The 60,450-nt window shown below is 44.1% G+C and overlaps 2 protein-coding genes and 1 non-coding gene across 4 annotated transcripts; 1 reads left to right on the top strand and 2 right to left on the bottom strand.

The window, feature by feature from the left end:
• Window positions 1-14,227: 14,227 nt before the first annotated feature.
• On the bottom strand, window positions 14,228-36,614 carry RAB33A (RAB33A, member RAS oncogene family). Of its 2 annotated transcripts, none has more exons than XM_061137381.1 (2): window positions 23,541-24,086; window positions 14,228-14,783 (listed from the first exon to the last, which is right to left on the bottom strand). In XM_061137381.1, the coding sequence occupies exons 1-2, from the start codon at window positions 23,796-23,798 to the stop codon at window positions 14,328-14,330; spliced, it is 714 nt and encodes a 237-aa protein (XP_060993364.1). In that variant the 5' UTR covers window positions 23,799-24,086; the 3' UTR covers window positions 14,228-14,327. The 2 variants fall into 2 exon arrangements, 1 of the variants encoding a protein (XP_060993364.1); XR_009692052.1 differs by lacking the exon at window positions 23,541-24,086 and adding an exon at window positions 30,410-36,614 and having other exon boundaries at window positions 14,642-14,783.
• AIFM1 (apoptosis inducing factor mitochondria associated 1) lies at window positions 30,004-58,443 on the top strand. The gene is made up of 16 exons (XM_061137380.1): window positions 30,004-30,275; window positions 36,621-36,763; window positions 41,078-41,177; window positions 42,107-42,231; window positions 42,359-42,489; window positions 43,980-44,070; window positions 48,613-48,697; window positions 49,291-49,367; window positions 50,273-50,381; window positions 51,149-51,256; window positions 51,588-51,676; window positions 52,136-52,276; window positions 53,902-54,044; window positions 55,499-55,623; window positions 57,638-57,834; window positions 58,176-58,443. Exons 1-16 carry the CDS (start codon window positions 30,170-30,172, stop codon window positions 58,245-58,247), a joined length of 1,842 nt encoding a protein of 613 aa, XP_060993363.1. The 5' UTR covers window positions 30,004-30,169; the 3' UTR covers window positions 58,248-58,443.
• On the bottom strand, window positions 57,085-57,156 carry TRNAE-CUC (transfer RNA glutamic acid (anticodon CUC)). The gene has a single exon. It is a non-coding gene; the product is annotated as a tRNA-Glu (tRNA).
• Window positions 58,444-60,450: the final 2,007 nt, after the last annotated feature.

The following is a 60,450-nucleotide window of genomic DNA, read 5'->3' as shown; positions in this document are numbered from 1 at the left end:
GACTCCTAGCGACCCCATGGACTGCAGCCTACCAGGCTCTTCCATCCATGTGATTTTCCAGGCAAGAGTACTGGAGTGGGGTGTCATTGCCTTCTCTGGGATTAATAGTTGGGAGGTTGCAATTTTAAATTGGTGGCCCAGATAGGCTTCCGTGACAGGGTGACAACTGAGTTAAAGATGTGGAGGTGAGGAAGTGAGCCACTTGGGTATCTCTCAGAAGAGCATTCCAGAGAGAGGACAGCAAAGGGGAAATTGGAATCCTCACTCATTGCTGATGTAATGCAAAATGGTTTGGGCACTGTGGAAAACAGTTTGGTGGTTGCTCAAAAAGCTAAACAGAATTACCATACAACCTAGTAATTCCGCTCCTAGGTGTATACCCAAAAGACTCTCAAGCAGTGACTCAGTCGTACATGCATGTTCATAGCACTATTCACAATAGCCCAAAGAGGGAAACCAACCAAATGTCATCAGATGAAAGGATAAATTCTAATATATTCATGGTGGTGATTTAGTTGATAAGTTTTGTCCAACTCTTCAACCCCATGGACTGTAGCCTACCAGGCTCCTCTGTCCATGGGATTCTCCAGGCAAGAATACTGGAGTGGATTGCCATTTCCTTTTCCAGGGGGGCTTCCTGACCCAGGAATCGAACCCAGGTCTGCACTGCAGGCAGATTCTTTATCAACTGAGCTGTGAGGGAAACCCTTCTATATTCATATGATGGACTATTATCTAGCCATAAAAAGGAATGAAGTAATGACACATGCTACATCAAAACACATGATGCTAAGTGAAAAAAATCATAGAAGGTCACATTATGTAATTATATGAAATACATACAGTAGAGGCAAATCCAGAGAGACGGAAAGCAGATTGGTGTTTTCCAGGAACTAGGAGGAGGAGGGAAGCGGGAGGAACTGCTCAATGGTTACAGGGTTTTCTTTTCAGGGTGATGACAGTTTTCAGGCACTAGATAGAGATGAGGGTTGCACAACATTGTCAGTGTACTGAATGCCACTGAATTGTTGACTTTAGAATGGTTAATTCTACAGTACATGAATCTTCTAAAAAAAAAATTTAGCAAACTAGGAATATGAAGGAAACCTCCTTAACCTAACGTATACCTAGTAAAAAACATATAGCTAGCATAATGATGAGAGGAAGAAAAAGAAGGGCCCTGAAGCGGGATCATGCCTGGCTCAAGGAAGAGCAGCAAGACTGATGGGGCTGCAGTAGAGTTGAGGGGAGGGAGAACAGTAGGAGGAGATGGGGTCCGAGAGGTGATGTGGACCTTGCCCTATAGAGCCTTACAGGCAATTGTGAAGATTGGATTTTCATTCTGGGGTAGGAAGCCATCAGTGGATTTTGAACAAAGGAATGTTTTTGTTTTGTTTTTTTGTTTTTTATTAAAAAGTATGAAAAAGCTGGCTTAAAACTCAGCATTCAGAAAACTAAGATCATGGCATCCGGTCTCATCACTTCATGGCAAATAGATGGGGAAACAATAGAAACAGTGACAGACTTAATTTTCTGGGCTCCAAAATCAATGCAGATGGGGACTGCAGCCATGAAATTAAAAGACGCTTGCTTCTTGGAAAAAAAGCTATGACAAACTTAGCATATTAAAAAGCAGAAACATTACTTTGCCAACAAATGTCCATATAGTCAAAGCTATGGTTTTTCCAGTAGTCATGTATGGATGTGAGAGTTGGATCATAAAGCCGAAAGAATTAATGTGCAGAAAAGAGTGCCGAAGAATTGATGCTTTTGAACTGTGGTGTTGGAGAAGACTCTTGAGAGTCCCTTGGACAGCAAGGAGATCAGTCAGTCCTAAAGGAAATCAGTCCTGAAATTTGGGGTCCATGTATCATTTTGAGTTAGACTTTTCTCCAGATATATGCCCTGGAGTGGGATTACTAGATCATATGGTAACTTTATTTTTAGTTTTTTAAGGAATCTCCATACTGGTTGTTAGTTCACATTCCTACCAACAGCGTAGGAGGGCTTCCCCTTTCCCACGCCCTTTCCAGATGAATACAGGAGTGTTTTATACCTCAATGAAAAACAAAAATTCTTAAGTACAGTCCACAGGATCACTCTACTGCTGACTTGAGAATAGGACGCGGGGGACCAAGGGCAGAATCAGGGAGATCAGCTTGGAAGCTATTGTAATAATCCAGGTGGGAGATAACAGGGATTTGGGTTAGGATGGTAAGAGTGCAGGTTTATAAGTGGTTCAATTAGGGCTAGATCGTGAAAGTTGAGCCAACAGAATTCGTTGATAGTTTTTGGATGTGAAATGTGAGAGAAAAAGTGTTTGGGGAACAGCACAATCAGTAGCCTAAGCAACTGGGAAGAGGATGTTGATATTAACTGAAATGGAAAAGAGGAGCAGATTTGGGAGAGAAGGTAGGGACTTTGATGTGGGGCATGTTTGAATTTGAGATGCCCATTAAATATCCAATTGGGGATGTCATGGACATTCTCATGTGTGAGCTTGGAGTTTAGGGGACAGGTCCAGGCTATCAGTAACATTTAAATCTTTCAAGTCACAAGAGTGAGATCTCCAAGGGACACAGTAGAGGTAGAGAACGGACAAGGTCCACAGATAAAGCAGAGAGATGAGATGGAATCGGCGGAGGAGACTGAGGAGTGGCTAGTGATGTGAGGACACCAGGGAAATGGCTGTATCCCTGACCTCGGATGCACTATTTGTAAAATGTAGGTAGTAAATTGTTCTGAAGTTCTTGGATTTTATTATTCTATTTTGGTTATACCTATATGTAATTTGTTCTTAGAAGAAAGTGAATTCAGAAAGTGTGTTCTTGAAACCATTACTGTCTTCAGCTGATTTTTATCTGTTGAGTTTCTTGTTCTGTAAAGTTTACTTCCTATGTAAACAGCTTCAAGAGATTTTCCTTGATACTAAGATTATGAGCTTCAATCCTGAACTCCACAGTAAAGCCTCCCTGTACCTTAAAAGGGCAGTTTGGTGGGGTGGCTAAGAGCCCAGGGCCTGCAGCAGACTGCCTAGATTGGACCTCCTGCCCAGCCAACGACTAGATTTTTGACTTTGGGCTCTGTGCTTCAGTTTCCTCATTTGTAAAATGCAAGTAACACTACCTACTCCTAGAGTTAAGGGAATTAAATGAGTTAATATGTGTATATAGCACTTAGAGTAGTGATTGGCATCCAGGAATGTAAGTCATCATTGTTACTATTATTGTTAGTCTATTATGACCCTTCCTGATTTTATTTCTACCTTCTTTTATTCAGATTGAACGGCCCTAGTCTTTCCCCCTATTTTTCACTTCCACCTTCCAACACCACTTTTACAATCATTTTGGTCAATTTTCTTTTCCTAATCCAGTACCTAGTACCTTTTCCTAACCTAGTACCTTTTTTTCCCTAACCTACTACCCAATGATTCTTTCTCGAGAATCACTGTTGAAGCATACAGTACTGAAGGTACCATTAGCTTTTAGTGTCTCAAACTCACCAGACTTCTATTTTTAGGGAACATGTATGAACACTCCTAGGTCTGGGTCATAATTGTCTTTTATAAATAGTATTAGGGCATTTCCCCTAAATTAAACTGTCTTGTACTTGATCACACCATGGTTCTCCTCATACTCATACTCACACACCTCAATTCTCTGATTTTGAGATCATTCTACAACCTCACTTCTGTCTCTTTGGTATTCGACCACCTGGAAAATCTTGCTTGCATCAACCAACTTGGAGAGCCTACTGTTTTTAATCCTTCATACTGAAAAATATCTATTTTTCCATACCACTGGATTATCTGGTGGTGTGAAGGGAGTTCAGCCTTGCAATAAGATAGTCCTAGATTTAAATCCGGGGTTTGAACCTAGCCAGCTGCGTGGCCTCCAGTGAATTACCTAAACTTGTCATGCCTCAGCTTCCTCATCAGTGAAAGGTGTGTGTGTGTGTGTCTGTGTGTGCATGCATGCATATGCGAGGCATATATAGAAATAAATAATTTGGCACTGGCCTGGAAAACAGTAGGCCCTCAATAAATGCAGCTGCTTACCCTAGTACCGTGAATGTGAGTGCTGTTCCTGCTGCTGCCCCTGCCATGACTGCTCCCATTGCTGTTACTCGATTACTACTGCTAGAAGGAGACCGTGGGAATACACATCAGTGGAATCTTCTCATTGACAGCTTTAGAAGCAATCCATCAGCACTGTGGTGATCTGTAGCTTTGGCTTATAGTTCCCAGGTCAGGCGATACATTCCTCCAAACTGTGAGGTGGATAACATCTTATCACAGAGCTTCAGTTACACATGCTATAATTCTCTAATGTCAGAAATGAGGGTAGTTCTGGCTTTTCCTGTCACGACAATGATAAGACACTGACTCATTAAAAAATGAGTGCAGAATCCAATCTGCTTTGGAGGAAAACATTTCTTTTGTGCCAAAAGAATCCCATGTTTACAGGGAACTTTTAAATGATTATTACCAGGAATTCATTTCCAGGGATCTCGGCTGCTTATCTAATACTAGTAATTTTATGAAAAAGTGTCATTGTAAATACCAGCAGTAAAGTAGCCTTTCCTTTGGTAGTTTAGTCACTAAGTCATATCTGACTCTCGTGACCCCATGGACTGTAGCCTGCCAGGTTCTTCTGTCCATGGGATTCTCCAGGCAAGAATACTAGAGTGGGTTGCCATTTCCTTCTCCAGGGGATCTTCCTGACCCAGGAATCGAACCTGGGTCTCCTACACTGCAGGCAGATTCAGCCTTTCCTTTAGTAAAACTTTGAAATGATTAAAAAGTCCCTGCTTTTCTCAGAAGTTAGGGATATTTTCAGTAGATCTGGTTACAGCTCTGTTTGCCCCTTATCTCCTCCTTTCCTGCCCTCCATTTCCTCCAATGTATCTATCTGGACATGGAACGACAGACTGGTTCCAAATAGGAAAAGGAGTATGTCAAGGCTATATGTTGTCACCCTGCTTATTTAACTTACATGCAGAGTACATCATGAGAAACACTGGGTTGGATGAAGCACAAGCTGGAATCAAGATTGCTGGGAGAAATATCAATAACCTCTGATATGCAGATGACACCACCCCTATGGCAGAAAGTGAAGAGGAACTAAAGAGCCTCTTGATGAAAGTGAAAGAGGAGAGTGAAGAAGTTGGCTTAAAGCTCAACATTCAGAAAACTAAGATCATGGCATCCGGTCCCACCACTTCATGGCAAATAGTTGGGGAAAGAGTGGAAACAGTGGCAGACTTTATTTTTTTCGAGCTCCAAAATCACTGCAGATGGTGACCGCAGCCACGAAATTAAAAGACACTTACTCCTTGGAAGGAAAGTGATGACCAGCCTAGACAGCATATTAAAAAGCAGAGACCTTATCTTTCCAACAAAAGTTCGTCCAGTCAAGACTATGGTTTTTCCAGTAGTCATGTATGAATGTGAGAGTTGGACCATAAAGAAAGCTGAGCACCGAAGAATTGATGCTTTTGAACTGCGGTCTTGGAGAAGACTTTTGAGAGTCCCTTGGACTGCAAGGAGATCCAACCAGTCCATCCTAAAGGATATCAGTCCTGAGTGTTCATTGGAAGGACTGATGTTGAAGCTGAAACTCCAATACCTTGGACACCTGATGCAAAGAGCTGACTCATTTGAAAAGACCCTGATGCTGGGAAAGATTGAAGGCAGGAGGAGAAGGGGGCAACAGAGGATGAGATGGTTGGAGGGCATCACTGACTCAATGGACATGAGTTTGAATAAACTCCCGGAGTTGGTGATGAACAGGGAGGCCTGGCGTGCTGCAGTTCATGGGGTTGCAAAGAGTCGGACACGACTGAGTGAACTGAACTGAGCTGAACTAAACATAGAACAGAAAGAATGCTTAAAGTTGTACAAGTTTCTTTTTCTTGATAAAAATGTTGGGAATAGAAAGGAGCATTTCTACCTAGCAAATCTTCAGTATCTTAAGTGTCCTTGAGTAAATCAGTAAATATCTCAAGCTTAGAAAATTAGGCCACTTAATCAGTTGTCTATTTATTGATTCATCCTAAATGCCACAGTCTGAAGTGATTTTAAAAGTTGATTTAGTTATCTCAGTAACTTTCAAGTGACTTTGTGGTTAAATTACCTCAATTCCGAATAATTTAAAAGAAAAATATATTCAATGCTGCTTTGTTTTTTGTTATTTTTCTATGATGTTGTTGTTTTTTTTTTTTTGCTTTGTTTTTTAATCTTTTGGCCATGCCTATGGGATCTAATTCCCATACCAGAGCTCGAACCCATGTCCCCTGCAGTGGAAGCACAGAATCTTAACCACTGGACCACCAGGCAAGTCCTATCGATGCTTTATTTTAAAAACTGAAAAATCTGGAAGAACCTGAAGTCTTCCATTTTTTCTTCCTTAAAGCCCTTGATATTAGGGGAATTGAATAAAGTATAATATACAAATGTTTACCCATAAAGTACATTTCACATGTTATTTGAATCTTCAAAAAGCCTGTAAATATGATTTTCAACACCATTTTACAGAGGAACAAACTGAGGTCACTTGTCATTCTGAAAACAAAATGGAATCATCCGCCCTGTTCGGCTTTGGTTAAATCTGAATATCTTCTTTTTTTGTTGTCTCACTGTCATGCACAAAACCAATTTTTTTAATTTACTTTTTAATTGGCAGGAAATTGTTTTACAATGTCATGTTGCATTTTCTTTAGTGGAAGATCTGCACAATTCTGAAGCTTACTTCTGATCTGCAGTCAAGGAAGCAACCCTTATCCAAAAGCCTAAAACTTGACCATCTTCACAACTGGCTTAAAACGCACACGGCCATTGAAAAAAGCTAGTGCACAATCACACTGTTTTCAGGGTTGTTCATACAAATGGAGAACTGGAAAGGTTCTTAAAAGTCCTTTCTTCCCATCTCTCAAATGGTATTAGAAGCCCTTCTAAAACATCTATTTTTTAAAGTTCCAACTGTTAGAACCAGCCCATGTCTAGACTTTCCATCCTCCTGCCCTCCCTCTCCTCCTAGGAGGACCATTTGATCCTCAGGTATCTGCTCAGTCCCTACCCTTGAGTTTTGGACTTGGCCCTGCGCCAGGAGTGATATCACCAGGTCAAGCCCTGGCATATAGGATCAGCTCCCAACTAATCTACTACTTTGTCCTGGATGCAACAGGAGTAGAGCCCTTCGTCTCAGGCCCAGGAGCACAGCTTCCTTCCAGCCTTGAGAGAAACAGAGACAAGAGAAGTTAGCGATATGGTTCTGGCTCTGCAGTTAGACTTGGGTCACCCCTGCTCTGACACTGGGCAGTGATGTGAGCCTGGCAAGTGACTTTGGTCATTCCATGCCTCAGAGGTTACTGTGAGAATCAAGCATGATAGTCCATGTTAAGCACATAACTGAGTACTTTAGCAGTGCAGAGTAGACCATAAAGTTTAGCTGCCATTAATAATTGTCATTATTTGAGTTGGAGGTAGAGAGCTTGAAAACTGGGTGAGATCTGACATCATCCTTCCCATGGAATAATCTCCCTTGAAGGATAGGAAGGACCGACATACCTGGGTGATGTGTGCCTGCTAAGTTGCTTCGGTCATGCTCAACTCTGTGTGACCCCATGGACTGTAGCCTGGCAGGCTCCTCTGTCCACGGGATTCTCCAGGCAAGAATACTGGAGTGGGTTGCCATGCCCTCCTCCAGGGGATCTTCCCAACCTAGAGATCAAACCTGCATCTGTTATATCTCCTGCATTGGCAGGCAGGTTCTTTACTGCTAGTGTCACCTGGGAAGCCCCAGTACCTGGATAATTCCCCTTTATCTGCAGCGTCAGGGTTTCCACCTGGGATTGGTGGGTAAGGATCAGATAAGCCAAGTTTCTTATCCACAGTTTTATCTGATGCTTCCTCTGGTACTTTAAATGTAGCGGGTCACAATACTTATTTTATTGCTGGAGAAGAGATTAAGTACCAACCAGAGTCAGCTCAGGTCATGAGGTCCATTTGTGTCTATTTCAACTGTGTCATGGCTTAGGGGATTCTCTCTGTACCCTCAGGGCTCTCTCTTCAGGCTTCCAGAGTTACTTACCTACCTAGATTCAATATCTATCTCCCTGGACGGGTGAAATGCTTCTCAATGTCTCCCCTCCCTCCTTGCCGCCAGACTGAGAGTTCTCCAGGGGTCACAAATTTCCCTTAGGAGAGTTCAGCCCAGTGACTTAGTGAAGGTAGCTTACTTCTAAGAGTAACCCTTAATATGAGATCTACCCTCTTTACTGTGGTGCATTTGAAGTGTGGTGTTGGAGAAGACTCTTGAGAGTCCCTTGGACTGCAAGGAGATCAAATCAGTCAATCTTAAAGGGAATCGGTCTTGAATATTCATTGGAAGGACTGATGCTGAAGTTGAAGCTCCAATACTTTGGCCACCTGATGGGAAGAGCCAACTCACTGGAAAAGACCCTGATGCTGGGAAAGACTGAAGGTAGGAGGAGAAGGGGACAACAGAGGATGAGATGGTTGGATGGTATTACTGACTCAACAGACATAAGTTTGAGTAAGCTCCGGGAGTTGGTGATGGACACGGAAGCCTAGTGTGCTGAAGTCCATGGGGTCACAAAGAGTCGGATATGACTGAGTGACTGAACTGAACTGAACTGATTCTCTTTACAAATTTAAAGTACTGGAGGAAGTGTTCTTGACACAAAAACTGATGGTGGTGGTGGTGGTTTAATCACTAAGTTGTGTCTGACTCTTGGGACCCCATGGACTGTAACCTGCTAGGCTCCTCTGTCCATGGGATTCTCCAGGCAAGAATACTAGAATGAGTTGCCATTTCCTTCTCCAGGGGATCTTCCTGACCCAGGAATCAAACCCGGGTCTCCTGCATTGCAGGCAGATTCTTTACTGACTTAGCTACGAGGGAAGATTAGTTCAAAATAAAAAAAGTGATGGATATGTTTATTACCTTGATGTGATGATGGTTTCACTGTGTATGTGCATATGTCCAAACTCGTCAAATTATATAAAGTCAATATGTTCAGTTTTTATGTATCATTATTACACCTCAAACTTTTTTTGAGTTAGTAGCCTTTCTAGTTCCAGGTGTCCAAGTGCCCACACTGGGACCAGGATTCATTCCTTCTGTATGGGCTTCCACACCAGGACATGGTCAGCACCCATCAGACATTAAAGAATCTGCCTGCAATGTGGGGGACCTGGGTTTGATCTCTGGGTTGGAAAGATTCCCTGAAGGAGGGCATGCAACCCACTCCAGTATTCTTGCCTGGAGAATCCCATGGACAGGGGAGCCCGGCAGGGTACAATCCATGGGGTTGCAAAGAGCTGGACATGACTGAGCAACTAAGCAGAGCGCAGCAAACACTTTGCAGCCTTCTCTAATTTTACCAGCAGAGGGCACACAGCAGACATGTGATCTCTATTGAATTATCAGTCTTGATTCCAGAGTGGTCCTCATAGTGTTGAGCTGTTACTGCTCCAAATTAGTTCTTCACTTTCCCCTCATGGTTAAGAGGCTCTTGTCTTCTATTTCAGACGAACAGCCCAAGGACATTTACTATGTCTGGAACAGTTACATTTATCCTAGGAAAGGATCCATCTCACCAGGCTGGATTCTGTGGTGACCTAGATCACTGATTTTGAAGGCATGGCTCAGGAAAGGTAGTTGTAGACTTTAGGATTTATCAGGATGCCTGCAGGGGTGGAGGGGGAGAGAGACACAGAGATCTGGAGGCACATCAGAATCAACTGTGCATATTAAAAAAAAAAATTCCTGGGTGTGGCCCCCAGATCTAATACATCAGAATGTCTAGGCTGATGTCCCAGGAATCCATACTGTAACATGTTGCCAAGGGATTTCATGCAGTCAGCTCTGAACCAGCACTGGGGACCTACCAATCCAGGGCAATCTCTGGTGTTCCAATCTCAGTCCTGCTACTGTAGCAACAGCCCATAGGGCCATGAGCAGTCATGAAGTCAGAAGTAGGTGTAAAGCACTGGGGCCTGGACCAGCCCTTCCTGAGGGAGCAAGGCCCCTTCCACTGAGGGAATGTGGAGGGTGGTCTCTAAAGTTAAGGTAGCAACTCTGTCCCCTCTGAGGGATTTTTTAATATTTATTTATTTGACTGCGCCGAGTCAGTTACTGTACGTGGGGTCTTCAATCTTTGTTGCAGCACGCAGGATCTGTTAGTCGTGGAGTTCAAACCCTTAGTTGTGGCATGTGGGCTCAAATCCCCTGACCGGGGATTGAACCTGGGCCCCCTGCATTGGGAGCGTGGAGTCTTAGCCACTGGACCAACAGGAATGTCCCTATACTGCCAGATGTGATCAGAGAATAGCCACTGCATTTGCCACTCACAGTGACAGGAGAAGCTGCACCTTGCTTCCCAGGGAGCTCTCAGCTTGTCTCCAAGCCTTCCATCCCCACTCTGCACTCGGGCAGGGTGGGCTGCAGGCAGCTACATTTGGGGCCCGGGTCTCTTCCCCAGCACGGCTCCAGATGGCGGTGCTTAGAGCAGCTTCTATCTCTCTGACTGAAAGGTCTTCTTGACAGAGTTCTCAGTCACATTGAGTTCAGCCAGAGCTCGTTTTCAGGCTGAGTCAGGAGCTGAGCACATGCTCAGATATTGGTGGGGGGGGGGGTGGTCCTGGGGGTCCCAGTGACAAGATTCTACAGACCCAAAGGCTGAGCTGCAGAGTCTGGCCATCTGTGTGGTTCCCAGCTACCGTCCAAGCCAAAGGCATCTTAGGGACTCCTTTGGCCCAGAGCTGATGCTTCTGTCTGGCACTCAGGTTTCCTGGAGGATCTGGTCAGGGGTGTCTCATTCAGGGAGGGAAGTCCTTCTCTGGCCTCCTGGATACTGAATGGCCTCCTGTTCAAGCCTCCCTGGGTTGGGGTACTGACTGGAGGGAACCTGCCATCCCCACAAGGGGAGAAATCCTGGAGCTTGAAAGGGACTTGAAAGATGGTGTAATATCATAGAAAGAGGCTAGACATGAAGTAAGACATTACTACCTTGAACAGGTCAGCACCCATATTCTTATCTCTAAAATGGAAGGTATTACCCCTATCTCATAGGGTTGAAGGAACATTAAATGAGCTAGTGAAAGAATATAAAGTGTTTCAGCACAGCGCCTGACATCCAGTCAGTATTGGAATGTTGGCAGTGACTTCTCCAGGTCCTGTCTCTGTAGCACAGGTGAAGACTCAAGGGTACAGGCCTGGAAAATGAAGGGGAACTGTAGAGGGGAGATGCTGGCCGTCATGAATTGTTTCAGAGCCTCACTGGGGCTGAATGAGAAGCCTGCATCCCTTGAAGCCCCCTGCTCCTTATCACCCTCACAGCAACAAGGGTGTCACCATTCTCCGGATTCCTGTGTCCCCTTTCCTCCGGGTGCATCCTGGTAACAGCCCATTCACACGTCCTCTTGCTCAATCTATGGGAGACCTGGGGACCACCAGGCCGGCCTGCTGCTGCCAGCAGAAAGTTCTGGGGCTGGAAGACTGGGTGGAGCCTGGGGCTTCTCAGGATTCCTGGGGCCACTGTGGGGAGCCCCTGGACTTCTTGGCTGTCCCCGGGTCTCCAAGCCAGAGCAACGTCATCCTGTGTGAAGGGCCGGGATGGGGCAGGTGAGCTGCAGAGGATATAGGCAAGTAGGAGCGGACGGGGCCTGCTTTTGGCAGCAAAACTCCCAGAGCCTTGGAGCGACCAAAAGGTAAATGTCTGGGGGCAGTTTTCAGAGTCTGACTTTTAAGTTCAGGCCCAACCATTGTGAAAGTGGCAACCACACCCTCCTCCTTTCTGTTCCTCAAATGCACAAAGTAACTCAGAGAGTAAAGAATCTGCCTGCAATGCAGGAGACCCAGATTTGATCCCTGGGTTGGGAAGATCCCCCTGGAGAAGGGAATGGCTACCCACTTCACTATTCTTGCCTGGAGAATCCCATGGACCGAGTAGCCTGGCAGGCTACAGTCCGTGGAGTTGCAAAGTCAGAAACGACTGAGCGACTAACACTTTCACTTTCACTAACTCCTGCCTCAGGGCCTTGGCGTTAGCTGTTTCCTCTGCTTGAGGTTCCCTTCACTCATGGCTGGTTGCTTTCTTTCACTTAGGTTTCATCTCAGATGTATTCTCTTCAAAGATGCCTCTTGTAAGCACTCCAATATGTTGCCCTCCCCCAACTCCCACACTTTCTGTCCATTTACCCCATTTTATTGCCCTTAGAGTCCTTATCACTCTGTCAAACAATCTCATTTATATATCTCATTTCTTGTTTAGTGTCTGTCACCTTTATGAAGGTAGGATTTTATTTCGTTCTCCTATCTATCCCCAGGGCTGAGAACAGAAGGACTTAGTAGGTACTCAGTAAACAGTTGTTGAGGGCTGGAAAGGTGTTGGATCTAAGAGAGGCAATCCTGATGGTGAGAGAGGTTTTGGAATATTGTCATCTTGACCTTGTTAAAGCAGAAAGGAGCGTGATCAAGGTGGGCCAGGACTCAGACTAAAAGTCACCCATTAGGGTGAATGGATAAGTGTCCTCGCAGTCACTGAGAGGTGGCCTGACCCTGCAGCCAGGTCACAAGAGCCAAAGGACATCACAGCAGTCGTCCATATCTTGGAACTAGGAATTGGCTTCTGAAGTCTGAGACAAGGTCCTGGGGTGTTCCACTGGGGAGAAGCACAGTGACGAGGGTTCAGCAAGCAGCTCACCCATAGACCACAGGACCCCAGCTCCTCAGGTGAGATTCACGGGCAGAACGTTATGTGGCAACAACTGGACAGAAAACACGGCCTTAACCAAGATTACTAGGGAGACTCCAAAAACCAGAATCCAGGCAGAAACCAAGTCATGAGAACCAGAGTGGGAGCTGGGCTGAGCCTGAGGTCAAGTGGGAATTGGGCTAGCTGGGGAATTAGCCAGTGAAAGAGGCTATTTGGTTGGGAAACACGTCTGTGGCCCTTTGCTGTCGGGGCAGGGGGCAGAGCTGCATTTGCCTACCAAAGACAGTGCTCAGCAGCTGTCTTCAACCTTCTCCCCTCCTCTTGGGTTTCCAACAAGAGAGCTGCCTTCAACAGCACCCCTAAGCCAAAAAATCTCCCTGGGGCTGTTGTGGATATGCCTTCAGAGTGACTTTTAGTTATTTTAGCCATTGGACGAGGAGCTGTCATATCCACAGGACCTGACATACAAGAAACACCTATAGGACTTCTGCCGGAGAGAGACCAAAAGTTCCCATTGACTCAAAAAGCAATAAACTGCCCAGCCTGGGGCATGTGCCTCTCCAATCTTGGCTCCCCATGAGGGCTGCTCGGTTGTCAGTAGGCCAGACTCCTAGCTGCCCTCCTGCTCAAGCCACAGGCTCATTCCTGCCTCCCTACCTCTGCCCACTCCCCTCTTCTTTACCAAACCAAACATTACACTTTCTTCAACAACCAAAATAAGTTCAGTGATTTTTTTTTTTTGGTGACCCTTCCATGATGTTGAATACATAATGCTCTCAATTTCCATAGCACAGTCTTACACCTGGTAATACTCTGGACTAATTTTTGTTCCCAGGTAGTTTCAGCATGTACCTTGTTCTCCCAACTAGATCAGAGTGTCCTTGAATGTAGAGGGTGGATCATCCTGTTGTATTTCTTCCAGAGCACCCAGCAAAGAGCTGGGGGCATCATAGATCAATGCTAATGTGAACCCTGCCCTCTTCAAGAAAGGGCAAGGGTAAAGAAATACTTTTGGTACCCGGGGCTGCTCGGTGAAAGATGGGGAACAGGAGCTAAGGGCATGGGAAAGAACTGGGCCTGTTGCGTAACTTACACTTCGTATTTTTAAATTTGGGGAAATAAAAGAAGAGTAGCCTAATTTCAACATCCAGGGAACCTAGGAACTAATGATGAGTCAACGTCTCCTTTTAGAACTTCTCTATCCCTCCCCTTGCATTGGTTTTCAAGAACCACATACCTGGCCTGTATTCCACCCCCTCTGGGTGCTTCTGCCCACTGATGACACCATAGGAGAGAATGAATTAGTCCTGAAGAAGTGACTCAAAGGATGAGCATTTCAGTTGGCATAGAAGACTGATAGAAAGGGTGCTTATCTAGTAGGGTGAGCTGCCTCTTCTGCTCATCACAGTCAGAAATGTCTTCTTGGAAGAAAGCAAGACATGAAGGCATGTGATAATCTATACAAATTTTATTTTAATATCAATTTGTGTGGAAACAAGCAGGTGTCAGTGTTACGCAGGCACGGAAAAAAGGGAAAGAAAAAAACCCTCCAGTGATAATTGCTCTTGTATTTACACCATTTGGCTTCAACAGGGACAGGAAGTTTTACTGTTAGCTTCCTGTGGGAACTCCAGTTTCTGCACCTTTCCCTGCTGCCTCTCAGCATCACGATAGAGCAGGGATTTCTGAGCCTTCAATCGGCAAGCCAGGCACATGAAAATTGACTCCACATTCTGGCTCTCTTTGGGGTCCTTGGCCGACGTCTCAAATAAGAGCATGTTGTGGGCATCAGCAAATTTCAGGGCTAAGTTGGAGGGCACCTGGATCTGTTCCCTCAAGTCACACTTGTTGCCCACAAGCACTTTGGGGACTAGTGGGGGCACAGCATGCCCATTGCATTCTTGGATCCACATTTTGAGGTTGGTGAAGGATGTCATCTTCGTGACGTCGTAGACAAAGACCACAGCATGCACGTTGCGGTAATAGTGCTCCACCATGCTCTTGCGGAAGCGTTCCTGGCCCGCTGTGTCCCACACCTGAACCTGGAAGACACAAACGATCGATATTTGGAGTCAGAAAAGGAAACATAAAATCGAGATAGGAGAAAACATGGTTCTGTGGCATTATAAAAATGAGGTGACAAGCCCTGACACAGGAAGTGGTTCTTTGACAAACTGGCAGAATGGTCTTTTTCAAAGTAGAGAGAGAGGTTTCTTCCAGCGTTTATTAAGTCTCTCTTAAGATTTTGAGTTGAAAATCTTAAGGTTTTTAGTTGAAAACCTGGAGTGTAAATTGGTCAACTTTCCTGGAGGGCAATTTGGCAATATTATCAAAAGCTTAAAAATGTACAAAATTCTTAGAGCCTAGAATCCCATTCAGAAATCTATACAAAAGAAATAGCGAAATAGCAGATAATGTAAATAAGTAGTTGCGATATAATATACAGCATGATGCCCATAGTTACCACTGATGTATGATATATATGAAAGTTGTTAAGAGAATAAACCTGAAAATTCTCATCACAAGGAAAAACTCTCTTTTTTTGCTTTCTCTTTTTCTTGTATATGTATGAGATGATGGGTGTTCACTAAAGTTACTGTGGTAATCATTTCACAACATATGTAACTAAAACTATTATGCTGTATACCTTAAACTTACACAGTGATGTACATCAATTACATCTCAATAAAACTAGAGGGGGAAGCAAAAAGAGAGAGAGAGAGATGTGGTCAAAATTCTGTACAAAGATCTTAATCAATTTTTAAAAAACAGGAAACAACCTAAATGTTCACTAGGAGATAAACAGCTAAAATGCATGTGTGTATCTATATAGGTGGGCTCTTCACCAGCTGAGCCACAAGGGAAGCCCATCTACACAATGGGCTATTATGCAGCCATTAAAATACTCTTTTCAAAGAATAAGTCGTGTGGGAATTCCCTGGCAGTCCAGTGGTTAGGACTGTGCACTTTCACTGCCAAGCCCCCAGGTTTGATTCCTGGTCAGGGAACTAAGATCCCACAAGCTGCACAGCATGGCCAAAAAAGAAAGAATAAATGGTGTAAAAATGCTCACAAGATGCAAGCTTAAAAAGGAGGATACAAAATATTTTGTACACTATGGTCCCAATATTTTTTTAAAAAATTAAACATAGACATATGCATAGGAAAGATCAGAAGTATACAAAATTAGAATATTAATGGTTATTTATGAATAGTGGGATTTTAGGTGATATTTATTTCCTTTTTTGTATTTTCCAAATTTTCTACTGTAAGTATATACCACTTTGGGGTTTTAAATTTTTTTGTATGACTTTTTAAAGAAAATAAAGTCAGTGTTAAAATCTCACTTTGTGGCTCAATTTATTTTAAATTCACTTTTTTCTTAGGTAAAAGGTAAATTAGCTCATTGGAATTTTCTTCTGCATCTTAGCTTTTGGGATAAAGGCCAATTAGCAACATACATAAAGATACAGTTCCCAGGGGATGCTCCGGAGTCTACACACATTCAGCCCAATCTAGTTTCCTTTATATATCCAAAGTCTTGGACAAGGGAAATCATGCTGAGAACAACTGTCCCAAGGCCTTGTACAATTCTAAGTTATGAAAGAGAATGTGGTTATAGTCACTAATCGACTACTATGGTTCTTAAAATGAAGTATAGCCTTTATTTGGAATTAGCAGTCAGTAAGTATAATCTAGTAAATATAATTAAATCTTTTTGCTGGGTAAACATCTTACAGGGCACTAGAGTCATCATTCTGAGCATCTGTTTTCATCATCCAGGCTTTCCTTCATCTCCTTTATGGAGATGGGTGCCATGTTCCTTTGGCACGCTCTTCAAGTCATCACCTTCTTCCACTCAGATTTCCATGTATTTTGGTCAGATTCTCCTCTCCTCACTTCCGGACTACAGCAAAGGCTTTTGGATTCTAGATGCCTTCACCCCAGTGGCTCTTGCATGCTGCTTTCAAATCAGCCTTCCTAAATCCCTGCTTGTATCAGCGTGTCATCCTCCTCTTCAGCCAATTCCAACAGCCCTCTACTGCATATGGCATCAAAATAGAAACATTTCTGTCTGCCACAATTCGACCCCACCCAACCTAGTTTCCAGGTACTCAGCTCCACCTGGTTCATTCTGTCCTCTGTACCTCTGGTCCTACTAGTCCACCTTCCCCTATATCAGTGGTTACCCCCAAATTGCTCTATCCAAATCCCACCCATTCTTCCAGGCTCAGCTCATATTCCACCTTCTTCCTAAAACCTTCTCCAATTTTTCAGTTCTCTTTCCTTAGGAATGTTTATTATACTTCGAGTCTCTACCACACCATTTAGAATATATTTATTTGTTCTTTGGCCTTCCCAGGTGGCTCAGTGACAAAGAATCCACCTCAGTGGTAAAGAATGCAGGAGACTTGGTTGGGTTCAGTCCCTGGGTCGGGAAGATCCCCTGGAGAAGGAAGTGGCAACCCATTCCAGTAGTCTTGCCTGGAGGATTCCATGGACAGAGGAACCTAGCAGGGTACAATCTATGGGGTCACAAAGAGTCGGACATGACTGAAGTGACTGAGCACACACGCATACTTGTTCTCTAGTCGTTTCATCAGTGTTCTTGGCACCCCTCCAAATAGATTGTAAGCAGTCTTTTTCTGCATCAGGTCCCTCATCATCATGCTTGTCATTAATACTGTCGTCATGATCAAAAAGCAGTATTGGCCTGAGTCACCAAAACTACTATCCATCTGACATCCTATGTATCTGCCAAGGATTTCAGAGACAACATTCGACTTTGGTTACCCAGAAAAACGTAAGTCCTCAAAGGCTGATTTGCTTCAGCAAGCAGAGACAGAAGGGATTCTCATTTCTTCCACCTCTCTGGTGCTCTGAGCAGGGAGAAAGAGGAGAGCAGGCCAAGAGAGGAATGGAGGTCAGTGGAAAGAGGGCAAGAATCGCCAGAGAATATCCTTATCACTTGGCTCCAGGTTTCCCCACCCCTACCCTCCGGTAGTCGGTAGTCGTAACTCTTGCCTCTGAATAAGGCTGAATCCCTACCAGCCCTCAGGCGTGTGGCAGATGCTTTAACACCATGAGCTCAGGACTCTAAAAATACCTGCCACTAGCAGGAACACGGGTGGGAGTGTGTGAGGTGTTTGGGGCTGAGTAGGTTGGCTGTTTGGCTTTTCTAAGGTAGGGCTTCAGAATGATGCATGCCACCCAAGCCTGTGGAGACTTGAACCTTTGATTTGGGGGCTTGAAATTCCAACCCCTCTCTGTGGTGAGAGGGGAGCCAGGAAGCAGACTGCTCAGAGCAGAAAATCACAAGAACCAGTGCTGTGGCTTCAAGAGCCATCACAAAGGGGGAGCACGACAGTCAGGCTCTCTGGAACAGGAATGACCTCATTTTGTTTCGGGTTTGGTGTCCCAGTCCTTCTCGGCACCCTCATAAACCCCCGGCCTCTGTTGGACAGTGAAAGCAGCTCCTCCCTCTTCGGCAGCTGGCGTTCCCTCACCCAGTGCCCCCCTCCCGCCATGGGCATAGCATCCACACGTGGCCAGCACTGGTGCCTGCCCCTAAACCACACACATGCCCCCAGGCTCCTTTTTTTCTCTCCAAGGACCAGTGGGGTTTAGTGGAGTCAAACCAACAAGGGTGCAAATCCCAGCCCAATCATGTCCTACTAGTTAGGTGTCCTCAGGCAAGTTACTTTATCTTCACCGTCCTCCTCTGGAGACTAAGGAGAAACACAGCAGTCCTGTAGGGATGCTGTGAGGATTAGCATCCTCATAAGTACAGGACACAGTGCCCAATACAGTCCCCCTTCATCCCTGGCCCGAAACCGCCACCACCAAGTCTGGCCAGACAGCTCATTGAGTGGGTGCCCTTGGCAATGCAGCAGTGGATATGGAATTGGGAGACGCGGGTTCCAGCCCCTCCTCTCACTGACTAAGTCAATGACTAGGCAAAGGAAATAACATGCGAGAAAGATCTTTTGCACAATACAAAGTGTTCTGCAAATATTAGTTGTTGCCATTGTCTCAGGGGCCCCATAAGCCCTGTCCTAGTAGCGTTGCTCCTTTAATCCATTGGTTCTCATCTTGGAAAGCAAGATGAGACAGCTTGGCTTCTTCTTCTTTTTTTTTTTTTTAGCTTGGCTTCTTGATGATGAGCTAGAGCCAAGGCAAAGGCAATCAGTGGGGAGGGGGAAGAAAGAGGAAGGCCAGCAACATGCCCTGGTGGCTGGGGTCGGGCCCAAAGTGATGGGGACACTGGAGGAGCATCGAGGGGCACAGGGGAGCTGCCAAAGGTACCTCTAGCCTTGTAAACCATTTTCCTCGGGCTACGGCTGCCTGAGCAAATCCTTCACCCCCTGCATGTGCTCTTAGGTGACTCAGGTATTTCTTTTCCCTAGAGAAGATATCTGGTATCTTTCTACACATGAGGTATGAGGTATGAATATCCTTCTGTTGGAGGCCGGTGGGGGAGGGTAGAAATGGAGAAAGGGAGAAAGTATATCTGTAATCTTTGGAGGATGCCCGAGGGGGTCACGGGGAAAGTTTAAGACAAGTCTTTCTTCAGCGAGCTGGACCATCCCATCTGCGTCTAAGATACACCCAGCTTCACATGCCAGGCTGACACAGAGAATAGCAAAGGCGGACGGAGAGGCAAAGAAACTCACACACAGCAAGAGAGGCAGCAATGGAGACAGAGAAACGACCAAACTGATGGCTAATTAACCATTAAGCTAACTGGTAGAAGATAGAAGCTCAGAAGCCCTAAGGAAGACATGATGTCATTCTGACTGCAGGCAGCTTCTGAGGGAACACTTAGTTCACCCTCCATCCACTCGGTAATGTAACACACACGAGGGTGTTTTTCCAAGTGAGTTCGGGGGAAGAGAAATCCACAGTCTTGAGCGGCACCTGCCCTCAGCCACGGCTGACCACAGAATGCCTGGTCCAGAGGCTAGGGCAGAGGGTGTGCCTGGCGTGTAGGAGGAACCCAACTGCACAGGAGAAGATGCTTCCATAAAAATCTACAAAGAGGGGCTCAAAAATTAGAACTGAGCCTCCCTTCTACTACCTCCCCACCCCCAAACACCCAGTCCTATTTGGCATTTTCCAATGCTTTTAGACTGAGACAGGCGCCATATGTGTTAGCTAAACCTGTAAGACGACAGACACTTAATGTTCATTCAAGGAAGTTCCACCCTTCCCTTGGGGGCTGGGGGAGGCCTCCATCCTTCCTAGGCTGATGTCAAGAAGGCCTGTCAATTTTCCCCTATGATGTCTCACCGTATCCCTGTCTCAGGTAACTTTGTGGGTTGGATGGACCACGGGGCTGGCCCAGTGTGGGGATTTACGGACTTTTCCAAGCCAGGCAGCACAGTGTGTGGAAAGAGCACCAACAAGGGAATTAGGAGACCTGAGCTGTAGGCTGGGCCCTGGGTGATCTTGGGTAAGTCACTTTCCCTCTCTCAGCCTGAGTTTCCTCTCTGTAAAACAAGGAAGTTGGATTAGAGATGCTCTGAGGTCTCGTCCATCTCTGAACATTCTCTGATTTTTACACTCAAGGTAAGACAGTCAAGGGGCAGAAAGGAAAACCTAGGTACTCAGCACAATGCCTGCAGTGCAGCTGAAGGGGGCGTTCTTGAAGGCTCATGGGTCCAGGGGCTGAAACCCTGGGCCCCCGGGATCCCATGAGGCTGGCTGCCTGGCATGCCACCTCCCCCTGCGCACAATCCCTCCCAGCCAGATATTGCCCGACTGGAGGAGAGAGCAGTGACAAAATGCGTGGGCTCTGAATTGAGGTTGAAAGCTGGCCCTATCACAGGGAAGGCAGGACAGTGAGATGGCGCAGTGCTGGGGCTCCAGGGTCAAAGACGGAAGCTCAGATCCATGTGCCTTGGGGCAAGTTATTTCATCTCTCTAACTTTGGTCTCCTTATCCATAAAACAGGAACAGTAATAATAGTCCTAATTTCATAGGGCTGCTGAGAAGATCAAACAAGATAGTGCATGGAAAGTGTCTAGCCTGGGCTCTTTGTTTCTTGAATAAATAGAAGTTGCTGTTATTGTTATTATGATTATTGCTGACTCGCTGCAGGCTCTTCTTGATGTTCTTGTGAATCAGGAAATACTGGATTATAAATGTCGTGAGGGGGTGGCAGACGCATAGATTGCCGACACCAAATGGGGCTTTAAGGCCCTACAGATGGCACTGGCATTTTGTCTGGTGTTGTAGCTTGTTTGTTTGTTTTTTGCCCATGCCTTCTGCCATGCAGGATCTTAGTTCCCCCACAAGGGACTGAACCTGCCCCCCACCCATTGCGAGTGCAGAGTCTTAACCACTGGACCACCAGGGAAGTCCCAGCACTGCCATTTTAGAGCCTGACAGCCTTCTCCTGCTGAACCTGTGGTCTAGGGCTGCCTCAGTTTGGGGACTTTTCTCTCTCTCCCCAAAAGAGAAGCCTTTGACAGTCACCTCCTAGCATGGGTTTGGCACCTGTTCCTTGAGACACTTCAGGCCAGCCAGAGTCTGGGGCAAAACTGTCTCCCCTGGAGTGTCTCTGTTAGCTGCTGCGCTCTGCCATCTCCCCAAAGACACTCCGGTCTCACCTGCCAGCTTGGGCCCTGGGCTTGCAGCAGCCTTGCTGGAGGCAGGGTCCCCATCCCGCTGCTCCCACACCCTACCCTGAGCCCCTTCAGAATCTGTACTCAGAGGGCTTGTCCATGAGCAGTGTCACAAGGTTTCGTCCTCTTGAAAATATCATCTTCCCAAAAAAGCCTGTATTAAGCACTTATCTGCACGTGGTGCTGTGCTGGGCTCCATCTCTTGTGAGTCACACTGTCACAGGCTCTGCCCTCTGGGAAAAGGTCCGGAATCTTTGGCGGACACTGTAAAATCCAGTTTGACTAAGTACTGGATGTTAGAAGGGAAGGAATCTTTGCAAAATTTCCCCCAAGGCCATTGGGCAGTGACCCTCTTCCACTCGTTTTCACCTTCTACTTTCTGGCTTCCTCCTCTCCTCTCCCCGTCTTCTCCTTTCCTAGACTCCCAAACACTTCCTTTTTCCTTCATCTAAATTTCAAGTGGACTTCTTTACCCCTCTCTTAAATGTAAACGACTCTTTGGCTCAATGTGACATGATGTTAAATAAGCGATAGCATTAAATTCGAAAGGTTTTGAGGGTTTAAGAACACACCCATAAGTATATTTCTATTTTAGATGTTAAGAGGCATGTTTTAGAAATTCCAGAGTCTTACAACCTTACATTAAAGAAGTCCTAGCCAAACAGACATTGACATAAGAGCCCTAGGGAAGGATGGAGACAGATACCTACTTTGACTTTTAAAAGGAAATGTAGAAATCCCCCCACCCCCACCCCACCACCTGGCAAAATGAGAGGGGCAAAAAAGATCACTATTTCAAAACAGTACCCTATTTTCCTGATCCTGGGGTCAGTTGTTCTCAAGAGCACTCCCTTATCAGTACTGAGCTGCCTATCTTCCTGACATCAAGTGCCTTGGACCAGTCTCTGAAGCCATTTTAAAACCTGTTCATTTTAATAATGAAGGAGTCAGGAATCTTGTACGGTTTAGAGCATTTCATCACCCTCCCCAGTTACTCAGCCCTTCTCTCTACATCATTCAGAAGAGAGGTCCTGTGGTCATTTGGGCTGTTTGCCCAATGGAAAGGGAGGGTTAACTTCACCTGACAGTGTCTGACCATAGGCTTGAGAAAAGGCCAGCTGTGGCTCTAGAGGAGTTGGTCTTTAGTGCCCAGTGCCTTTCGAGGTGTCTTTTCTGCCCATAAACCTGCTCCCTCTGCTCCCCTGACACATGAAGCTGCCCTTGCCATGTCCTCCCTCCCTCCATCTTCTGCACATTGAAATATTCCTGTCCTCTTGAGTTTCTACCTTTTCCGATCTGAAAGTGAGCGCAAATGGTCAGACAAGAATATCTGTACTTATTGACAAACTAATGAGAGGGGGGCACCAAGACACTTTCCTGAGCCTAAGTCACATAAGTCACTCTGCATCTTTACAAAGGCCCACTGAAGACAATACCAACAGAATGGGTAACAGGCATTAGGTACCCCAGACAAATAAAGAAGCTATCATTTGAGGGGTGCTCTTCCAAAAGAACTAGTTTTATCTGTTATGAAGTGCGGGCAGGTAACCCTGTGTCAATTTCTTTCAAAGGGCTCATGGCTTTGTGCCAGAACCACTGCACACCACTCCTATTCCAAACCAGCCCTAATCTCAACTATAAATTTTAATTTAAAATACAGTACTTTTCATTCTTTATGGATTTCCGTCCCCCACCCCCACCCCACCGCGGCCTGCCCACTGCCAAGGCCTGAGGGCTTAGCCAAAGCAGATTTGTGCAACCTATTGGCACTCAGGAGGTAGAAGAGACCTCAAGATATGTGAAGTGCTTTGGGATCCATTCCACAGACCAGGACGGAGATCCCTCATACCTCCCTCTGCCCACAGGTGCCGCTGCTCCCGGCTCAGGGTCCAGGATGGGTTTGAACCGGCTTTTCCTGGCAGGAGCTGTCAGGCAAGGGCAAAGGGCATGAATGCAACCACTCCCTCCAGCCCTCAAAAAAAAAGGGGGGGGGTGGTGAGGTGGGAACTGGGCCACTGAGAGAGGCGAAAAGGGATGAGGACTTGCGGAGGGTCTTAGGCTCAGCAAGCGGCGACACAACCACACGCTGGACATTTACAACCACGAGAGCGATACCTCTGGCAAGACCCCCTCCCAGATCCCTCCCTTTCTGGACCTGACCGTCTGAATCACCTTGATCTTCTCGCCCTCGATTTCCACCGTCTTCTCCCTGAAGTCAACGCCGATGGTGGCTTCAGTCTTGTCCGGGAAGGTACCCCCGCAGAAGCGGAAGGTCAGGCAGGTCTTGCCCACGTTGGAGTCCCCGATCACGATGATTTTGAAGATGCGAATCTGCACGTACTGGTCCAGCGACGAGTCCAGCTCCAGGGAGGCCAGGCCAGCGGCCGAGGCGGGCTGCAGGTTCCCATGGCCCAGGATGGGCTGCGCCATCTCCCCCGGACCAGACCGGGGCCCCAACCCCCCTCGATGGCTCCACACAAAGAAAACGGCCACGTTAGTGCGCTCGAGGCGAGCGAGCTTTGTGCGTGTGTATGTGTGTGCGTGCGTGTCTGTGAGTGTGTGCCCGCGCGTGTGTGCGTGCGCCGACAACGTGTGTGCGCGCGCGCGCGCGTGAAGGGGGTGCCTCTCACCCCAGCCCCCCTCCTCCAGCGCACCCTCCTAGCAGCTCAGAGACAGCGACACAAAAGCCGGGGAGGGGAGGAGAGATGGAGGAGAGCCGGCAAGCCTTCTTGCGCCTGTGTCCTCCGGCTTGCGATCCTAAGGCGCTCCCCAGGCCGCCTCTGCCAACACTGCGCCTTTGCATAAACCCTCCCCTGCCGGGACCCCAGGGACACACCGGAGGGAGGAAGCCTAAGGAGGAGAGGGTGGGTGGGGAGATCCGCACACACCAGCTCGGGATGGTCTTCCTTTTTCCTTGCCCCCATTTATTTTATAGCTTTCGGGCTCCCCACTCCCACTTTCTCAGAGCGCTCGGGGTCAGCGGGCTGGGAGCACAGCTGGGGAGGACAAAGAGAGCTGCACCCTCGGGCGTCTCTAGAGCACTTTGGCCCCCGAGCGACACTACTCGGCGGGGGTGGGATGTGGGGCGAAGACACCTCTTTCACCTCTCCAGCAGCGGGCAGCTGCGCCCCGCCTCCGCGGCCCCCTCCCAAGTCTTAAGATAAAGGGATGCTCTGTCTTATTGAGAAAGCAGGTGCGCTCGCGCGCCCCGGGGAGCCGGGGAGGGCGCTGCCAAGACACGCCAGGGGTTGTGGGGGCCCGCGCAGCTGAGAGGGGGAAGGCAGGGGCACGGGTGTGCGTGTGTAGGGCGAGTTACTGTTTCTGTCACAGACTTGCCAGATGTAGGGGGGCGCGTGCCAGGCGCCAACCTCCCCTCATCACACCACGAGCACCCATCCTCTGAATGTTCAGGAGAGTGGCTCCCATTGGCTGCTGCGGTCGGTTGTGTTTGGCTGGCCAATGGGGAAGGCCCGCCGCGGCAGAGGGCCGGTATGTGGGGTAAGAGAAGGGGGAAGCTAGTGCTGGCAGCTTCAGCAAAAGGGGACTTTGTTTCCGGGGCTAACCGTGACAGGTCCAGGTGGAGGGATCCTGGGACATGGCGTAAACCTCACAGTGTCTTGCACTCCTGGGCTCTCCATAGAATCACAAACCCTTGCAGAATGGTGGAGTTTCAAAAGGAAGTGGAAACCCCTAGGAGCGTTCACCCCTCTGCAACTGAATGTAGAACAAAGTGGTTGGGTCTAATTTGCCAGAAGCCTAGATTATGCTTGGAAGATGATAAATGAACAGAACTTTCTTACGGAATTGGGGGCAGCTTCCCAAGGCTTAATAAGCATCACACATCTTGGTCAAGACCAAGTCCCTCTGCCAAAAGTGATTTGCAGGTTCAGAATTTGTTTGACATCAACTCTACTGAGGTACAACTTACATACAATAAAATGTGCCCGTTTACATTTCCTTTTAAGACTTTATCCCTCCTCCTGCATATGACATGCAGGTATTAATGACACATACCAAGAGCACCGACTTCCGAGTTATTTGCTAATGCCATCAAGGTCAGGGATTCCAGAAGCACACGTGAGTTGCCATCTTATTTGGGTGTGAGGTTGAGTGGCAGAAGAGACAAACAGGACTAAATCCATTCCCACCATAAGGAAAACAATTCAGAGCATCAGTGACAGATCTGTAAGCAAATTGCAATGTGACTGCTCAGCCATTTCCACGTTACTCAAAATGGCTGGGAAAATGGAGTCTTCTAGTTAGTAAACTTTTTAAGCTGAGTTAGCAGATATATTTATAGCTAACTCTTTTAGCACATATGTGGGTCACCCATTTCTAAAACCCTAGATTATACTATTCAATGTTAAAACCATTTCGAGAAGGATTTAACCTTCATTGACTAATCCAAGGTCATCATTATGAATACCTATTATCATTGTATAGTGTGAATAGCAATCCTCATTGTATTTTGTTTTTGATTGGTTGAAGTCTAAATAGCTTGCCAGATAATTCTCCTCTGTATTTGAAGCTAATGCTCCTGGTGATCATTATCTACAGAAGAGTAGCTATTTTAAAAAAGAGAGAGAGAGAGAGAGATAACTATTAACTAGGCTTCCCAGGTGGTACAGTGGTAAAAGAATCCACGTGCCAATGCAGGAGACCTGGCATCCATCCCCGGGCATCCATCCCCTGGAGAAAGAAATGGCAACCCATTCCAGTATTCTTGCCTGGAAAATGCCATGGACAGAAAAGCCTGGCAGGGTGCAGTCCATGGGGTCACAAAGAGTCAGACACAACTGAGCACGCATGCGCGCAAACACACACAAATATATCCAGGAGGTAAGAGTGAAAGTAAGTTCTGCTAATTATACCCATAATTAATGCTAACTTTCTGTGAGATATAAAAAATATTGGATCCACATAAGATTATTTAGACGCATGCCTCCAGCAAAAACTTGTCACTGAGTCTGAGAGCTCTCATTATATTTGTAAGGTAGAAACATTGATTTCTGGGAATGTGGTATATCAAAATGGGCACATGCCCTAATAAAAAGTCTGTGAAGTGAGATTTTGAGGAACTTTCACTCGTATTTTTGGAGTTACTCGATATGTGTACATTGTTTTTGCCCCCCCCCCAAAAATGATAAAATATCATTTTTTTATTAAGAGGCCAAGAAAAGTACCTCATTGCACTTATTGCAAAAGTATTAATTATCTAGGGTGAAACAGATCACCAGCCCAGGCTGGATGCATGAGACAAGTGCTCGGGCCTGGTGCACTGGGAAGACCCAGAGGAATCGGGTGGAGAGGGAGGTGGGAGGGGGGATCAGGATGGGGAATACATGTAAATCCATGGCTGATTCATGTCAATGTATGGCAAAAACCACTACAATATTGTAAAGTAGTTAGCCTCCAACTAATAAAAATAAATGAAAAAAAAGTATTAATAACTAAGCTGTGCAATGCCTTTTCAAAGATCATTTTATTTATTTTTGGCTGTGCTGGGTCTTCCTTGCTGCCTGGGCTTTTCTCTAGTTGTTGTGAGTGGGGGCTACTCCCTAGTTGTGGTGCGCGGGCTTCTTACGGCTGTGGTTTCTCTTGTTGCAGAGCACGGCCCTAGGGCATGTGGGCTTCAGCAGTTGCAGCACTGGGGCTCAGTAGTTCTGGCTCGTGGGCTCTAGAGCACAGGCTCAATAGTTGTGCACACAACTTAGCTGCTCCCGGCCTGTGGGCTCTTCCTGGATCAGGGATCAAACCCCTGTCTCCTGCATTGACAGGCAGATTCTTTACCACTGAGCCCCCAGGGAAGCCCTGCACAATGTCTTTTTGTGTTAATGTTGCATCACTAAATGATTGCCTTTCAAATACACTCAATTGTTTTCATAGGTACCTGATTGCCAAGATTTTGAGTGTTTTCCAAAGTTTCTTTCACCACCAGATAGGATTAACTTTGTATTTAATCAGTCCTTGTTCATTACTGACTTTTAGAAATAGTAATAAATGTCAATGTCTGCAAGGCCTTTTTTTTCATTTATTTTTATTAGTTGAAAGCTAATAACTTTACAATATTGTAGTGGTTTTTGCCATACATTGACATGAATCAGCCATGGATTTACATGTGTTCCCCATCCTGATCCCCCCTCCCACCTCCCTCCCCATCCCTTCCCTCTGGGTCATCCCAGTGCACCAGCCCCGAGCACTTGTCTCATGCATCCAACCTGGACTGGTGATCTGTTTCACACTTGATAATATACATGTTTCGATGCTGTTCTCTCAGATCATCCCACCCTCGCCTTCTCCCATAGAGTCCAAAAGTCTGTTCTATACATCTGTGTCTCTTTTTCTGTCTTGCATATAGGGTTATTGTTACCATCTTTCTAAATTCCATATATATGTGTTAGTATACTGTATTGGTGTTTATCTTTCTGGTTTACTTCACTCTGTATAATGGGCTCCAGTTTTATCCATCTCATTAGAACTGATTCAAATGTATTCTTTTTAATGGCTGAGTATTATTCCATTGTGTATATGTACCATAGCTTTCTTTCTTTTTTTTGTACCATAGCTTTCTTATCCATTCGTCTGCTGATAGGCATCTAGGTTGCTTCCATGTCCTGGCTATTATAAACAGTGCTGCAATGAACATTGGGGTACACGTGTGCAAGCCCTTTAAATATGAAATAAATAGAAATTTTTTACCTTATTGGGGAATTGATATTTTCAATATTTATCCCCCTCAAACAGCCCTACTTTAAAAGTCAGCTATTACCTGCACTTCTGGACATTAACCTATTCTTAATGAGGATGGGGACCCTGAATCATTTTCTCCCAATAAATATTGTTTCCTGGGTTAAACTTCCTAAAACGACGTTGTAATTTCATTCTCGATCCCTAATTCCACTAAAAATGATAATTTCATCACCTACAATATTAGGGCCAAACTTTTTTGCCTGTTTGAATCTGGCCCCACCACATTCACCTGTCCTTATTTACTTCCTAGTATGTACTTGCTGCCACTGTCCCATGAAAATGTGGTGAGTTTTGTTTGTTTTATTCTTCCAAGCATTTTAAATGGCATGGTGCTCCCTCTAAGATACTTTACAAATATTAGTTCATTTAATCTTCACAACAACCCTATGGGATTGGTAGATGAGGAAAGTGAGGCATAAGTGACTTGCCCCAAGTGGCAGAGCCAGGATTCAAACCTGGAGCAGACTGGATCCAAATTTAATGATGCTTCACCACTGAAAATATTACTTTTGGTCCAAAGTATTCACCATCTGAAACATCATTCCTTCTCCTCCACTGTCTATGTTAATTTTACTATTCATTCTTCAAGACAGAGCTCAAGTAACACTTTTTACATGAAGTCCTTCATTAGCTATTCCATCCTGTACTATTTTCTCTTGCTCTGGCACTACATCAGATGTTATTATTTAAATGACCAATATATCTCATCTCCCAACTAGACAGTGACCACTTCCTATACTTTTCATATCCTCCAGAGCTTCTTTCATGGCACAGTCCAAGTGGCAAATGCTCAATAAATACTTGTTAAATGAACATGTAACTCAAGGGGGTGGGGAGGGAGGCTCAAGAGGGCAGGGAGATATATATATATATATATATATATATATATATAGCTGATTTAAGTTGTGGTACAGCAGAAACTAACAACACTGTAAAGCAATTATATTCCAATGTTATATTCATATAATAAATTTACTTATTGTATTTATTATATTTCATTGTTATTTATAATACTTCATTATTAAATGCATTATATTTATTTATATGGTAAAGCAATTATATTTCCAATTATATGCCAATTAAAAATATGTAACTCAAAACTTTGAAAAAGGCGTATGTTTTGCATACTGCAAAAAATATATTTTTCCATTTGGTGGATTCAAATCACCTATTTACACTCAGTCCCTCATCCTACTCCTCCCATAATTCTTAAAATCCTGCTTAGGATTTCTCTCACAGAAAGTTTGTGAAACACGAACTCTTTGCCAGCATCCTGCCCTCAAGCATGGAAGCCATAATAAGCAGGAGACTATCCGCAGCACCGGGGACAGCGTCTAAGACACAGAACTGCACGACGACAGATTTGGGAAAGAGAGCCTAATGATTCCTCCTCCAGGAAACAACGGCTGGGTGGGAAAGCGCCAGCAACTTGTAAAAGCAGGAAGTCCACTCCGAATCTGCATAGCCAGGTGCCTCGGCTGGACCTCCGCAAAGACTGGAAGTGGACTACCGTCAGAGAATCCGGAAGGCTAAGGACCTAGTAATCAGTGGCTTAAACAGAACAACAAACTGTGCTGGGGCCACGCTTTGTGAGGTGCCGTTACAGGTTCCCGCTATCGACACAGCGGCAGCAGCGGCCACCGCCTTCCAGCAAAGCGGCTTCACCGGTCCCTCCTCAGACAGCTTTCTGAGCTCGCCTAGCGGAACGCAGTGCCCCCAGCCCTTGGAAACTTGCGAGCAAGTCCGCCTGGGGGCTTGCCAAGCAATCGGACAGCTAGGCGCCTGCGTCCAGCCTCCCCGTGCGGACCAATCGCAACGCTGCGCGGAGCGCCACGCCTGCGCAGTAGGCCTCCAGCCGCGCTTCCCCTTCCCCAGCTCCCGCAGGCCGGCTTAGCTGGCCAATGCACACCCGGAGCTGGGAGGAGGAGCCTGCGTAGAGTGCGTGTGAAGGGAGCTGGGGGAGCGGGTCAGGGCCCAGGGTGTCTGACCCGCCGGTACGTGCGTAAGAAGAAAGGAGAAGGAGGAGCAGGTCCAGGGGAGCGGTTGCCGAAATGTTCCGGTGTGGAGGCCTGGCAGCGGGTGCTTTGAAGCAGAAGCTGGCGCCCTTGGTGCGGACAGTGTGCGTCCGAGGCCCGAGGCCGAGGAACCGGCTCCCAGGTGACTGACCCATCCCAGGCAACCCCCACCTTGAAGACCAAGGGCCTGGGTTCCACAGGCTCCCTATGCCGCTCAGGGCCCCCCCACCCCACCCCCATCCCTGGGGAAAAAAAAAAAAAACTACACACACTCACGATCGATCGTGTGAATTCCGAATTGGCGGGATCCAAACCGTGAGTTTCGCAAGCCGAGCCGACCTGACCTTCAAAGGATCTGAGCCCGGTAGTCGGCTTGAGGCCTCTTCCTGTGAGGGTTGGCTGTCCAGGGATAACAGAAGAGCTGGCTGACGTTTATTGTTCAGTGCCACCTCCCGGCCACCCCCAGTTCGCCTTTTTAGAGCAGTGAGGTCAAGTAGACTTTGTCATTTATCGATTTGTGGGACTTGAAGCAGGACACAAGCCCTGCGCCTCAGTTCTTCTGTAAGTGAGCATATAACCTGCTTACCTTCCAAACCCCAGATGAGAGTCACAGGTTTGAGTCCCTTGGGAAACAGAAATAGTGCAATGCAAGTAAGAAGTCTGTCCGCTGTGCGCCAGCCACCGCAAAGAGTTGGCCCAGAATTCATTTGAGTTGAGTTGCCTGGTCAGTGTAATTCTTGATGGTCTCTAATGTTACAAAGAAACAGTTTGCAGAACACATTGTATTTGCCCCCGCCCCCGCCCATGAACTTGTTTCAGCAAATTTTAGAGCTGGAAGGGATTTCATGGTAAAATTCAAACCCACTCATTTTATAGATAATAAACCGAGGCACAGAGAGGTGAGATTACTTGCTCAAGGTCATATACCTAATTAATAGGTAGAGCAGAGGATAGTTTGCCAGTCTCTAGGTCCTTAATCCTCTTGCCCCAACTCCACACTGCTTCCTAAAGTTTGATCTCAAAAGGTTAAGGATAAATCTGGTTCCCCTTTAAGCCCATTGGGCATCGGATATCCTTGAATTTATCTAAACCTGTCTTGAACCTGCCAATTTTCAACCTGCACAACTTCAAGGGGGTAAAGAATTATCCACCAGTAGAAGGTGCTTGGTTTTGTTGGTTTATTTTTTTTTTTCCATCAATAATCCTTGAATGGTCACCCAAGGATATTCATATTAGCAGTGTCAATATAGAACTGCCTTGAGGCCTTTTCAACGTGGAACTGCTTGCTGGGTGCTTTTTAAAAAGTGGAAAATATTTCCCTTAGATTGTGAGAGTCTTTATAAATGTACATTTGAATAGTTTTTCCAGTTGCTATCCCTCAAGAAAATGTTTCCTGATGGGTGTACCTGAGGTATGTCCTAAGGCATGTTGCTCTTGAAACTTAAACACTTCTGCCTTAACAGAGGTTTGAAAAACTAGATTAGGTTTGAAAAACTAACATCCTGTCTATGATGTCATCTGTATGGGTTTTGTGCGTTGAATTGAGGATGCTGTATGTAAGTTGGACAGAAATTTAGGTAAGCTGATGATTTTCATCCACACTGGGCTTTCAAACTGTGTACTTATTTTGCCTAAAACTCACAACTTTTGCCAACATTCTGAAGTCTGAACAAACGTTCTCATCAATTAAGTGTGGATTTGCAAAGGTGAATTGATTTAAGAGACGTTTGAGATGGTTGGTGATATTAGAACTACTGAAAAATACTCACTAAAAGTGTTCTTTTCCATTGCATGACTTTGTTTTAAGTCTGCTCTAGAGTATATTCTGACTTCTTGACAGATCCATCCATTTCTTTGTATACAGTTATTTGCCCTTTGGCCAAGCACCAGAGGATAACCTTATTGTCTTTAGCAATGGGTGGGGGTGGGGTTACAATTTCAAAAAGAAATGATTCTGTCGTTTTAGGAATCAACCTTGTTTTGTGGCTTAATGACTAATTGCTCTTAATCTGAATTCTTTTGCCCATAGTATTGTTTACCATATATTTTCACATAGATCAGGGAGAGGCATGTTTGTAGATAGGCCATTTCCCCTTCCTGTTTTCCCCTCCCTCCTCACTAGTTCTTTGCCAGGATTATAGCAAACTTGAAACCTGCCTTGGAACATCTCATCCATATCTGTCACTATTGTCCAGTTCATTTGCATTATATGTTGCCCTTTGCCTTAAAACGATAATTGCCACTCTCTGGTTATTTACTATATTTGGATGCTCTGCCTCTTTCCAGAAATGATTGAAGGTAATTTATAGTAACCACTTTGTGTAAGCATTCAGAATTGAGGAGCATATGGGTTAGGTAGGTAATAGATGTTTTCTGTTATGTAGTTTTTTATTTGGTTATCAAACATTGTGCTATCGATGTGATCAAACTCATCACTGGCCCCCGACCTGAGGGTCAAATGTTTGAACATTTTGCTCTGTTCAGAACACTTTTCACCCTCTTAAAAAAGAAGCTGTATTCCTTGTGGGCAATGATCCAGACTTCCTGGACACTGCCAAATGACACTTTTTTGAAGCCTAGAAGACAAGCCTTTACCCCCTCTTTTTGCTGGGACAGAACTTTCCAGAAGAAAATTTTAGCAAGTCAACCTTTTCTTCTAGACATTTGCTAATAATTTAAGGGAGTTTCTGTATATTGTAACTTTCATGTTTCCAAACTTGCCTGGTTGAATAAGTTAAAGTGGAGGGCCAACCCCAACTGTACCAAATGAGAATCTTTGGGAGAGAGCCGTGGGAATTTATATTTAACAAGGCTGCTGATGTAATTCAAATGATCAGGCAAGTTTGGAAACTGCTACTCTGAGTGAATAATGACTCCCTTTTGTTCCACTGACCTAAGGATTAAAAAGCCAAACTGAGCAACCTTGAATCTCTTGTGATTTGTGTCAAGCCCATTTTTCTGATACTCAGAATAGTTACATCCATTCTCCCCTGCTAAACTGTACACTACTGGAGGACAGGAATTGTGTCACATTTAGTTTTGTGTCCTCAGCATTTTGTACAGTCTGGTACATGGTAAATTCTCAGTGACTGAACCCTAGTACTGTGAAGGACTTAACTTTGCAGAATAGAGTTAGATCTTTTTGTGTGTCATCAAAATCATTTTTCTTCTGGTGCCTTTCTTTGGAGTGTTTCACACAAGAGGCATTTAGCTGCAATGGACAGATTACCTAGGCTTGTCTGATCCGGTGTTTTAGACATGTCAGAAGAATAAGTTTGATGTTCAGAAAACAAGATTCAAGAGCATATTAGACCTCCTAACCACTTGAAATTTCTGGGTGCCTCAATTGTATGGATGTATTTGTGGATAAGGACTTCTGGGTGTATGGAAAAATATGAGATTATGAAACCTACAACAGTGAATTTGTGATTTAGGTACTATTCTAACGCTAGCCTGTGGTATTCAAAACTTCTTTGCAAAAATTTCTTCAAAATGTTCAGTCCTTATCAGTAGAACTGGGATGAATTTCTATTTCTTTATTATATTCATTAATTCATGAAATATTTATTGAGCAAACTCCTACAGGAATTGAATCCTTGCATGATATAATGAATATAGACAATAATATTGTATTATAATATCAGACTTGCTAAGAAACTAGATCTTAATTATTCCAACAACTACAAAGAAATGATAATTATATGACATGGTAGAGGTTCTAATTATCGCAAAAGTGGCAATCATATTATTATGTATAAATGATCAGTTTAAAAAAATCATAAGTGTGAGGAAGAAAGCTCTACTTTGGTACATGTGGTCTGACTGCAGAAAATCTAAAAAAGTAGATTGGTGCAATGAGAGGTCAAGGATTAAGGGGGCTTTCCCACATTAGTAAGACAAATGAAAAGGCATGTTTCAGTCTTTATGTAAGATTTCCTAAAACTCTGAGGCTGTGGTAGGAAAGGTGTGGGAATAATTTTTTTTTGGGGGGGGAATAACTTTATAGGTAAAAGAAAATTGGAGGGAAATATGAACATCCATACCATATTATCATCTTTTACAAAATTAAAGTCACTAGATATGTAAAAAGTTGGTTTGTTAATGACTGTATTGTGTTGTACTTCTTTTCAAGCAATAGTGTAAATGTAAACCCATTTCCTTTTTTAAAAGTCAATTTGCTTTTAAATGTCTTTTTTTTGCAAATTGAGGCAAAAACTGCTGAACTTAAATTATTATACTAAAACAAAGTTGTTATGGTTTTTAGATTTAGCATCTTCTAGAGGAATAAATGGAATTTTGAAAACATTTATTTTTGGTTAAAAAGAAAACTTGGGATGGAGGTAAGAGACAACTAAATTCATTGTACTATATCTAACCATGTGGAACTTTTTCTACCCAGTTTCATTTTCTAAGCTCTGAGATTTGTCAGTTTCTATTTCTGATGCCTCATCATTTTTATGGACTTCTGAAAATCAAAAGCTTGCCCAGATTGAGATAAGTTTCTCAACCCTTGCCCATGTTTTTATTTTCATGATTTGTTGTTGTTCGCATATATAAGCCATTTAATTTTATTCAGTGATGAAAGATTCTAAAACAGGTAAGAAATAAAAACAGTAGAGAAAAATACATTTCCAGTTCTAAGAATATAGATCCATAGTTTCTTATCTATAATTTAGAAATAAAAATAGGACTAAAAAAAATCAAGTTTTTGGAACTCATTTGTCAAGTTTTTGTAACCCGAACTGGAGAGAAGTTAACTTAGAATCTTTTGTTTATTCTCTTCATTGTGATCGGTCATAGAAACATTAATGCGTGTGACTGGGTTGCTGCCCCTTATTGTGCTGGGTGTTACTTACTATATGGTATATGCATTATATACTTACCACCTAATAATTCTAAGCTCTGGGATGCCCATGTTCCCAAGGATTTCAGGTAAGAGAATGCAGCTGTGTTTTGGACATGTTTGTACCCCTCTGAGCCCTGTAATTGTGAAAGCTGAGGAAAAGCTCTCTATTTTGAATTTCTACAAGTACATATGGACCAGCTACCGGCGCTCTTGTGTTTGTCTTTTAAAGCTTGGTCAGATCAGAACATACCTACTTGCCTCTAGACCAGTGATTCTCGAAGTGTAGACTGGCAGCATCAGTATCACCTTGGAACTCATTAGAAATGCTATTTCTTGAGCCCTATCCCAGATCCTCCAGCTCAGAGACTCTGGGGTGGGGGTGGTGTAGGTCTGGCCTTCCATGCTTTAATAAACCCTCTGGGGGACTCTGATGCCCACTCAAGTTTTAGAACCACTGCTCTAGATCAGGATTGGCAAACTACAGCCCACAGGCCAAACCCACATGCTTTCCTATGCCCCTTGAGCTAAAATTGGTTTTTACATTTTTAAGATGGCTCAAAAAAATTTTTAATAGACGATTTTTTGAAAATTATTTAAAATTCACATTTCACTGTCTGCTAACAAAGTTTTGTTGGGACACAATCACACCCATTCATTTTTATGTTGTGGTTGCTTTGGCACAACATCAGCAGGATTAAGTAGTTACAGCAGAGACTGTGTGGCCTGCAAAGCTGAAAAGATTTTCTATCTGGTTCTTTACAGAAAAAATTTGCAAAGCCCTGTTCTAGGTCAGTAGTCAACATGAAGGCTGTCACAAACAGGGAAGGTGCTGGGACCTTCTTCCTTCATTTGAAAATGCCAGCATCCTCCTGGAGAAAGAAGTCTATGAAACTCTGACATTTCCATGTGTGAGCGTTGTTATGATCCTCAGATTCTTAATAGCCATTCCGAGTTTCTACATCAACATAATCTTTGTATTATTTTGGAGGACTAAGAGCCAATTAGTCAGTGTATATTTTAAATTTTGTCATTCTAAAAAATATAATCCAAAATTCTTCAGTTCTTTGGGGGAGATAAATTCACCTAATTTTTTTTTCTGGTTTTCTTCTGAGATTTAGTATTTCTGTCTTCCAGGACATATTACCTTTCATGCAAGGCTAAACTCTATTCTGGTTAGAGTGTGTTGCTGGAGTCTATTTGTGCAAGATTTGAGCCAGCCATTTAAATTACTCCTTAAGTGATTGTTAGAGTGTCCCAGGTAGCCTGTAGTTAACTTGTTATATCTGTCTATTCAGTCATCTCTCCGTGTTTGCTTCATTTTTGGTGAAGATGTGAAGAGAGAAGTATTTGATGAACTGCCCATGTTTTTCATTACCTTTTCTGGAAGCTATAAATTCCTCCCTGGACAGCATTAAATTATACTTGTAAAACTCCAACAACTTTAGAGTGTACATTCTGATATCTGTTGTATTTGTGTGTACAGTTTTCAGTTTTTTTTTCCCCCTTGGTCATTTGACAGTGAATATGACACAGCCCAATGTGCATTTAAGTCTTGTGCAATGCATTGACATTTAGTCATAAACATGTATTAACTATTTTATTTTTGTATGTGTGTGTGTCTTAATAAATTGTGTTCCTTAGGCAACTTGTTCCAGCGATGGCATGTTCCTCTAGAACTCCAGATGACAAGACAAATGGCTAGCTCTGGTCCATCAGGGGGCAAAATCGATAATTCTGTATTAGTCCTTATTGTGGGCTTATCAACAATAGGAGCTGGTGCATATGTAAGTAGAAAAGCAGCTCGTGTAAAGAAGCTGCCAAACAGCTCCCATTAATAGACTCAGTACTACTCTGCTTTAAGACTTTTACAACTAATTCTCCTTTCTCTTTTTGGAAGAATTTCCAAAGAGCCTTCTTTAGAGTGCCTACTGTCTAATAGTCTGTGAGAATCAATTTGGGAATGACTGAAATTTAATCTCTTGTTGATGATCTTTGCTCTTTGCACTTGTCTTTTTACTCTTTACTTGAAAGCTTCTGCATTTCCTTAGATTTGACTAATCTATGGAATTGTACATTTTCTTTTGGATATAATGCACTAACCTATGAATAAGGTCAAAATTCCTTGCAGCTCCTTAGCACAATATTTGATTTTGACCCATTTGCCAAATATTGTATTTTTCCTTGGCTTGGGATGATAAACATTTGAAAACAATAACCTTCAGTTCAGCATTCCTGAAAGGAAAACTTATCCAGGAACCTCATCCAAAGACTAAATTATAGAAATAGGTCTAGTCTCTCCAGGTTTAGGATGGAGTTTGTGTGAGGCGAGAAATGTGCTTTAAACTGTTATGTAGTATTACCACAATAATATCCCCTTAAATGAACTGTGATCAGCTTAGCTGGTAACAGAGGAATTATTCTGTGGGCATTTTTTTTAACTTGGCAGAGTTTACTGTGACTAAGCAGATCAGTCTAAAGCTGGATCATGTAAGGTTGAGTGAACCAACTTAGATAACACCTAGTAACGCCCTTGATTGAAGGAAGCTGTTTATTTTACTTATTGGGAGCAAATGGTTGGACAACATTACAATTTTAGTTCTTTCTACATTGGTAAGAGGGTGAACTTAATCTTTGTTACTCAATCACTGTGTTAAAAAAAAGGGGGGGACATGAAAATTATTTGAAGTCACTTAGATGATCATTCTCTGACCTAACTCCAAATGCACAAGGAAAGTAGATAGCTCTTGCCAGCTGTGAGTTGAATCAGAGTGAAAACTAGATGAGCTCTGTCTGGTGACAGACTTTGAGGAAATATACATTCTCCTTCAATCCTGAAACAGCAGTTGTTTTTCTTTTTAGCACAGGGTAACCAAAAACACTTCCCTGCCTTTATATTGAATGTTTCTTCATTAATACTTAGTGCTTTTTCTATTTCCCTTTGTTTCTCTCTTGGCCTTATCTTTACCTACAGTTGTGCAGTGTCATCACCTAGGACCCCCTTCTAGATCACTAGCGTCTACAGGTGCTTCTGGGAAAGATGGCAGCAGCCTAGTATACTTCTTAATTGTAGGAGCAACAGTCACTGGGGCAGGAGTTTATTATGTAAGATACTTACACTCGAATGTATTTTGGGGGTAGGGTGGGTGAGACCATGGCACTAATGGAAACTTGATCCATTAGAACACGATGAAACATTCACGGCATGTGCTTTTAGGTATTTATTAAAGGGACATTGTCAGTCACTAGGGAGTCCTCCAATCTCATTCTTCAAACTGTTAAAGTCTTACCGGAAATATCTGAAGCCATACATTTAATGATTGCTATAAATCCTCATCATCAACCCTGTCTTTGAAACTTTTGCCAATTTCATAATTCTTTTTTTATGATGCTAAATTATATTGTGCTTTAGTGCTGCATACCTAACAAGATAGCCTCAAAGAGTAAACATTGAGTAAGCAAGTAAAGGTGACTTGAACACCATCCATTTTGAATTATTTGAGGTAAAATATAATTTCTGTGTTTTGTGGGAAACAGTAAATTAACCCTACTTTTATTGTGAAAGGGCATTTTATTGAATGCTTCTGAGGAGGTCCAAAAAGCCATAGAAATTGCAGTGTTCTCCACACTCACCCCCAGCCTCTATTTCAACTAAATTCATTTGGCAGTGTCCCTTTTGTAATCTGTAATTTGGTCAAACTAGTGGCTGAAGTGGTATAAGCTAATGCATTTGTGTCAACTGCTTTCTTAAATGCCTCTCTTTCATTATTTAGATACTACCCCCTAAACCTTAATTTTTCCATTTCATAGCTCTCTCAACTTTTCCCATCAGTTCCACCCCATTCATTCAGAAATAGATTTAAATTGTTCGTATCTGATATGTTTGTAATATTTGAAGCCCATTCAACCTCTGGTTCATGTTGCTGTACCAGAGTTGGATGGCCTGCACAGAGCTGGCCAGGCAAATCTCTTAATGCCAGGCCACAGGACAGGGCCACTCATACTGTTGCTTCCTCTTGTCTTAGAAATGTCTGTGAAGCACAAGTTCCTCTCAAGCCATTCAGTTAAATGCCTCATTGCCCTCTGTGTTTATCCAACACTGGTAATAATAAAAGCTGCTGTATTATGGTGGTTTTAGGTTAAATGATAAGCTTTTGTCTACCTACAACTTATCAAACTATTGTGTTTTGTTTTAGATTACATTTTAAATCATTTAAAACATGGTCTGAGGTGACTTAGATTTGTCAGTGAGCAGAGGAGCCTGGTGAGCTACATACAATCCATGGGGTTGCAAAAAGGCGGACACCGCTGAGTGTGCACGCGCACACACACACACACACACGCACACACGCACAGAGCGAAAGTGGCCTTTAATGAGATTTAGTATTTGAGCCATTGTTCAACTGATAGGACCACATTGCCTCACTCAGAAAATGAACTGTCACCTTTCATATTCCTTCAAGTGGAATAGATGGCATTACATTCATCTGTTTAGAACAGTTGTCTGCTAACGTATTTCAGAATTTTGTAGTTTTTTTTCACCTGACATGTATTCATGTCACCGACTGGAAATCTGCAAACTGGGGAGACAGAGACACTTGGGGGAAAAGTTAATTTTTATTTAGTAGGTCTGTAACTTATTTTTATATCAGAACATTTACTTAAAAGCTAAATATATGACAAACCTCTTTCTTGTTCTTTCCCCAGTAAACCTCAAGGTATTTCTTGGTCTCCTCTTCCCTGATGTGTGAAGCCAATAGGAGGTGTGAGAGGGCCTAGGCTATTATTGGATATCTGTCTCAGTGTGAACATGACCCCAGTTTATTTCTCTATTCACTCACAGTGACCAGCTTAAGCCATCTTTTTAGGTAGAAATCCTTTTCTTAAAATAAATATTTTTTTTAAGGAGTGAGTAAATGCTGGACTTGTATATAATATCTGCTGCCAAGATTAAAAAAAAAACTTCCTGAAATTAGTGTTACTTGAATTCAGTTTATGAATTTGATGAATTTAGTGGTAAATTCAAGGAATAACCATTATCTTTTAACATACAGCACTTAATTTTCTAATCCATTCATATTGTATATTAGATGTTTCCAGGCTGATAAATGTCAAGTGCAAATCTGAGAGTTCAGATTCCTTAATGCAGTACATTGCCTAGTGTGTTGCTCTGTAAGAGGCTCATATTATTCTTAAAACATGTTTTATGCTACTTCCTCTGATTATCCTTACTTTTTCCTCCAGTTAATCAATAACTTGGGATTTCAGCTGACATGTGGTCACTTAAATTCCTGTCTTGTTGACCCTGTGGGGTACTAAAAGAGCAAAAGTGTTATAATGAAAACAAGTCGTTCTTGCCTACTGTTTTTTTAAAAGATCTTCAGTAAATTCTGATGCTGAATTAAAAAAAGAAAACTATTCAATTCTAATGCTGTGTTAAAAAAAAAAACTAGCCCTTCAATTTGAAAGGATAGAGAAGATAGTATATTTTAAATGCAATAGTTGTTTAAGTGAAATGTTTGCCCATTAAGTATCTGAGTGTCATTAAAGAATAGGCCTTTGAGGGAAAGATGGGTTATTCTATGAGACAGGCATACTGGTGGTCATGCTTCAGGGTGTTATCTAAGTCCTGTGATACTTAGATAACCTGGGACATCTTCCAAGAGAATTTATGGCCCAGCTTCCTACCTAGGACCCTATAGATTTGTTTCACAGCTAGTATCCAGCAGAGTCCAAAACCTCTTTTATAAAGTTTAGCTCTTTCTAGCACTTTATTCTTCCAATATAAAGTATTTTTCTTTTTTCTTCAGCTGTACCTTCAGAATTAAACATGAGGAAAATTCTTCACATAGAGCCTAAGGAAATCTGAAACTGGAACATTTTCATCTGCTTATCTGTATTCTTTCCACACCAAGTGTGTACACACTAAATATTTTTTTATTTCTTAAGAAAATATTTTTGCCTTAGTGATTCTAACACAGAAGAACTAACTTCATATAGACAAAAGCTTCTCATTTAATTGAAAGATAATGAATGTTACTTATGATATGTGCTAGCTAGCTGTATGATGAAATAAATTTTCTCCATGTTTGGGTCTACAGGCCTACAAGACAATAAAAGATGACAAAAAAAGATACAATGAAAGAATTTCAGGGTTAGGGCTGACACCAGAAGAGAAACAGAAAAGAGCCACATCATCTGGTGAGTATGATTTGAGACTCAATATATAAAGGGAAAGTTATAGACAATTTGCTGTGCTTTGCAGGTATTTCATTGACATGATGATACTGTGAGATTGTAAACTTACAGAAACTATGATATTACAAGTGTTTGACTGTAATTTAGATTTGAGAATAAACTTAGTGATTAGTGATTGGTTATATTAAACTCTTAAAAGGCAAGCTTTAAATTAAAAAATGCAAGCTTGGCAAAGATACTTATTGGAAAAGAGATGAAAGCTTTTTTTCCCCCAATGAGGATATTCTTTTGGTCTGTTTTGTTCCCCTTGTGAGTCTTTGGAGTTCGGAGTTGTTCAGGATGTGTTTGTTTGCCTAAAGCATATAGCGCTAGCCATCATTTCCATCCCACACTCCTGGCTTGATTTCTCAGGAATGTTTTAATCCTTTAATAAACCCCACAACTCCAGGTAGGCCCATTTCTATCGCTTTCTGCCATAACACCTCCTTATTCTTGAACATTGTTTACTAATCCCCAATTGATCTGCTCAGTTTTCCCCCATTATTACTAACAAAAGGTGAAACTGAACTTGATATTTTCCTGTTGGCCATTAAGAAATTAAATGGGCAGGGCGCCTTCTAATATATACTTTCTAGTATATTTGAGAAATAGCTAAACATTGAAGCTAGGTTCTAGTTCTGAGAGTCTAGTGAGTCAATGACATTGGCCACATCATTCACCTCTTTTTGAGTATCCTTCACTTATCACAGGGACGCTTCCTTTTCCTGTCGTTTCAGAAGATGTGACGTTTGTTAAGATTAATGTAGTTGCAGTGTTTTGCTAGCTTTTTATATAAAGGATTGAGTCAAGTTCAAGGTGATTTTTTTAAAATAGTTGCAAGGAGTCATCTGAGACTTAAAAAATATTCACTTTGTCTGATCTTTTGCTTATAGCTCCGGAAGGAGAGCCAGAACCCCAAGTTAGGATACCAAGTCACGTTCCATTCCTGCTCATTGGTGGAGGCACTGCTGCTTTTGCGGCAGCCAGATCCATCCGGGCTCGTGATCCTGGAGCCAGGGTAAGGCACACACTGTCTTGCTTGACATGGAAGGTGTGATCCACAAGCACTTAGCCAACGTGAGCACTTTGACATTTGCATCTTAAACAACTTGGCTGTGATAAGTATCATTATTTTGTGTCCAAAGGTACTGATTGTATCTGAAGACCCTGAGCTGCCTTACATGAGACCTCCTCTTTCAAAAGAACTGTGGTTTTCAGATGACCCGAATGTCACAAAGACACTGCGATTCAAACAATGGAATGGAAAAGAGCGAAGGTCTGTGCACTTATGTAAAATGGGCTCAACCAGCAACTTCAGCTGGTTGTACTGTCTCTTCAGCACAGAGAATAGGACAGGATTTAGCAGGAACGGCACACAGCACATAAGACAGGTGACTTGGCAGCACTCCGGAGGCCACTGTAGTACACGCTTAGAGCTCGTGTACAACTTAGAGCGAACATCAGGCTGTAGTGGCAAGAGTCCTGGATTCTGTTAACCACTGCTACCAACAGCTAAAGTTATAATGTTGGCCTCTGAAGTACTAATGCCCCTGTTCCCAGGACCTTGTATCAGACTTCGAAGAGCAGCTCAGTCTGTGTTGTCACATCCTCAAACTTGCCTAGGCATGTCCCATAAAAGCAGAACAAAAGACACTGTTCTATGGCACTTTCTTTGACGACCCAGGAAACATTCAGAATTGCAGGGATACAGTGGGAACACAAAGGAAGAAACTTTTTATTAAAATCTTTGCATGAGAGACTTAGGAATCCAGGTCAAGAAGCCCTTTCCTTTAAAAGGCTCCTTGGACCTCCTGAGTCCAGTACCATGTTCTTGGGTATCAGTTTTTTTCCTCGTTAGTGGATCCCTTTGACACCGGACTAAATTTTATAAATCTACCTGCCTCCCTCACTCGTATCATGTCCTGTTATCAAGCAGGATGCATACTTCCAATTATGTGTGTATGCTTAATCGCTTAGTTGTGTCCAACTCTTTGCATCCCTTGGACTACAGTCTCCTCTGTCCATGGTATTCTCCAGGCAAGAATACTGGAGTGAGTTGCCATTTTCTCCTCTAGGGGATCTTCTTGACCCAGGGATTGAACCCACGTTTCCTGCATCTCTTCCATTGGCCAGCAGATTCTTTACCACTGAGCCACCTGGGAAGCCCTCCAATTAGGTTGTTGTGCTCAGTTGCATCTGACTGTGCGATCCCACAAACTGTAGCCCCCCCCCCATGCTCCTCTGCCTATGGGATTTTCCAGGTTACCCATCCCATAATTAATCCCTCATAGATGGTATCTACTGTTTGGGATGAGATCATCTCAGGAGCTAGACCAAGTTGTCCAGTGATCAGTGCCATCCTGGACAGCTTGTGTGGGTGGATGTGAGTACCAGTTCCTCGGCCACTCCTCTAGTCCTGACTTTGAAAGGAACCTAAATGCAGAGCACAATTTCTCAACCTCGGCACTGTTGACATTGAGGGTTGGATAATTTTTTGCTTTAGGGGCCTGTTCTGCATACTGTTGGATGTTTCACAGCATTCCTGGCTTTTACCCCCTAGATACCAGAACCATCCCTCCTGCAAAGCTGTTGGAGCCAAGAATGTTTCCAGATTGTTCCCATGACCAAGATTTAGTGCCCTTGGACACTTGCTTGAGAAAATATTCCTGAAAGCTTTCCTTGGTGGAACCAATTTTTCTGAACCCCTGGGGGAAGTTGATAACCATTCCACGTACATAAAACTTTTTCTCCCTTTTCTCTATACAGCATATATTTCCAGCCACCTTCTTTTTACGTCTCTGCTCAGGACCTGCCTCACGTTGAAAATGGTGGTGTGGCCGTCCTCACTGGAAAGAAGGTGAGCTAGTAGGCTGCTTTCTTAAGTCAAGCTCCACCTATGTGCACACAGGGGCAGCAAGGATGGTGACTTGCATTCCCACTACCACTTCCATCTGTCTGTCACTGTAGTTCATCAGAGAAAGAGCAAGTCATTTTAAGGTTTAATATTGCCAGTCTGTACTAATTAGTGTGTCTCCCTGGGGAAAGCACTGTCTCTAGCCTAGAGTAGCAGGCTAGCTAAACCTTCCCAGGGAAGTCAGATCATTGGGGACCATGACTGTGAGGCTGTTCCTTCTCCTGATTGGCTCCTCTGCCTTTCCTCCTGTTTTTCCACACTAACATTTCTTTGGGGTTATTGATGACAGGAGATTGGCAAATGTATATTATTCAGGGTAGTAAAAATAATTCAGGCATGACATCATCATGGAAAATATTGTTGGACTTTACAAAGGTGAGTGCCTGAATACAGGGGTGGGCAGTGACTGGAGGGCATTTAGGGTTCAGGGAGGGTTTTGTTTGCTTGTATTTGGTTTTGTGTTTGTTAACAGGAGGGAGGTCTAGAGTGTGTCTGTAAACTACTGGCCAACATTCCAGTAGAGAGGAAAGGGCTATCAGAAGGAGCAAGGCCCAGAAGAGATGGGATCCAAAGCTTGAGTGGAGGCACTGAGCTTTGATAAGGACAGGTTCATTTCTCCTATACAGGGATGTTAGGTGGAGAAGATGGGTATGGGTTGGTGGATAAGTTGGTAAGAAGACTTTATTAAGTATCCCCTATGTGTAGCACACAGGCCCTGCCTTCTAGGGGCTAACAGTATTAGGCAAAAATGTGAGCAGATAATCATAACATAGATTTATTTTTTAATTAGTTGGAAGCTAATTACTTTATAATATTGTAGTGGTTTTTGTCATACATTGACACATAACATAGATTTAGAATAAGAAAGAAATTTGGTATATTGTGGGAATTACTGGGAAGTGTGCCCAGTATAGTGATGGTTTCAGGAAAAGCTTCCTGGAGAAGGCAGTCTCCTTCTATAGAATGGGAAATATGATGGAATGAAGTAGCATTCACCAGATTAGAGAAAAGTGAAGAGCATTCAAGTGAAAAAGAATAACATAAGCAAAGGCACGAGGGGGTGAAAAAGCTTGTTTGGTGCAGGGAAACACAAGCAGCTTGGGACTGACAGAGCAGAAAGTTAAGGAGTGACAGGAGACAAGAAAGCAGGAAGTTAGGCAGGGGCCTGATGGTCGAGCTCTGTCATGTGAAAGATCTTGAGTTTTATGGCATTGGCCCTGAGGAGCTGTTGAATTTTAGACAAGAATATAAAGCAGTTGGGTTGAATTTTAAGTAATCACTCGGTTGGCTGTGAGGAGAATGGATTTCAGGGAAAGCAGACTAGAAAGAGACCATTTCAAAGACTTTTTAATAATCCACGTAAGAGATGGTGGGAGTCCACATAAGGGCAGTAGTGCTGCTGATTAAGAAGAAGTAAGAACAGTATTAAAATGCTTATGTGTGTTTAATTACATCACGTTACCCTTCACAATAATCTTATGAGGTGGGTACTAGTAATATTTCCATTTTACAGAGAAAGAAATGGAGATTTAAAAGAGGTGAAGTTTCTTGCTTGAGATTACATAGTTAATAAGTAGTAGAGGCAGAATTTGAGCCCCAGATCTCTCTGATTGGAGAATTCTGATTCCGGAGCCCAAGCTCTTAATACCATCATTGTATAGCTTCCTAACAGGAAGGTGATGAAGAGTAGGGAACAGACTGAAAGCATAAAGTCAAACTTGGTGGCGTGTGGTGGTGACCGATTGGAGGAAGAACATAGGAGAGGGGCGAAGATGACTTTTTGATTTTCATCTTGTGTGGTAGATGGTAATACACCCCCAGGTGAGAGAGACATTGCAAGAGGAAGACCTAGTTTAAGGGGGACATGACATTTCATTTTGGACTGTTAAGTATGAACTGGAATATCTGTGTGGATATGCCCTAAGGGCAGTGTTGGATACACGACTGTAATGTTCAGAGGAGGCTCAGATATGGATTGGGGAGTCGTCCACATACGAGTCAGAATTGAGACCATGAGAGTAGGTGAGCCCCCCCCCCTCCATGGAGAACTGAGGGAGTCATGTCAGAAGAGGAGTGAAGCAAAGATGGAGCCCTGCGGAACCCAAATTTCAGGAAACAAGCTTAAGAAAAAGTGTCCTAAAAGGAGACTAGGAAAGAAGTATTAAAAGGGCAGGATGAGGTGAGCCCAGGCCGGGGGCCAGGGTTGGAGAGAGTTTCAAGAAGGAGGATGTGAGCCAGAGTATTACCACAGCAAAAGAATCTGCTAACAAAGGAATTCTAAAATGACCCATTACATTTAGCTGTTCAGATATCATTGTGAAGTTAGAAAAGAGGAGAAACTACTCTTTCCGAAAGTTTAAATGACAAAACGGGGATGGCATTGGGCAGCAGCTGGAGGAGGACATACGTAGAATCAAAAGTGGGCCATTTAGGATGGGGCAGACTTAAACATGTCAGTGGGCTAAGGTAGAAGATGTCACGAGAGAGATGGAGGAATGAGCAGCTGACTAACAGGAGAGAGAGGAAGGGATAAGAGTCAGGCATAGAAACGAGACAGAAAGGCCACCTCACCCCAGTAACTGGAAGAGAGGAAGTGAAGTCTGTATTCAGGGGTTAGGAGGTGGGAATCATTATGGGAAGCTGAGGAAGCTCACATCTAACGGCTTCACTTGTGTTTGCAGTAAACTAGGATACCAGGTGGGTTACCTGAGAGGTTTGAGTCGAGGGGTTGGATTGAGGAGGGAGGTTACCCAGGACAAATCAAAGGTGGCTACAGTAGCTACTCACCCATCCCATCTGTTTATATCATGGCCTCCTGGACAGCTTGACTCGGTGCACCTGTCATATGTTTCTAGCACTACCTGCCCTGTCCTTATTAGAGCGTTTCTCACACTTGATTATAGTGCTTATTAAATTATCTGTCTTGGCTGCTGCACTCTGAAGGCAGCAAGGTATCTGTTTTTCTCAACATTGTGTCCCCAGCACTTAGCACAGCACTTGACACGTGAAAGTGCTATTCACTCAGTCATGTTCGACTCTTCGTGACACCATGACTATATCGCCAATCAGGCTTCTCTGTCCATGGAATTCTCCAGGCAAGAATACTGGAGTGGGTTGCCATTCTCTTTTCCAGGGGAACTTCCCAGCCCAGGGATCGAACCCACATCTCCCACATTGCAGACAGATTCCTTACCATCTGTGCCACCAGGGAAGCCTAACACATACTAGGTGTTTAATAAATATGTCTTGAATGAATGGTCTCACTGCTCATAAGGAGCAGAGAGGAGCCAGAAACCCCGGTCTCCCTGACTGCAAAACTCAAGCTCTTAATCATAAGGAGCAGGGTGCATGGAAATGAAGGATGCTGGCAAGAGCATGGTTTGAGAGATCTACCATTGGCCCAGACTAGATGGAATGGAACAGCCCACTGGGTAAATGGAGAAAATCAGAAGCAAGGAAAGGTGCCACCAGTGGGACTGAGAGAAAGCTGGAAGGATGGCAGACTGTGGCCAAAGAGTGAGATATTTGATGTGGAAGTTTATAAGAGAGGATTTGGATGTTGCTTGGAGGAAAAATATGAGGCAGGTGCCAAGGACTTCAGTGACTACTGAGGGGTGACCAAGAGCAGGCCAGATAACACTTGAGTTGTAGGGGATATAGGTCAGTGTCCTTTAGAGGGGATGAGGGTTCAAGAGTAACTCGGAACCATCAGCAGCTATAATCCTCTCCTCGTGATGGGGAGGAGTGTGGGTGAGTGAGCAATCTGTACATATGAGCTGTCCTCTGCGGGTGGGGGGAGCTCAGGTTTAGTGAAAGCTAGAAATTGGGAGAAAGCATCCTATAAGAATGTCAAGAGAGTTGTTGTTAACAATGAGAGAGTTGTTAACAAAGAAGTAAGGGTCCCTGGACTTCCCTGGTGGTCCAGTGGCTAAGACCGTGCTCCCAATGCAAGGGACTCGGGTTCAATCCCTGGTCAGGAAACTAGATCCTATGTGCCACAACTAAGAGTTTGGAGGCCACAACTAGGACCCAGCACTGCCACTTTTATTTTTTTTTAAAGAAGGGTTCCAAAGAGGCAGGCAGAAAAGTCTGTCCCTCTTCTCCATTCCCACAAATTGGGCATGAGCGTTGGGACACTAGGAACTTACTGTGATGTTGGCCACTTAGGAAATTATGACTCCTTGAAGAAATTGGTACCAGTGATTAGGTTTCTTAAGGATCACCTTAGGTCAAGAAGTAACTCTTCTCATTGGGCTGATGACTGCCAGGTACAGGGTTTTTTGGAGGGTGATGGAAGTGTTCCAGAATTATATAGTGATGATGGTCGCACAACTTGTGAATATACTAAAACCCACTGAATTGTACACTTAAAAATGGTGAATTGAAAAAAAAATGGTGAATTGTATGTTGTGTGAGTGATATCTCAATAAAAATTTTTTAAAGTGAATTTATCCCTTTCTGTGTGTGTATGTTTGACGGGACCAGGTAGTACAGCTGGATGTGAGAGGCAATGTGGCAAAACTTAATGATGGCTCTCAAATAACCTATGAAAAGTGCTTGATTGCAACAGGTGAGTACTTCTGGAGATAGCTTCATTCCCCGATAGAGCTCCCTCAAGTTTTAGTGTAAAGACATTACTAAGAAAACTGAAACCCAGACTCTGAAGTGGATGTCTTCCCTTGATGCAAAGCGTGGCTAGCTAACTACAAGCATCTGAGCAATAGCCCTTCTGGACAGTCCTTACTGTTCCCTCCGCTAAAGGCAGGGATGGCTATTGAAAAGGGTTGCCTTTTTTTCCCTTGCCCTTTTTCACCTTTGCCCTCTGCCCTGAAAGTGATATAACCTCATGGCTTCATTGCCACTTTCAACCAGAAATCAAGAGAGGGGTTTGAAGCAGTTGCTTCAACAAACATGACTGTGCTTTCTGGTGAATCCTCATGAAAAAGTAGAAGAGAATGGGAGCAAAAAGTGAGGCCTTCTGGCCATCTACAGGGAGGGTGGGCCCTTTGAAGAGAGACTCTCAAATCTGCTTTTCAAAGGAAATTGATAAAAGCCTGCTGCGGGGACGAGTGGAAAGAAAACAAAGCCTTGTAGCAAGCTGATGCTGCTGTTGGGCCAGCTCCTGCTTGTTGGGCTAAAGGGTTTTTCTCCTCTGATTTCCAGGAGGCACTCCAAGAAGTCTCTCTGCCATTGATAGGGCTGGAGCGGAGGTGAAGAGTAGAACAACACTTTTCAGAAAGGTAATTGTCACCTTTAGTGCTTTTGTCAGTTTTGAAGAGGTAGCATAATCTTGTGGCCCCAAGTACCCACCTGGGAATTGGGAGATCCGGGTTCTATCTGTGGCTCTTCTACAGACTTATTATCTGGCCTTGAGCAAATCACTTCCTCTCTCTGCACCTCAAATACCTCACTCAAGAGTTTTGAGCTCCTAGGTGAAAAATACATTTAGCGTTTTTTATTGCTTTTTATAGTTCCTTCTGATTTCCCTTCCACAGTTGTTTTTTTTCTTTTTTACTGATGCATTTGAGTCATTGGAACTCCTTAGAGCCTCTTGGCATTTTTCACTGCAAATGCTATTGTGGAGACTGGGGAGAAAAGTTAAGAGTACCTAAGTGAAAAAGAGGAAAGAGTTGCTTCTTAACACCATGTTCTACTTATGAAAACTGAAAAATTTCAGCCACTTTTATAGGTATTTGAAAAGATTTTTACTCTCCTTTAAGTTCTTAATACAACAAGGTTTGTCAGCCTTGGCACTCTTGGCATTTTGGACTGGATAACTGTTTGTGGTGAGGGGCTGTCTTGTGCATTGTAGGGTGTTTAGCAGTGTCTGTGGACTCCACCCACTAGCTTCAAGTAGTACCTCCCCACCCTAACTGTGACAGCCAAAAATGTCACAGACAATGTCAGATGTTCCCTGGGGGAGATGGGGCATGCCTGTCCCCAGTTGAGAGCTACTAATAGAGTGTTACATTGGAGAAAGAAATTTGCATCAATAAAATAGAAGCTGTAATTGAGCCACTTCATACAAGGAGAAGATTTTATGTGCAAATTACTGTTGTCAAAGATTTACCAGAAAATATTTCCTAGTATTATCATTGTATACCCCTTTGAGAAATCAATGGATTAAACTGGTGTGATTCTACAGATCGAAGACTTTAGAACCTTAGAGAAGATTTCCCGGGAAGTCAAGTCGATTACGATTATTGGTGGGGGCTTTCTTGGTAGCGAACTGGCCTGTGCTCTTGGCAGAAAGGGTGAGTATTGGGGAGTGACCTCCATTTTCTTTCTCTGTTTTTTTTTTTCTTTTACTTTCTCTGGTTTTTATAGCACATGCTTTTCATAGATGCATTTGCTAGCAACAGTAGAAAGGGGTCAATTAAGGTTTACGTGATACAAAACTAATCACGGAGCTTAGGTCTGATGTGGGTCACCTTAGTGATTGAAAGGCTGTCATCCAAGCAGCTGAGCAGTGCTGCTTTCTTTCCTTTCCTCTCACCTCTAGGCCAGAACTCCTTAGAAATAAAATATTAAGGAAAGTGAGTTTTTAAGATGGTAGGGGCAATGTAGACTAAAGAACTGCATGTATCTTTGAACTGCTGCTCCCCGTAAAAGTCACAGACTTCTTTCCGACACATGATGGTTCACAGCTTGACTGATCTGTGAGTTCCAGTTCAAATGTTTCACGGCAATCATTTTTTTTCTTAGCATGATTTTTCAGCTGTGTGAAATCATAGCATCTTCTCAGGAGGGTGCATACTATTCAGAGCTTGGAAGGCACTGTGTAAGCCTAGGTGTAAGTGCACTGAGTTCACTGTATGTCCCTGAATCCAGGGACAAGTTCTGGCACCTGTTGTGTTTGCCATGTGAGTGGCCTTGTGCCCTAGTGGCCCAGAAATGTGTGCTCCGGCCCAGGTCACGGCCTTGCCCCGTGTGCAGTAGATGGCTCCCGCTGGCCCCTTTACTTCTCTTCCTGGGATTGGCCTTTGCCTCCTGCTTTACCTACTCTGTTTTTTCTTCCCAGCTCGAGCCTCAGGCACAGAAGTGATTCAGCTTTTCCCTGAGAAAGGAAATATGGGGAAAGTCCTCCCCGAATACCTCAGCAACTGGACCATGGAAAAAGTCCAACGAGGTAGAGACACTCTTTCCATATGCTCCCACTCTTGCCTAGAGTTAGTTAGAACTGGCAGAGTTTGCTTCTTTGGGAACCCCCTGTACATAAGCCTTACCAGCTGCCAGGTGAGAAGTTTCCACCCTTCTCCTGTCAGCTGGCTTCATGTAGGTGTTCTGAATCTGATGCAGCAGATTCCTGGAAGAGCCGGAAATGAACTGTGGGTGTGGGTGCCGGTGGCTCTTTAAGGCCGCCTGTGTGCTGACGAGTCCTGGTTTTGTGGGGGTGCCTCTCGTCTTTTGTGAAGGTGGTGGGCACACAGGTCAGCCTCAGGTCTCGTTTGCCTTCACAGAGGGGGTTAAGGTGCTGCCCAGTGCTATTGTGCAATCAGTTGGAGTCAGCAGTGGCAGGTTACTCATCAAGCTGAAAGATGGCCGGAAGGTAAGAAGGGGAAGACAGGCTGCCAGAAGACCTTCCAACCCTGCCCTGCCCTGCCCTGCCCTGTTTCCTCATTCTTATTCCTTCATTTGATACCCATAGACTAGTTGTCTTGGCAGTCGCCATTAACTTGTCATAATTTTCTGAATGAACTGTCCTCTACTAAAATAAGAATGATGGGAGCCGGCGTAGACACCTGGGAACCATTTCCCATAGCCCCTTCCTGTGTGTGTCACACATTTTTGAGACCTTCTAGGGTGGCAGATTTCTGTTCGGATGGAAGGGGGTATGTATGTGTGCAGGGGTGACACGTTATGAAATGGAACTTAGAACCTTTTTATCAGAGTTAAAATCAGTGATTTTTTGGTAAAGCCCCAACTTTTAATGATGTGATGTACAGTTGCTCCAACCGTAGGTATACGAGGAAACTGTGATCATTGACTGAATTCTTTCTGTCCTCAGGTAGAAACTGACCACATAGTGGCAGCCGTGGGCCTGGAGCCCAATGTTGAGTTGGCCAAGACTGGTGGATTAGAGATAGACTCTGATTTTGGCGGCTTCAGGGTAAACGCAGAGCTCCAGGCCCGCTCTAACATCTGGGTGGTAAGTGTGCGGTGATGGCTGGACCAGACGCAGTGCGTTGGCTCGGGCCTGGGCGCAGGTCTGCCCGGTGTTGCTCAGAGATTCAGCAGCAGCTTTCTAAAATAGGGTCTCTGTGTTTGAAAGCGGAGGGTAGATAGCAGAAGCTTGTGAACTGTTCGGTTTACAGGATCAGGTCTGGCCTCACGCCACAAGCTTCTGGAAAAGGAAGCGAATGGCGCACATGGCCACAGAAGTAGGCCTCTCCCGGTTCCGCTGTTGGCAGCAGCCATCAGCATCCCCTTGACGGGCGTGTGTGCAGCTTTCAGACTGATCTGCTATTCCTTTTGCCTGAACACGAGTCCAGTTTTGTAACATTCTCTGGAAAGGAAAATTACTCCATTTTCATTTTCCTTGAGTACTATTTTTAGGTGTTTTTAAAAATCTGTTACAACACAAACAGGACTGTAGTATGTAGGAACATGAGGTAATTTCCCTATTGTTAGATCATAACAAGTGTATTGTGTTTGATTATGGACTCTGCAACCAAGGACGTAGGAACTTTGAAGGGTGTTTTTCCCTTAAAGCTTTTTTTTTTAAAGATACAATGTACTGGATTTTCCACAATTGTTATAAAAGCAATACATGCTCTGTGTAGAAAACGCAGCCCAAAAGGAGAAAGGGAGTCCTCTGCAGCAACCACGGATATTTGGGTGTATTTCCTTCCCTTCATTTCCTAGCACATAGGTGTTTTTCTTTGTTGTAGACAGTCATGGAAAGTGTACTATGTATAAACCTTTGTATTCTTTTCTCTTTCACTTAATGTTCAAATGTAAGTTTTTTCCACATTGCTTCCAATTCTGTGAACAGTGTAATGACTGTATAATACTCCATTTGGTGGATCTCAGAGTTTATCTCGCCACTGCTCATGTGTTGGGTTTTTAGGTTGCTTTGGGGGTGTCTGAATAGCCACAAAGATGAACAAAGAGTGAGAGCTAACATGCCACCACATCCTCTGTGAAGCTGGCCTTGTTCACCTCCAGCCGGGGGTGGGGGGGGAGGTCTCTCTCTGCTTGAAACACTGAGCTCACTCACTGCATTCCTCTTGTGTGGCACACCATCGTGTGCAACAGTGCCATACCTTCCTCAGCGCTTGTGCACTCCTCGTGGGCAGGGTCTGTGTCAGGCATGTCTCTTCAGCTCAGACAGTATGGTGCTCTGTATAGAGTAAATACTCTGGAAATACTTGCTGAATGAATGAATGAATATTGAATGACCAAAAAAGAAATCTCACCTTGGAAAAGATTTCTAGGTAAGAGGCAGTCACATCTAAAAACTGGCTTCCACACAGGCAAAAATATTCTGCAAATCCTGGTTATTAAATAACCTGTTTCTGCTAAAGGGCAGAACAAGAAGAAATAAGTGCAAGCTGGAGCATGCAGGACTGAGGTTAGCTTTGGAGAAGCATCTGATGTATTTTTAAAAATGGAAGTGTACCTGTTTTTGATATTGTAGGTATGATTCCGACCTGTGGATGGAAAATGTTAGTTAACGTCACAAGCATTTTTTTGAACCCCCAAAGTTTATTTTCTGTCCTTAACTTGCTTTTTTTAAAATCATTTGCTCATGTAACATATTTGTCTCCAAAGGCAGGAGATGCCGCATGTTTCTACGATATAAAGTTGGGTAGGAGGCGGGTAGAGCACCATGATCATGCTGTTGTGAGCGGAAGATTGGCTGGAGAGAATATGACTGGAGCTGCTAAACCGTACTGGCATCAGTCAATGTTCTGGTAATAGTTTTGTGCCTTGAGGACTCAATCGGTTAGAACACAGAATTAATGGAGCCAGAGTCATATGGTTTGGTTTCCTGGTGGGCCAGTTAGCTTCATACAGAGGGTAAAAAAATTGCATCTCATGTCTGTGCATTCTACCCCTGAGCCATCTTCTGGTAAAAGGGTTCCATTCGACCTAAGTTTGAACAGGTGAATGAATGGAGATGGCACTAGAACTTTTGCTAAAATAGCTCAGAGTTGGAGCTACAGTAGGTAGGACAGAAGTGTGCTCTTAGATACAGACAGAAGTATATTTTCTTTGTTCTTTGCTGCTGACTGTCAGGAGCCCAACCTACTGACAAAGACAGCCCACTCATATAACCCTTGAAATAAGCAATTAAGAGTCAGACAAATATAGGCAGCTTTCTGGATAGTGAAAAGTTAGCAATGGATATTCCTGAGTACTGGAGCTGGCCCTGTTTGGCCCACTCTCATCTTAATTTGAAAGATGGGATACATAAAAAAAAAAAACTCAAGGTTTCAGAAACCTCTAAGCTGTTCCTGTTGAGAAAATTCTCAGCTGATGGGAGTACATTTCAGGATGATCACACACAGTTTCATGAGTGGGCAGCAAAACAAATAATAGATGGATCTCGGGGTCAACATGTGTAAGATAATACACTTAGGAAAAGAAGAGCTCTACAATTATCAGTTTCCAGGAACAGAATCCAAGAAGTCATTGTAGACTGTTCCCTGAAGACACCAGTCCAATGAGTTTCTGTGGCCAAGAAGATAACAAAATATAGGGCCCCAGAAACAAAACAGCTCAAGTCGCTGAGATGATTACAAAACCATGGCATGCCTCTGCCACCAATATTCTGTGAACTTCCTAGCATGATGATGATAGGAAAAGCTTCCAAGAAGAACAAAGAAAATAAAATGACCAAGTGAGCCAAGGTGCCTCTGTATAGAAAGCATTTCAGCTTTGAGAAAATGAAAGCTAAGAGGAAATAATAGAATACAAAGTAAGGTAAGGAAGTTTATCAGTTAATAAAACCACAAAATATTTCACATTCTGAGTTCCATAAATATGGAGCACTCTTTAAAGTTTCAAAAAGGCAGCTTTGAAAAGAGGTAAAGGGAATTAGTGAATAGTAAATGTAGGGATGCCGTCCCACCCCAGATGTGGTGTATGGTATAAACACATGATAAAATTTTAAAACATATAGATTGCAGTATGGATCTGCGATATGCATAGTGGCTTGTTAAGGAAAAATTAAAACTGTTTGGGATAATCGTGCTTTCTCACAGTTGTCCCCAGATGCCCTAGCAGGCGAGAGATCACTTTGGGATTTCTCTTGCTACCAGGTTCTTTGGTTGGCACGAAAGCATGGTTGTTGTCTTAGAGAAAACATTCTGCCACATAATTCTTGACAGTCCTCTGACAGAACACCTTCTCTCTCCTTCCTCAGGAGTGATTTGGGCCCCGATGTTGGCTATGAAGCGATTGGTCTGGTGGACAGTAGCTTGCCCACAGTCGGTGTTTTTGCAAAAGCAACTGCACAGGACAACCCCAAATCTGCCACAGAGCAGTCAGGTAAGGAAGCCCAGCCTCTTCTCATGAAGAGTATTGAGAAGCCGTGGTCCAAATCCTCCCAAACAAGGGCTTTCGGTATTGGCCAGGGGTAACTGTGTGAAAGCCGCTCTTCATGGTGTGCTTTAAAATACACCAGATCCGAAGTCCTTACTCTTTAGTGGTCTGAGAGCTGGTGAAATCAGGTATCCTGGTCAGAGCATAGATAGATACAGTGGGTGTTATCCTAGACTCTGGATGGTAGGTAACTCAGTTACTCTGGAAGTCTAGTTTTTCCGGATGGACTAGGAAGACTGGTGTGATGAAGAAAACTTGTGCTTTTTCAGTGCCGCCCCCCCTTTTTTTTTTGCTTCCTGCTGATCCCAAGCACTAGACCCAAGAACCTTAGTGTGGGACCTGCTCCCTTCCTTGTGCCTTGGACAGTGAAGAACTGGGCTGAGTACTTCTTCCATACTCAGTTGCTCAGTCATGTCTGATTCTTCACGACCCCATGGACTGTAGCCCACCAGGCTCCTGGGATTTTCCAGGCAAGAATATTGGAGTGGGTTGCCATACCCTCCTCCAGGGGATCTTCCTGACCCAGGGATTGAACCTGTATCTCCTGTATGGGAAGACAGATTCTTTACAGGGCCACCTGGGAAGCCCAGGTAGTTCTTGAACTGCCTCTAGTTCCAGTTGTCAGATCTGAACACCAGGTTTTCTTTAGACAGGAGGCAAAGAACATCTCTCTTGAAATGAATGTCTCTCCCACACACATCTCTTTCATTAACTCCCAGGCCTCTTCTCTCTCCCTTCGTGACCTTGGCTGAAGTTATTTAACCTTTGTGTCCTCCTATTAGAGGCATTTTAAGGACAAATTGCTCTTTAAGAAGGAGAAAGCAAGACATTATATGGATATGAGGGTCTTGTTCATGTATAATCTAAGTGGATTATGTTATTACTCCTTAATTTGGCCCTCTCCTGGGAAGTGGATCCTCGGAGGAGGACCCAGGGACTTATAAACTCCAGATCACTGCTCTGTCCACTGGGCAGTATTACCTGAAGCCTGGTTCTCAGAAGACAAAGTACCCTCTCCCCAGGCTGCTGCCACCACCCCACCCAGGAGGAAACACTTGCACTACGGTTTTTCCATTTGGAAGTGCCTTCTGCTTTGGCCAGAGTGTCTCTAGTGGTGCTAAGAGAACTTTCTGCCATAGTGGCAGTGTTCTGTCTCTGTCTGAAACATTAGCCACTCACCACATATGGCTCTTCAGCATTTGAAATGTGGTTAGTGCAAACATGCTACGTCGCTTCAGTCATATCCTAGGAATTTCCCAGGCAAGAATACTGGAATGGATTGCCATTTCCTCCTCCAGGGGATCTTCCCGACCCAGGGATCAAACCCACATCTTTTATGTCTGTCTCTGGCACTGGCAGGTGGGTTCTTTACCACTAGCGCCACCTGAGAAGCTCAAGAAGAAAGGCTTCCCTGACCGGGAATCAAACCCGAGCCTCAGTGGTGAGAGCACTGAATCCTAACCACTAGACCACCAGGGAGCGTTGGGTTTCACAAATGAACTGGTTTGGCAAATGAGGAACTGGATTTTACATTTTTTGTCCAATTTTAGGGAAAATTAAACTTCAATTGTGAATTAATTATAATTAGGATAACTATATGTGACTAGTGGCTATTGTACTGACCGTAGCTCTAGAATGTTTCTCAGAGGACAATAACGAGTCTTCTGTAATTTGAAAAAGATACCAGGAAGTATCCGTAGAGTCAATTTAAAATGAGATAGGAAGTTTGGGGTCAGACTGACCCAGTGCCCAGCAGCTGGCAAGGAAGAGCTTTTGTTGGCTCTATCAATAGAGAGGGGCTGGAGAAGACCAGTGTTTACTGAGGCGGCATAGAAAAACAAATCTAGAAGCAGTCTGAAGCAGGTGTTGAAAGATACTTGCCTTCTAGAATTTCCAAGCACATAATAAGTGACTTTGTTTTGTTTTGACTTTGCTTGTTTGTTCGGGGCGTTGGCCACAGGCACTGGTATCCGATCAGAGAGCGAGACAGAGTCTGAGGCCTCGGACATCCCTGTTCCTCCCAGCAACCCTGCAGTCCCCCAGGTCCCCACCCAAGGGGAGGACTACGGCAAAGGTGTCATCTTCTACCTCAGGGACAAAGTGGTGGTGGGGATCGTACTCTGGAACATCTTCAACCGGATGCCAATAGCACGGAAGGTAGGTGCCGGCAGAGCTCTGAGAGGAAGATGGGGGTGTGGGCGGAAGGCGCTCCTGTGACTTCGTCAGGTGCCCTGCCATGTACTGTCCTCCCAGGTCAGACTGGGCCTGAGCAGAACAAGGTGTCGCCTTGGCTCAGGAATGTTTCTTTCTTTCTTTTTTTTTTAAGGAATGTTTCTTTTTCACTTGGGACACGGTTGGGTGGCCTGGGCATTGGCACATGTTCACTTGGGCTTTGCAGAAAGCCATCCCCACAACTCCCTCCTGGTGTGGAGTGGGGGCTGGCCTGGCCCGCACACACACACACAGTGAGTTAGACTCCTTGTTCCTCTGTCCCTCAGATTATTAAGGACGGTGAGCAACATGAAGATCTCAATGAAGTAGCCAAGCTCTTCAACATTCATGAAGACTGAAGCCCTCACCCTGGGTAGCAGGCAGGCCCTTGGCTGTCCCTGAGAACAACTTAGATGAGTAAAGGAGCATTTTTTTTTTATTCAGCAGACTTCCTCTGAATGTATGGGTATGAATGATCAAGTCCTTTGTGAATATTTCAACCATGTAGGCAAATTCTTAATGTTCACATCATTAAATAAAACCTGATTCTTCTAATTTAAATTCTCTTCTCTTTGAAAGGGAGCGAGTGGGTGAATGGAGGAAAGCTGTGTGAATGAGAGGGCAGACCAGTTGGAGCCATTCCCAAATAGACCATCTTCCTCGGCCTCCTACTCCCTGCTTCACACTCTCAGCTTCTTTCAGTTTCCTGAACTTCTCCCTCGCCTTCCCGCCTCTCTGTACAGACCTGCTGTGGCCTCTGCCCGCAGAACTTGACCCCTCGCCCCTCCTCTGGGGAAAATCACCGTCTCTGAAGACTTTCCTGATCCTCCCAAGCCTGTTCCTTGCCTACATGTCCCCCTGCTGCTCTGCAGCTTCCTGGAAGCCAGAACTCTGGCTTTCCTGTCTTCTCACAGTTCTCTCTCCAGAGCTGGGCACAGGGTCTGGCTCATAGTAGGTGCTTAGTGAAACACTGAATGAGCACACACATAAACATGTGGACTCCACTCTGCTTTACCTGGGACACCTCCCCTGTGTACCCCCTAGCCCAGAACTGAATTGGTCGTGGGAGGGGAGGGCAGAAAAGACATTTACTGCAAACGGAAACAGAGGTTTGGAGACTGGTGCTTCAGGGCTAAGCTTGGAGTCTGACTCATGGAGGGATCTTGGTCTCTTCAACTCCTCCACTCACTGTCCCCCAAACTGGAAATTGCCCTCCCCTATCCCCTTTTATCTCAAATAGGCTTAAAGGCATGCCTCATCTTATAGATGATTTCCTGGGAAGAGAAGTCAAAGTTTCATAAATCAACTCATCTTTTACATTTCAAATTACTTAACTTTTAAAAATCAAATATTAATTTCTATTAAGAGGAAAGTTTTACTACTTTCAAGAGTCCTATTGGGAATCTTTTTCTAAAGAGAGAATAATTATCAGGCTGGATTTTGTTATCAATATTGGGTTTGTTTAAAGGGAGTAGCAGCTACAATGAAATCCCTTCTAGACACTAGAATGGGACACATGTCCACTTTAAGAATTAGCTGCACTAGAACAGCTTCTTACCATATATATGCATGTTTAGTGAAATATGATCTGAGGCATGACATATCTACATCCATAGGTAGAAAACTCATCTAGTATTCTGTGAAACGGGACTTATTATATAGTAATTGCTGCTTACAGAGATGGTACCAAGACACTGTAAGATCCTGAAGCATTTCACAAATCACTTTTTAAAAAGATCAAATTGTGATTTGCTTTGTTTCATTGTTAGGTGCAGTTTAGTCTAATTCTTTGACAGTTGTCATCCTTGCATGGAATGTCATAATTCAGTTAACTAAAATGAAAGGATCTGTTCTATTCAGTGTTCATTGAGTACCTACCTACTAGGAGCCCTGTAGATGGCAGAATAGGAAGATGGAGAAAACATGGCTACTTCTCTTAAGGAGCTGCTGGTGGCAGTGAGGAAAGCAGACACATGAACCCAGAAGCATAACATAGTCAGTTGTGTCCACAGGAAGATACAAAAAGCCCTGTAGACATGCCAAGAAGGGAGATCAGCCAGAGCACCCATCCTTTGTCAATCGCTGCTGCTGAATCACTTCCTAACGCATCACTTGGTCCGCATCCCCCCACCCTACAGCCTGTGGGTCAACATACACTGACACCCTGTCATTAGTCACATCAAGTCCTGACCTCGGCCCCCTCTGCCCTGGGGACCACCTTTGCACATGCATGCGCACACACACATAAACATCTGGTTTATCTCCACTTTTAAACTTTTGTTTGTGCTCTTCACATTTGAAACACCGCCCCTGTTCCCTTCTACGTATCTAAATCCTGCTTATCTTTCAAGGCCCGGATGAAATCCCACCGTGGTGACGTCCCAGCTGGACTAGTGCCCACATGTGATTTCATCTCTGAACTTCAGTTGCACTCACTGCCTTTGAACTTGATTGTGCTTTAAGTAGTCTCATTATTGGTGTTCATTCCCTAAATTGGCTGTAAGCTCTCCCAGAGCAGAGACTTTCTCCTCAGGATGGGGACAACATTCCCTATCCCCCCCC

The sequence above is a fragment of the Dama dama genome, chromosome X (genome assembly GCF_033118175.1).
Source record: "Dama dama isolate Ldn47 chromosome X, ASM3311817v1, whole genome shotgun sequence".
NCBI lineage: Eukaryota > Metazoa > Chordata > Mammalia > Artiodactyla > Cervidae > Dama > Dama dama.
Note: the sequence above shows the minus strand (reverse complement) of the source record. Positions and strands in the feature narration are given on the sequence as shown.

Excerpts from the sequence above, each read along its gene's own strand:
- RAB33A (XM_061137381.1), bottom strand. The coding sequence starts at position 23,798 with ATGGCGCAGCCCATCCTGGGCCATGGGAACCTGCAGCCCGCCTCGGCC. Across the intron at positions 14,784-23,540 it reads TCGAGGGCGAGAAGATCAAG|GTTCAGGTGTGGGACACAGC; the intron begins GTGATTCAGACG and ends TGTGTCTTCCAG.
- AIFM1 (XM_061137380.1), top strand. The coding sequence starts at position 30,170 with ATGTTCCGGTGTGGAGGCCTGGCAGCGGGTGCTTTGAAGCAGAAGCTG. Across the intron at positions 30,276-36,620 it reads GCCGAGGAACCGGCTCCCAG|GCAACTTGTTCCAGCGATGG; the intron begins GTGACTGACCCA and ends TGTGTTCCTTAG. Across the intron at positions 44,071-48,612 it reads CCGTCCTCACTGGAAAGAAG|GTAGTACAGCTGGATGTGAG; the intron begins GTGAGCTAGTAG and ends TGACGGGACCAG.